This window comes from Thermobia domestica, chromosome 3 (assembly GCF_964235325.1).
Source record: "Thermobia domestica chromosome 3, izTheDome1.hap1.1, whole genome shotgun sequence".
Taxonomy (NCBI): Eukaryota; Metazoa; Arthropoda; class Insecta; order Zygentoma; family Lepismatidae; genus Thermobia; species Thermobia domestica.
In genome coordinates, this window is record NC_137456.1 from 13,128,684 (window position 1) to 13,200,772 (window position 72,089).

Genomic DNA, 72,089 nt, shown 5'->3' on the forward strand with positions numbered 1-72,089 from the left:
CTTAGCGTAGAAATCGTAGTCGAGAGGTTTAGGGCATGTACTTGTGACATTTTCAATAACCATGAGTATTGGTTCGAACCCCAGCACTTTCATTATATTTTACGTTTTGCAGCAACATCGGACAGTTCAATTTCTGTTCTTTATTAGTTGCAAATGACGTTTAAATTCAAAATAAGAGAAATTATGGAGGCATTTCTTTGGATATTATTCTCTTTTGAGATGAAGAGAAGAATAAAAGCAATATGCAAAGACAGAAAGTATTACTAGTATTAAACTTTATCAATAATACTTACTAGAAAAGACTAAAACGAAAAGCTGAGCTCCTAACGACGGGCCTAACAATTGTTTCGAAACTATGTTTAGAAGCACTGAGTTCAATAGTCCCCAATGGACTCCAACCAATGTGTGCGCGCACCAAGACGTAAGTAGTTCGTTGAAGTGACATCTGTATAGCGAAGGTGAATATTATTATTACACTGGTCGGCATGAAAATCCAGCCACGAGCGTAAAAGTGTATACGGGATAGATTTCGAGACGCTGATTACGAATATCTTATCGACAAAGTTTCAGCACGTAAGTTTTTGGCGGGGTGCTGTTTCCATAATTGACAGAAAAATCGTATTTTTTCGTATTTAATATGAGTTTTCCGTGTTTAGAGTGCATAATTCTGAATTTTTTATCTTAATCCAAGAACTGTTAATAGGATATATCCCAGAATTTTTTATTTCACTACCTCGGGACCCCCCTGGAAACGTACCCCCTCCCCTTGGGTTGCAAAAAATTATTGTCGTTCCACACTTCATACACTAAAACCTAGACGTTATTGACGGAGAAAGGTTTCGTAATCAACTTACAATCATTCGTCAGCTCCCTTTTGTCTAGACGAAAGACAGATTGTTGAAAAATTTCGTCAAGACATACACTACGTTGTCGCGTGCAACAAAAATTTCAGTTTCAAATGTATCTTCGTGTTAGAAGGTGGTGTTACGCTTTGTCTGTGTATATAGTAGGTGAAAAATATTACTGCGTGAAATATTGACGTTTGTGTTAAACGAACATGCCGAGAACTTGCAACAATTCGACAGATTAATTCTGCTACATATGTGGGGAAGAGATTTTCAAGGGACAAAGTGGCCATTGTCACCGTTCCTGAATACAGCCTATCATCTGTACTTCGGGCGTAAAATTGGCGACCAGGATCGCGTTTGGGCTCCGAAACAAAGCTGTAACTCGTGTACGCCTACTCTCACAGGATGGTTGAAAGGTACACGTAAATCGATGCCGTTCGCTGTGCCTATGGTTTGGCCCGAGCCTCGTGAACATGTTTCAAACTGTTACTTCTGCCTCACTAATATAAAAGGTTACTCAAAAAGCATGAAGCATAAAATACAGTATCCTAACTTGGATTCCGCGAGGAGAACTGTGAAACATGATGTTTGTCTGCCTGTACCCGTACCACCAGACTCATACCAACCGACGAAGAACCTGCTGCTTGTGAGGATGTTGCGCAATCTTCGAGTACACAATCAGATCCCAATTACTCTCCAGTGCCTGACACTAATGAACCACATGTGATAAGTCAGGAAGAGCTGAATGATCTGATCAGAGACTTCCCAAGTATAAGGCCCTGTTGCTTGCATCACGACTTCAACAATGGAATCTACTAAACCAAGATGTGAATATATCGATATATAGGAAAAGAGAGGTGAGCCTAGTTTTTACAAAGGATGGTGATTTGGTGTATTGCAAGGACTTTCCATCGCTTATGGGACAACTGAAGTTGAACTACGACACAGAAGATTGGAGGCTATTCGTAGATTCCTCTAGGAGAAGTCTCAAGGCAGTGTTACTACACAATGGCAATGAAAAGCCAGCAATCCTTATTGCTCATGCTGTACATATGAGAGAAACATACGAGAAGATGCGAACCCTATTCCAGAAAATAAAATACGAACAGTTCCAGTGGTCTGTATGTGCTAACCTTAAGGTTATTGCCATTCTCACCGGTTTACAAGGAGGTTACACAAAGCACTGCTGCTTTTTGTGTCATTGGGATAGTCGAGCCAAAGATCAGTATACGATCACAAAATGGCCGCGAAGGAAGCAACTGCTCACAGGGGAGATGAACGTGGCTAATGAACGTCTTGTGGGTCCGGAGAAAATATTCTTACCACCCATTCATATCAAATTAGGTCTCATGAATATCTTCGTCAAGGCCCTGAATCGGAAGCATTTAATCATCTTAGAAAACTATTCCCAAGACTCATCGAGGCCAAGGTGAAAGAAGGTGTTTTTACGGGACCTCAAATCAGAGGCGTGTTAAGGTTACTACATTTTCTTCTAAGCTTAATGAAGTGGAAAGTAAGGCTTGGGACGCCTTTCGAGAAGTGTGCAGTAACTTTCTAAGGAATCATAAGTCACCTGTTTACAAAGACATTGGTGGAAGGTTAATTACTTCATTTTGTAACATGAGATGTAATATGTCCCTTAAGTTACACTTCCTGCATTGCCACCTGGACATCTTTCCTGAAATGTACAGCTTGGGGGAGGTCTCTGACGAACACTGGGAAAGATTTCACAAGCAAGTATCTACCATGGACAGGCGTTACAGTGGTAAATGGAGTGTGAATATGTGTGAATATGAATACTTCTGCCGGAATGTGACACGCGAGACACCCTGTAGTAATTATAAGAGGAGTAGGAAAACCAAGTGACACGTATGTGTGAATCTTTAACTTTTTATGCAATGTTATCTGCATAATTTATATTGATATTTACATTATAACATGCAAATTATGATGGGTGTAGAATAACATCTTTAGGTGGATATTGGAACCCCTCTCCTTCTCGAAAACTGGTACGTCCTGGAGAAAAACGTACTGAGAAGCTCGAAGCCTATTTTCGTTCGTGGGAGCGAAAAACAGTTTCATTTTGAAGACCAGTGTTATTGTTGTTGCTGCCATATTATTATTATTATTATTATTATTATTATTATTATTATTATTATTATTATTATTATTAAGATACTCTCGAATTGTCACGGCTAAATTACAGTATAATATGTTATCATTATTGCAATTTTCCTCGATTATATGTTATTTAGTGTATCAATGGGCACTATTTTCTCTCCAAGTTATCGAATAAATTAATTGCGGCTTTGGTGTAAATAGCATTACAAAACGAACATTACCGGTTCGTTCCAAACATCATAGCTGAACTTCGCAATATTTGGACTATGATGTTATATTGGAAGATAGTGTAGGTGTCACATGCTGGACTTATGAGTAATACAGTTAATCAATATAGGTCAAACAATTTCGACTCAAATATTTTTTTACAAAGCCATAGAGAAGAATCGAAGCGTGTCTTTTCATATTAAATGAGCCATCTTTAGTTAGGTGCAAGAACACATTTTTATCACGGAGACGATTTATGAATGTTCGTTGGGAAAGGGCAAACAGCATCTATTGGGATTACCAGGACAGCTCGAAAGTTCATTGCTCTGCCGTATCCGCTTTTCATGTTATTGGTCTTAAAAAGAAACACTATACAAATTGATAAGCAAGTTTTGGGGAGAGTAATCTGTGTAGTGTCGGTATCGTGCTCGAGTTCCAACTGGAAAGATTCCGTTCGTTACAACACCTAGTAACATCTTTTTCGCATAAAATGACGGATGCACAGAAGGTGAATGTTCAATTCTCTCTTTCTTTTTAATATTTGTAATTTTTGAAACATATGACATTATTTCTATTGATGTAATAGTGTTCACAAATTAAACTTTACACACTTAAAATTTTGGTTTTATTTTCTTAGATTGTCATTATTTTTCGATTTTATTTTCCAAACAGACTGGAAACGAATAATACTATACCGAACAATATTCGTCTCTCAAGAATAACACATATAGAAATAGAAACTATGATGGATTTATTGGCAAATGAAATTTAATCAAAACGACGATAAGAGTCAAATCACTCCGTATGACATGATAGCTTTTTTATAAAGTTTCAATGATATATTAAAACTGAAAAGTAACAAAACTTAAGGTAACGTTGAAACGAAGAATGTCCCACATTCAGATATTTTTTTTTACAAAATACTGTATCCTGTGAGCTAAAATAAACATGTGACTAAAATTGACTTTTTCATGGTATTTGTAAGGTTAAGTAAGACCTCTTCGTGACTTTCTCATCATATAAATCGCTCTGTAGATACTAAACTCTGTCTGCCCGATTTTTATTCGTTGCAGTGGTAAGGATATTTTTCAGTTTCTTTGTCGTTTGCTACACAAAAATCTTTCGAAGAAATCTGAGTACTTGTAGATCGCCTAAAGTAGTTCTCAAACAACTAACTTTAAGTGCTTTGTTGGCTATCTAACGTTACAGGATGTGAAAAATTGGAAGTGGGGATGTAGTTTTGCTCGTGGTAATACATTATATACAACGATACATTGAACATCCTAAGTTAAAATAAATCATTATGGCGAGATTTCGTGTCGCAACATTTAGACGAGAGGTTTCTCCCTATGCGGATTTCGTCACACGAGGCTCTAAGAAGAAATATTTAGTTACAGAATGGTCTGGTTGAGAGAATTCAGCTCCAAGGTCTTCTATCCAAACCGTATTAAGTACGGTAATATCTTATCTCCTCAAGATAAATAAATAAATAAATGACTCTAATGTACCTCTGAAGGACAAATTCTAATATTCAGTCAAAAAATTCACTACATAAGTGAAGAATATATTTTTAATGACTTACCAAAGGCATTACTTGCGACGGAAGTTGAAGCAGCTTCAGTTCTGTAACTTGATTCTTTCCTCTCGCTTGTGACGATCCCTTGAATCTACCCAAAAGTAAGATGATCGTGTATTCCACAAGAGCGGCAACTACGAAGGAGATGCAGATTATCACCCATTGTTCAATCGGCTTCACAGAGAATGATCCTCTCATATTTTCCCTGTTTAAGAATAAAAAAAAATATACTTGTTGTCATGTGTGTGATTCAAAAATATAAAGCATACATACAGATTCGCCATAAGACAAGATTAGAATATAGATATATTAAATAGAGGGTTAACATCATATTAGGAAATGCCCTAGAATCAAAACGTAATATTTTTTTTGAATAGTAAAAGAGCACATGACTGGTTCGATACAAACTATTAATAAAAAATCCGATTTCCATGATAAAGGGGTATATTAATTTCTAGATTACTCTACTGCCGTACAAGAGTGATTCTGTAAGATGAATGGATAAAAATTTTAGAACCTAACGAAATTTTCATATCTAACATTTTAATATCAGATAAAAGTCTATTTTGTGAAAAGAAAACAAAGCAGAAAGAATTTTTTCCTTTATGCCCCCAATATTAGCACAGAGTGTAGCTACGCTTGTTTATCTTCTCTGATGAAATTATAATAGAAACACTACAATTGGCAGATGTTTCGCCACTTTAACATATAGACATTTCAAAAATTATATAATAGAAGATAATCCTAGCTACTTTCTAGCCGAGTGACTAATTTCCTCAAATTGTATAGCATATATGTATGTTCTATGTTTGTGAATACTGTGTAATGTTTTAAATATGGCATTTCATACCAAACGCAGGGTGATATTGTTCTTGTTACAAAATTAAAAGGTGCTACTTTGTGTGCTTGGTGCAAGCTATCATTGTGCTTACACCATCTCTTCCACGACTACCATTTCTGTCACAACTATACTGTATTCATTGGCATAAAACCTGATCTATTTATGATAATCTACATTGACCACACACTCCAATACATGGGGGCGCGGTGGCTCAGTGGTAGAGCGTTCACCTCTGGTGCTTGGGGTCCCGGGTTCGATCCCAGCCCCCGCCAAGTGAACTTTGTGGTGGACAAATACCGTGCTCGTGGGTTTTCTCGGGGTTCTCCCGTTTCCTCCCACTTTCTTCATTCCACCATTTCACTCATCTCTCATTATCACCGTCTCCTTTAGCCTACCCGGCATATGCGTGGGACGTAAAACTTACAGATTTCATTTCATTTCACACTCCAATACATCCCAAGACTTACTCATATTTGTGAAAGGAGATTCAGCTCACACTATCCCATATTCGTGTTTCTTGCTTAATTCATGACAGGTAAATCCTCTGCAGTGAAGAGAATAAAGTGTATACATTTTACCCTTATATTTTCTCGCAGGTTGTCATGGTAATAATAGCGGATTGTAATTATTAGTGAGTTTACCGAAACGGAATATATCACGTAGTGTTCTAAATATCAGTCTTGTTTTCCAACATTAGCCTATGTGTATCTCTTACGGCGTAACTAGTTATGGTCTTGCTAACAGGTGTAGTATTGTGGTTTGTTCGCAGTGTTTTGGGTTGTTTACCGCCTTCATCCTCCACGTTTGCCATATAAAAGACACGCATGTCTTATTCTTCATTCTTTTATTCACTGCAGGATTTTCAACGAAATTGGAGTATGGCATTCGGAAAAACTTGTGTGTAAATAGTAATTCTGCATGTAAGGTCATCTCGAGAAAGTTGGGAATAAGCAATCACCCAAGAACAGTAGTCATCTATGTCGTTATTGTGACTCATTTGTTTTCGGACATCATATTTTGAAAATTCGAATCATGGTACGCTCACTGGGCAACGTTATCTTTCAGATGTGTGTCTTTTTTGCGATCGAGCCTGTCTGAACTTCATTTTTATGCATGATAACGCGCGACCGCAACGAACAGCTCAAATTTAGGAGATTCTGGAGCGACAGAACATTCTGCAAATGAACTTCTCTATCTGGTTCCTATCGAGCATATGTAAGATGATTTGGGTATACATGCTGCAGCACTTCTAAGAAAATATTATAAAATACACATAGAGAATATAGTACGGAGAGACTGTAACTGCGTGTACTTAAAAATTACTTGTCAGTGTTGGGGTTGTAGTACAATACTTGAACATATGTCTATCATACTTGCTCACATGTTTATCATCTTTGGATAGTATCATCATGTCTATGTTTATTTATACACTAGCAATACTGTAGGATTATGAACTGAATATCTAACCATTGTGATACTTAGAGTAAAAAAATCGGTTTCAATCTCCGATGTAATTGAGCAATGATTTGTTTATCTTATGAAATATTTTACTGTATTAACTTATTAAATCTTGAACGTTAACTAATAAGAACGGATTTCACCCCATACTGCCATCCATAAATTTATTTAAAATGGAGTAATATCTTACCTCAGAGAGTTGAACATTGTAACAAGTGTTAGTAGAGTTGTCATGAGTAATGCTATTCTTCCAGGGACCATTTGTGGTTGAATAATAAAGCTACACCAAGACACAAGAACCAAAAGACCGCTCGGAAAATACGTCATAATTAAGTTTGTAGAAAGATCTCGGTGAAGTCCCATAATAAGTAGCAACTCGTTCATCACACGAGCTAAATTAAATATAAATATATCTGAAATAATTGTTTCTATGTATTGTTTAACAAAATAAATGTATTATTGTATTGCAAATATATATTGTGTACCTAGGTATATTATTATTTTCATAATCAAACCTAAAATATATGTTTCGTAATTATATTCAATTTAAATACTGTTTCATCTAGTAACTTTATTAGTGAAAGGAAAAAGGAAACAGATAATCACATAGATGAAGCTTATTTGAGAAGATCCTTCATGACAAATTAGTTATCACCGTCGCCAACTGTGAGGTAGGTGAACTAAACGCTGAGCTGTATGTAGTACTAAGAATACTGCTTCGTACTGTAGCAGGTAATAGCAAGATAGCAAGGGTAGAAGCTCATAAAATACCGTTTGTAAAGTGTGTAATCGACGAGTGGTACCAACTCTTGTTGTATGGTGTTGTTAATAGTAACGTACGTAAACATCACATATATATGACTAATCACACCCGTTAAAATAGAGATATCTACCTAATACGGTGTGGCACCCCTTTTCTCTCTGATAACTGCGGCTATCTGCCGCGGCACGGACTCCAAGAGCCACCTGAACTGTTTTTGTGGCATCTCAATCCATATCTGCTGCAAAGTCAACCACAGAGCCCGTAGGTTGGTCGGAAGAGGGCACATAGCCCAAAGGCGTAGTTCTTTGGCGTCCTAGATGTCTTCTCTGGGATTCAAGTCCACTGACCGTGATGGCTAGGGAAGTGTTGCCTGATCAGAGAAGTGTTCATCAAACTTGTGTGCTCGAATCGTAGAGCTGTAGGCCGGCGCATTCTCCGCCTGAAATATGAGGCCACCATCCGGATGTTGCAGCTGAGGAAATGACAGGACATGGTCATCCAAAAGATCGCCTTATCGTTCACCTGTAATGGACCGTATCACAAATGTTAGGGAAGTCATTTTAGTCCGCGCAAACATGCCTCAGATGTAATATGGTTCTCGGCAGTTCCCTCTAGCACGTGGATCCATTGCCTCATGCTGTTGCCAACGCACACCTCATCCGTCAATCTTCATGTACCAAAGTAAAACGTGACTCATATGTCCAGGCAATCTTTTTCATCATTTGCATGGTCGACTGGGGATGTTCCTTTGCTCATGCTAGACGTTGTATTCTGTGTTGTGCTGTCAGAAGGGGTTCTCGCGGTGTGCGATGGCTTCTGTACTCTATGGCGAGTAGGTGGTTGTGGATTGTGTTGTCTGCTAACACGGTGTTGTTGTACTGTATTGAACTTCTCAGCGATCTAATTTATTGTGCTCTGTCTTTTGACTGTTACGGTGTGAGCCAGTTGGCGCCTACACCTATCAACGACACGCCCCTGACCGCATCGCTTTGTCCTTGCGGGTGCAGTTTTACTGGAATGCTGGTAGTCATGATACGCAATGGACACAATTGGCTTATAAAAGCCGAGTGTCTCAGTCAGTTCTGAAATCGAGCCACCCAGCCATCTGGAACCTTCGATTTGACCATGGTTAAATGCACTCAAGTCTTTAGTCTTGCCCTAGTACACGCGCGATGCGTTTCATTCACATGTACTGGTGAAGCCTCTTCAAGGCGGTTTCTGTAACTATCCTGCTGTCTCTATTTCAGCTGGTAATCAGTATATATATATACCAGACTGTCCCAAAATTCCTGCACCATACAAGGAGAAAAAACACCAAGACAAACCTTTATTCAGCAAAGTACAGGCTATAATGTTGGATGACCTTTACATATCTTTGGGACGACTGTTCAATCTGAAGGTGATAGCAGATGGCAGGTTTAGAGATGAAAAACTCTTTACTTGCAGCATACACCTCATCCTGTAAATTGTATTGCCGACCACACAAGAAATATGAGAGAGTGCAAAACCAACACTAAACTGAGCGTGCAACATCTGGATTATATGAAGGATGAGGTAGTTACTAAGGCCCCTCAAGTTCAGCCAGGTTGTTTTTCACACTTCGAGACCAATAACTCAGAGCATTGTCAAGGTGCAGCAATGACCTCTTCCTGCTTGTTAATGTCGGGTATTTCACGTTCAGAATGCCATACACTAGGCTTAATTTTTTAAAAATACACTTCACCTGGTACAGCACTACCATCTGACAAACTCAAAACCAAATAGTATTCCGTAAATATTCCATCACACACAAAGCATGAGCTTTTTCCCAACCTGTCCTGTGTCACATGGACTAGGGCTTCTTGTCCTTTTTTCACTCACTGTTTCCGTGTGTCAGGGTTTCTCAAGAAAGTCACTTATCAGCTCCTGTCACAATTCTGGTCAAGAAATAAAGATCAAAAGCTTTATTTTTCAACCAAGTCTGGCAAATTGCCACTCTGCACTGGGTCTTCTCCTTTGTTAACTTATGGTTACTTTGTGGGAGCTGTTTATTGACGTAATCCATGACATGCAATCCACCGTTTACTGTCGGTTTGGATGGCCCAACCACTCTTGCTAACACACGTGTACTCAATTGTGGTTTAGCACTCACAGCATCTTGCAGAGGCCCGTTAATATCCATCAAAGTATATATTCTTGGATTTTTTTTGCGAAGCTTAAATCACCCCAAGTAAATATTTTGAAACAACGGAAAACTGTAGATCGATGTAGTACTGCTTTGTTCGCTTCAAGAGAAATTTTCTCCTCTGCAGCTTTTGTACCTAGTCCTCTTTTCCGTAGAAATCGTAGCACTGGTCGAACTTCCATTCAGTCCTCACCCATACTATGTTTTCTGACTTTCGGGGATCACTCGCTAAACACGCAGTATTTGCCTTCAGTTGCTCCCACGAACCTGTCCTCTATGCCTGCCAACAATTTTCAGTAGTGGCGCCACGTGTCCTACCAAAGTCGCACCTCATGGAGATCACTGTGCTAATGCTGTAGGGTTTCTGGGACAGCCTGGTATCTATCTATCTATCTATCTATCTATCTATATATATATATATATATATATATATATATATATATATATATATATATATATATATATATATATATATATACAGAGCGTTCAAAAAGCCTCTATACATCTGAATCGTGGTAAGAAATAAAATGTTATGCGAAAGTTTGCAACACTGCTATATGATCGCCTTGCGTGAAGTTCCTTTCTTAGATTCTAGTCAGCAAAGTGACGTTGAAGTGATTGTTGTTCTAGTTAGTGGTCTCTGAAACAATGGTGTTAACTTTGGAACAACGAATTTTCCTGGTTGAACATATGTTCCGTGAACAAAGTGAGTACAAACAGAGTGTCAAAGATAACTTTGGAGCTAGGTTTCCGGATACACCTGTTCCGAATCGTCACACTGTATGGGCACTGATCGATAAATTTAGACATTGGAACGGTAATGGACTATGATCGAAGTGGTAGACCGTCAGTGCTCCATGAAGAAAAAATGCTACACATATCGGATGCAATGGAACGTAGCCCCCATAAACCACTTCGAAAACCTGCCCAGGAAGAGTCAATAAGTTTTGGTACGACACAAAAGGCGGTTCATAAGACACTGCGTCTTATCCCGTATAAGGTGAGAGCGGTGCAGCAATTACTTCCTCCCGACACTGTAAAACGAGTGCAGTATTGTGAATGGTTTACACGGTTTGTTATGGACAAGTCAGTCGATGTTTTGGATATTTTTTTTATTGATGAGGCCTGGTTCCATTTATCAGGTTACGTCAATGTCCAGAACTGACGTTTGTCGTGTGCAGAAAACCCACATGTCATACATGAAGTTCCTCTGCATGACCAAAAGGTAGGGGTGAAGATTGCAGTATCCAGAAGAAGAATAGTCGGCCCCATATTTTTCAGACAAACAATAGATTGTAACCAATTGAATTCGAGGTCTCTTTTTGGATGAAAATTTATCTGTAACCAATCCGTGTAATCTGGTTGCTGTTCGTGGTTCGTGGCCCTACCAATAAGAATTCTTCCGAGACTGGAACTTACCTGGACAGGACGATGAAGGACCTCTCCAAGAAGAGTTACAAATTGTTCCCAAATCGCAGTTCAATGGTGAGACGAGCATTAGGCGCCGAGAGGTTCGGGTGTCTCGTCTCGAACGATCAGACCGTCATCCAGACCATAACGCTCACAAACATCACTCATACCAACAACGAAAACACACTGGATTAAATAACGCTATACTTATTTATTAGAACATTATTATATAAAAAATAACGAAGAGGAAGTAACACAACACTGAACACAGAATATGTGTAATAATTTTCATCATTGACATCACACTTTGCCCTTTTATGCAATGTAGCCTTTATATATATATATATATATATATATATATATATATATATATATATATATATATATATATATATATATATATATATATATATATATATATATATATGACATTATAATTCAGATTTCACTGCAAATGCATCTCTCACATCATTGACGCACTTGGGGAATTAGCACTTGGGAAAAGTTGTTGGGAAAATTCCACGAGAAATCCAGTTGCTGCGACAAACAATCCTGAAGCGTAAACGTGAGTTTTCAACAAATTAAAGAGAAAGTAGAATGCTGATGTTGGAGGGCGCGTGTATAACCTTTTAAACGCACAAGGTCTGCGGACCTGGGACTTCACTAGTTGGGGGCTAGCCGTAAGAAAACGTCCTTCACCGGCTAATAGCTTGTGCCCCTTAACACACAACTGTACTTGGTTCCCGACGCAACGTGCGGGTGGCTTCGTACAACACCAGAGTCAAACTCTCTGAGCACCAAAGCTCAAGGTACGGGCTGCAGTGGTCAATTAAAGAGGGTTAGCAGTTCATTTCAAAAATCACTCAGTTAAAGCACCTATATGCACATGCAAGCAGAATACGGAAAATAATTTGTGTTAATTTTAGTCAACTGCCTATAATGCACTAGACACGGCAATAACTCTGGCGTGAGAAAGTAGAGATAAGGGACTGCAAAGCAACACATTTGGTGCCACTTTGGTCACTGGAACATCTGGTCAGCCCGTATTTCTCCAATAATGGCAATGTTCCATAAGCGATTAAAGAAAGCACTTAATTCAGTTCCCAATAACTATAGAACATATACTGTGCATATAGTAAGTCAGGGGGAAACACTGAATTGGTTTGTCACTAACTGAAATGTTCTCACCAAAAGCAATGTTTTAAATATATATATGAGAAAACGATGAAAGACTCCTTTGTCCAATTGTCTGGGAAGGAAGCAATTCCCACCGAAGAAAGAACTTATATGCGTCGCAGAATAAAGTATAAATCGAAAAAATAGTCACTGTCTTTACGAAATATACAGATTGTCCACAAAACATCCTTCTATAACCTGGTAGCGGTTATAAGATTCAACTCGTGATTGTGAAATTATTCACCAGTTCATGAGAGAACTAACGGAAGAAGAAATTCGTAATGCTTGGATACAACAAGATGGCGTTACAGCACATACAGCTCGCCAATCCATGAGATTACTACAAGAGGTTTTTGGAGATCGAATAATTTCAAAGGGATTGTGGCCACCTCGGTCTCCTGAGTTGTCTCTTCCGGATTTTTACTTCTGGGGTTATGCAAAGAATTCTGTTTATAAAGGGAACCGCCACACGCTACAAGAACTCGAAACAGCTATTCGAGATTATGCTCATAGCATTCCACATGAACAACTTGTGAGAGTATTTGAGAACAAGAAGAAACGTGTGCAAGCATGTTTGGAGGCTCATGGGGGACATTTCCAACATTTGCTGTGAAAATGTGTGTGTATATACTACGCCCTGTACATAGTGCTTTTATGCCATAAAATATAATAAATTTTGAGTAAAATAATGTTCTCGTTGCTTTGAATATGTGAGAACTCAGGAGTATATATATATATATATATATATATATATATATATATATATATATATATATATATATATGTGTGTGTGTGTGTGTGTGTGTGTGTGTGTGTGTGTATGTGTATCTTACCAGCTATAAACTTTGTAATAAGAAAGATATTCTAGTGTAAAATCGAGATTAGATTTAAGTGGTGGTATCTGAAAGTTAAATGAAAGTCTGTAAGTCCGAACATATTTGATACGTAACTAAGCCGTAGAATTCAGTTATTCATCTCTTGTTAAGAAACTGAAAGAAACCAGTTTGAACCATGGTCCTACGGTAAATAGTAAGGAAGCAGTAGGAGTTTCATTGAACGTCTAAAATTTACCTCAAAACGTGGAAATCCTAAAAGGGTTACTTCAGTACAGCACAACATAACAGTATTTACAAGTTCTATCCTGAAAGTAATGTCAGTGAAGTTATTGCGACGCGACTGTACGTCGGAGCGCGGTCTAACCGATTGAAACTGGTAATGGGGGAATCCAGCTTGAAACTTGGCAACAGCACTACGGAAACTGTTACGATGATCGAGACTGCTTACAAACCACATGCCCTGTGAGATCGGCAAATGTTTCGGTGGCACAAGGTGTCTTTGGAAGGCCGGGAAGAGGTCGATAAAGGAACGCGCCGGAGTGCAATCCACGACCGTCACGCTAACAATGTGACGAGAGCGAGAGAATTGTTGAACTCAGACCATTAAACGCTTAATCATCGATATTTTCTTGCAAGTTAATAAATTGTGGACAAATATATTATTTTTATTCATATTAAAATATATAAATTTACTATTTGTTTACAAAAATGCACACAGAAATATTACAATGGGCGGGAATCAAAGTCACAGCCTCTGACTTCCAAGGCTAGTATGCTAACCGTTTAACCACAGTGTGCGAATTCGCATTTTCATAACATTTTGGTACACCCTTTTTGGATGTCGATTCAAGCCCTACCCGTGGAGGCACTGTTTTCAGTTCTGGATCAAATCACTGTCCATTCTTCTGGATAATTCTAATGGTTCGATAAGAAATGGGTGTTTTGTTTTAAAATTTTAATGTTATTCCCGAAGTCCCGAAGGGGGTGGATATAGGAGTTTGCGTTTTTTATCACTGCATAGCTTTCTAAAACTGTTTAACACGTTTTCCTGTTTGTTTTACAGATCTGTATAATTCGCGAGATATTAGACCGATCCGGGACATTTTCCTCACCTAGTATATCAAATGAATTAGTTTCATTAGACTAAAGATATTCCAAGAGACGAAGTAAAAATCTAATAGATTACATCAACCAAAGATGGGACACAATTTTAGAAAGAATAAAAAAGAAATAACGACTTGATAAATATGTTTATCATACCTTAATCGCTCTATCAGTATTGTTATCTGCAACAATTTATTTTAATAATAGGTTTATTTATGTCAGTGTTTGTCAAATTACAAGAACGTCGTTAGTCACAGGAAGCTCTGTAATAACCGATTTATAATTTAAATTGAATATTAGCAAAAATAAAGTAAACTCAAGATAACTCCTAGTTAGCTGTCTTCCTCTTGTTCACCTCAACCAAAGCTTGGAGGGCACCGTGGAAATTTAAAAACTTTTCTCTTACTTGGGACAGATGTTTTGTACTTTGATAAGGTTTCTTCTTCGGAACGGCATCTAAATATTCTAACCTTGGTCTTCCCCTTCCTGTTCTTCCTTCTGCCTTTCCCTCTAACAGCAAGGTGATGATGAATAAGATGGCCAAGCATACTGGTTCCTTTTTTTCCTATTATGTTCATGATCTGTCGTCCTTCATTAGTTTTCTTTAGTACGTCTTCATTCCTTTTTCTTTCGGCTAATGATATGTGCAGCACTCTGCTCCAACAACGCATTGGATATGTTTCCAGCTTGGATATTTAAGCTTTCCTCAATGTCCACGTCTCTAATCCTTAATGTGCCACGCTCCATACCAGGGTCTTAATAGATCGTTTTCGAACGTCCAAAGACACATTTCTGGACGTTAACAGTATTCTTTTCCTATTGAATGCTTGTTTTCCCTGCACTATTCTGGAACTTATGTCTTTTTCACTTTTTCCATCCGAGGATATTAGATTTCCTAAATAGGAGAACGTCTTAACGTCTTCGATTTTCTCTCCATCTAGCCATACGTTAGCCTCTAGAACCAATAATTAATGTAAAATCTTCTAAAAAGGGAAATGGGGAATTATTACCTAATGACATATGATGTCATATTACAGACACATCTGAATTAGTAATACATTTCCTTTATAGAAAACATTTTTGTTTCAACGAGATTGGTTAACCAACGATTAAATATATCTCTACAAGTGTTTTTTTTATTTAGGTAAACATAAATGAATATAGATGATTGAAGATGATTTCAAACATTGTAGCAGTTTTGTCAAATAACATCGGTAATGAACAAGATTTGCACACTTTCCACATCATGCTTATGTTGTAAAGTGTTTTTGCGAACATGAAAAACTATTTGATTAAATTAAGACTGTGTCAATTCCATCCAATAATAACCATAGGTGTTCTATTCATCTGTACTGTTAATCACTCAATATATAATTAATCATTAATCATTCCATGTATACAATATGGATAAAAGAACATATTTGAGTCTGTTTCTTCTCTGTCCTCCAAACCACAGTCCCGTATAGGAAGAACTTAGGTTCACGGCCTATTGGGTATTCAAATATTGTGCTGGGGCGCGGGGGCTTCGTGGTACAGCGTTCAACTCCGATGCTTGGGGTCCCTGGTTCGATCTCAGCTCCAGCCGTGTGGACTTTGTGGTTTACAAAAACCGTGGTCGTGAGTTTTCTCGGGGTTCTTCCGTTTCCTCCCACTTTCTAGATCCACCCTTTCATTCATTTCTCACCCTTACCGTCTCCTTTAGCCTAACCGGCATATTCGTGGGACGTAAATGTTTCATTTCATTTTTCAAATATTTTGCTCTTTCTTGTAAGGTCAGACTACTCAATGTCCCCAATTCAGTACTTCGGACACGATTTCGAGTTGGTATGTGTATTTGCTTCTTAAGCATTTCTACAACAATAGCTTATGCACCTTTACATCATGTAGATGTTCCTTTTTACCTGTATACTCTTTATTTAGCAGTTTATATCTTGTTATTTACATTATGTCAAGGACACTTCTTCTCCCTACTCCCCTCTATTGGGAATTCACTTCACCCCCAAGTGTTTGGTGAAGTGAACAATTTACCTTGTATAATTCATTTCTTTGTATGCACGTTACTTCAGACACAATACGACCCCCACTTGTATTTGCAGAATGCAGAAGTTCTGTTTTATTCATTTACAATTGTAAATCATCAGTGCTACCATTTTTGTGTAAGAGGTTTTCACTTTCATGCTTACTATGTTATCTTCCCGCCGAATTATCTATGTTACATTTATAAGATCTTTGTTATTATATGAAAAATGATGCTTATTTTGTTGACAAATTTCTCAAATGCGCTAATGCTTCATTTCCGTGGTTTCGATTCATCAATGTTCGAAATATTTGCCGTAAAGAGAATCTGAAGGGTAAGGGGGAAAAACAAGGAATGTCCATGCACGTGCTTTACCGGGTGCTTTGTCCTATCTGTTGGTGACTTTTGGTACTTTATTGATTGTATATGCCATGCACGCGTAGATGTAGAAATATCCATGTAAAAAGGGACGAAAGATTTAATAACCCTATTCTTTGTACGTGATTTTCAATATTAAAATGCCGTTTTCTCAAAAATGTAATTTTGTGACATTCCTTCTTTTTTTCCCCTTACCCTTCATCTGTTGTTCGGAAGAGCATAACTTTGTAATAATGTTATTAAGCATATTCTACTTGTGTATTACTTACGATTTGTGTTTTGTATCGACGATGACTTGAATCTGCATTTGAAAGTCGGTAATTTCATTTCCAATTCATGTGAACTGCTATTCTTCAATTTTGAGTGATCAGAACGCCAAGTCAAATTAATGTATTTGTAGGGTTCATCTGAAATGAAGTTAATTGCTTAGGTTAAGTATAAGATTGTCCGAACATATAATATATAAAAAAAAGTACCATGCTAAGACGCTACACTGTAATTTCTATCTTGTCTGTATTCTAAAGACTTCTACATTGGCTGCATAATTTTTGATGCTAAGAATTACAAACAAAATCCATTCATTCATCCATTTCTTATAAAAGTCATGAACATTTATTCCTAGGAACTAAGTACGTAAGTTGGCAAACTTGATTTATGTTGCCATTACTCATCGCAGGAATAAATTCATTAATACAAGAGGCGTTGAAATATTTCTCATACTTTTCTACTTATAATAGAAACCTAGGGTAAATTTGTGCATGTTATTACGATTCACTCGTTTCACATTGTACTCTAGAGATTGTTGCTCAAGGTGGAAGAGAACTGTGTGAACCTGTGCATAGAATAGTTTTGCTGATGATATTTCTACTGAAGTAGGACGTAAAACCAGTTGAAACTTTCTGAAAATCTCACTTTCGTTCAGAGTGGAGATGAGACCCTCAGAACCGGTAGTGCATTTGAGCAGAGCAAATCCTTCAAAGATGGCCGTAAGTAGGATCACTTCTAATCCCAGTCCACACAGGATTCAATACCAATTTGGTCATTTTTTGAATATATTTCATATTTAATATCCCTAATTAAATCCCCTTTCAGTGCTTAAAGGATCCAAGATAAGATAATGCAAATAGCTCATATAATGTAAAACAAATAAACGATGGGTACAAACTTTATGCCGTTTTTCCTCAAAATTAGTAATTGAAAAAGAATCCATTATACTGTGTATGACGCAATTAAGGGAGGGCTATAACAAGGGGAAAACAAAAAATGAAACTTGTTGAGACCTCCTATGCAACTCCGAGGAAGGAAGAATTCCTCGGAAGTCAGTATCTGCACAGCGATGATGAGGTGAAGCAGTCTGTGGTATAACAATTTAGACATTGCTACAAATCCTTGCATACTGAAGCCTTACAAGCATTAATTAAAGTTTGTGATAAATGTATAATTGGGGCAAGAAGTTATGTATTAAATTAATGCAATTTCCATCTATTGAAAATGTTTCTAGATTAATTAAAAAATGTTCAAGATTGATTGTGATCTCTCTCGTATTCAATATTTTTACGACATCATATTTGTTGGTAAATTAGAACAGAGGTTTATGTGCTAGAATTATGTAACAATTAATGTGTCAACAAGTTCAATCTGTGTGGAAGAAGTTCGTTAGAAAAAAGATTGGAAATGAAAACACCTGAAAATTATATTCACCCCTTTTAAACAGATAGTCATATTCTGCATCAGTGGTTTGACACTTTTGTTGATCATTTCGCCGTACAGATGTTAATATCATAATTTGAAGCAAATATTTTATATTTAAATTTGTTAAAGACAGCTAAAATTACCATGACTTACGAGTAATTAATTCAATTTATTTTTTAATGATAGAGATTATTCCAAAAATGAATTCTGCGAAGTTTCCTGAGAATAAGAATAGAGTAAAAGCTATTTATTCGCGGGGTAGATGTTCCATAAATATGCTGCGAATACAGAAACCGTGAATACGGAATGGTAATTTATATGGGATTATAGGGGATACGTCCCTAGGTGACAAAATAAAAAACAAGTACATATATAAAAAATCAATTTACTGTAGTTGAAGTTTTTGATGATATTGATTAATTATTATTTTCAGGCTTAGGCAATGATTTGCAGAATTTTGTAATTTTTTTCTTGCTTGGCAGTTTTTAAAAGCTCCTCCAATTCAGACTGGAGTCGCATTAGCAATTTGCCTCTTTAAAATGAGACTTCGTTGCATAGACGGATCAATTTTCATAAAGAAATCACAAAGCTCATTTGCAATTCTTAAACCTTCACTAAGATTTTTCGAATTAAATGTCACGTTTCCGGTGCTTGTTGAAGCCTCTTCTTCAATGGGCTGTGAATTTAACATTTCCTCCAACTCGGTTTCCGTCAAATCTTCATTTTGCGATTCAAGCAATTCCTAAATGTCACTTGATTCTATCTTCCTAAATGTCACTTGATTCTATCTGTTCGAACCTATCTCGTCCTATTCCATTCGCAATTTCGGCTATGTTTGCAGTCAAAGTTTGAATTTGCACACATTCTTCGTCATTTTCCGCAGTCCGAGCAGGCCACAGTTTTTTCCAGCATGACTTCAATGTGTGTGGTTTCAGTTCTTCCAATGATTCTTTTATGTTTATTCATTTTGCTATTCTTATTTATTTATGCATTTTGCTATGTCAAATTTCTTCCAGCATTCCATAACATTCATATTAGGATTACATTCCACATTATCCAATACGATTTTGAAGGCCAATCTAATGTAATACAGCTTAAAGGCCTGGATTATTCCTTGGTCCATAGGTTGAAGCAAAGCCGTCGTGTTGGGAGGTAAAAATGTCACTTTTATATCTGGATGCATAGTTTCAAGTTCGCGAGAATGACCTGGTGCATTGTCCAAAACTAGAACTGCTTTAAAGTCTAAATTCTGTTTTTATAAATAATTTTCAACTTCAGAAACAAAACAATTCCGGAACCAGTCACAAAAAATCGCGCTTGTAACCCACGCTTTCTTATTAGCACACCAAAACACTGGCAGGTCGTCCTTTTTTGGATTTTTTACAGCCCAAGGATTTAACGATCTGTAAAGCATCAGTGGTTTAATGACAAAATCTCCAGATGCATTAGAACATAGCAGCTGTGTAACTCTATCCTTTGCTGCCTTAAATCCAGGAGCAGACTTTTCGCTTTTAGAAATAATGTTTTGTTTGGCATTCTCTTCCAAAACAGTGCAGTTTCGTCTGCATTAAATACTTGCTCAAGTTTGTATCCTCCATCAGCTACTAAGTTTGCAAATTCTTCTGGATATCGTTCTGCTGCAGCAGTGTCTGCAGATGCAGCTTCTCCAAAGATTTTAATGTTATGCAATGATTGTCTCACCTTAAATTTATTTAACCAACCTTCCGATACTTGAAATCCTCCATCTGTACATTCACCACTACAACTACAATCAGGTTCTTTGAAATGAGCGTAAAGACGCTTTTCCTTCTACCGGATCATTGGACCACTCAGGGGCACACTTTTTTGTTGTGGTCTTCGATCCATAATGACAACGACACTTCCATTTCTTCTATTGCTGGATAACGAACAATTTTCGCTGACAGTGAAGTTTTTCGCTTCAGACGACCTTATTTTATCTTCGGATTTTTTATCGATCATACAGTTGATTCGTTGACATTGAATGAGCGTGATATGGATGCAAACGACTCTCCAAAGCGTAAACGATCAATCATTTCTATTTTCACTTTAAGCGGTAACACAGACTTTTTTCGTCTCGACACTCGTTTCTCATTTTTTTTTTTTTTAGTAGACATTACTGTATAAATTATTAAGATAGAGGTAGAGATGTGTTACTCGATCACAATTTTTGTAATGAATGGAAAGACGAAACAATAAAACACGCAAAGCGGCTCTTACCAAAGGACGGAACGTCTAATAATGTGGCGGCATTTAAAAACACCGATCGCGGCGAAGGCGGCTTGTGTCAAAGTCCGAACCAATACAGCGGCGATTATCATTTAAACAACATACTTTAGGCAAAGTTGTAATAAGGCCTATTTCACATTTTATTAGTCCATTTGACGGCGTTTACAAAGGATATTGGGTTGGATACCTAATGGAATCCTTTTTATTGTTACGTATGTATGTACGTACTGATCAGATCCGCGAATAAAGAAATCTTTAGCCGCGAATATAGGAATTGGGTCGCATTTTTTTAATCCGCGAATAGTGAAAACGTGAATGAAGGAAGCGCGAATAAGAAGCTTTTACTGTACAAACATTTTATAGTTCCCAAATGTAATTAACATCCTTTCTTTATAACATATTAAATGAAATAACCATTTTTCGCATGGGAGCTGTATTTGGAAGCCAACACTTGTAGGAGTATTGCCATTCATATCAATGACAGGCAAAACCATGGATTTGACATTAATATTGGTCATTTTGGATTATTTTTACATGTCACACGAACCCCCCTTCCCCCGCAGTCGAATCCCGACCCGTATACAATGGTAGCTGAATTTCAAAGTCATCGCTAATGGAAGTGTCACCATTGACTTCAGCGAACGTGAAAACTATGGATTCGACACTAATATAGGTCATTTTCAACTACTTTTACATGTCTTCTAAGAGTCCCCTGCTTCGAAATTTGGAAAAGACGCCCCGTCATGATCTGCTATTTGGACCAGGGTAAATGAGACCCAAATTTGGTTATTCCTAGTCCACTCCTCTGGTCCCTAGACCTCACACAAACAGACACACAGATTCATAGACAAACTAACTCTATTTCATTTATATTAGATTAGATTAATGTGTTATACCTTATTTTATTTCATATCAGCAGTATATTTCAAGTTTCCATATTTTATATTGAAACACTTCTTTAATACTCAAGCGTTTCAAAACATCGTTTTCCAACTGCAGACTTCAAGGTCTGATGCAACTGACTAGATTAATAATACAACTTTAATGTTCATGAAACCTCCACACTAACTCCTTTTCCATAGAAACTCCAGAAATTTCTGCATTGTAGGGTGAAGCAAAAATTAAAGTTGTCCACTTAAAAATAGCAATAGGTTCCAAAAGTTCTATATTGATAATTATAACATTCGTAATTTTTTCCGTAATTTTTGTATTTCATCTTCATTCCCCGCAGGATAATTAAGTGTTTGCAATTTTTATTAAAATTTGGATTTTTTGAAACTATTGATTTTTTAAAAGTTGTCCAATCAAATCAAGCTAGGTGACAAAAGTTGTATACATAGATAGATTGACTATATCATTCATGATTTTTAAAATAATTTGATACATACTCCCACGCATGAGTCTGAAATTTTGCATTTTTAACGCTAAATTTCGAAATTTCACTTAAAATATTAAAAAAAAAAACTTCCAAAATACGCCAAATCACTTCACACTAGCTTAAAAAACGCGTCGTGTTCACTACTATAACATCCATGATTTTAAATTAATTTTCGTGCTTTATGTTATTACTTGAAGTGGCCTTAAAATTTTGGATTTTTTAACGGTAAATCTCACAATTCATTAAAAATTTTCAAACACTGTCAAATAGTGTCCTACTAGATGTCAAGTCTTTGCCTGACTAGTATAATTCTGAAGATCTGTAGAAATATTTTTCCTTGATATTAGCTAACCATCTTTCGTTACCGCTAACAAGGTTTAAAATGCAAAAATGAAATGAAATGAAATCTAAGTTTTACGTCCCACGGTTATGGCGGTTAGGCTAAAAGAGACGGTGATGATGAGAGATGAGTGAAATGGTGGAATTAAGAATGTGGGAGGAAATGGCAGAACCCCGAGAAAACGCGCGAGCACTGTGTTTGTCCACCACAAAGTCCACACGCCGCGAGCTGGGATCGAACCATGGACCCCAAGCATTGGAGGTGAACGCTCTGCCACTGAGGCACCGTGCCCCAAGTTTTAAAAAGCAGTTTCATAGTAATATCAAAATATACATTGAGCACAATATTAAAATACATTGTGTAAGTGTAACAATTTTGCATTGATTTTTTTAACATGCAGCTCGTTGCTTGTTCCCAGAACCACCAAGAACTCATCATGAGGAGATGGCTGCATGTAGAGTTTCTACCATCCTCACATCCCATCCACCTTACCTTTGGAAATTATCTCCTTAACTCGTTGGTTTGTATTCAGATTTTCTTTCGAATGTGTGGATAACTAGCCTTTCTAAAAATATTGTTCTGATGAATTCATCTGAGCTAAGACAGCACACACTTCAGACGAAGCTTCAATACAAGTGTTTAACCATTTCTCGACTGCTTGTGTATGACATGGCGTAAAACTCAAAAATTTCGTTTCATTTCCTCCTTCGACAGATGACTTGCTCAGGTGGCTCGGTTACTTCGCGTTTCTGCCAGTTGATTAGTTCAATGTAATCTTGAGCACTAAAGTGTATTGCTGGAATACTGAACTTACGTACAGTAGGTGTTTGGTTTGAGTGTTTTGACATTGGGTCAAGGATTCTACGCATAGCTAGTTTTCAAATATGCTTTCGATTATCGGCGAGCATATATACCAGTAAATCCTCGGGATGCGCGAAAAAATAATTGCGTCTAATTGTCCTGTCCGCAACGAGCTTCAGTTTATTTCTTAAGTATCGTGAAAAGGCTATAGTACGACATAAGTTCACAGGAGCATCCCTGAAAGTAGGATAACATTTAATGTAAAATCACATCAGAACATACACTTTCATGATGAATGTGAGCATCTCCTTCAAGTTCGCAAGGTGGGTCAGTAGTGCTTATGTACACTGTAAGCACTCTGTTGGCAGTAGTGATTCATCTTGCACGGGATAATTTTCCGGGACGTTTTCATGCAATATTAAGTAAACACTCACCAGCAGAGATTGCTTTGCAAATATCCAACATCTACCTTTGGTTTGTGCTGTTCTCTGACGTCTTTTTTCTTCCATACCTGGGAAACTTCCTACAATCGCTTCAAAATTGACGATTGGTAATTCCTCGTAATTGGTTAAACATTTTCCAATAATTCTTGAGAATTTTTGAGAACCCACTGCTGCGCCATCTAAATACTCCAGAATATGCCTTAGCGGTAGTTCAACAGAATGAGGCTGGCATCAACCACTGCAGAGATCTTCCACGTCCCTTCTGAAGTAAAGAAATAACACTTCCAACGTTTCCAATTCACATCCAATTCCGATAGGTTTTGACATGTCAATATTTTTGTCCGTCAAAAAGTTGCAGATTGCATTCTTGATGCTCTGTGCTATACCTGATGTTGGTGAAACGTGCCCCAGGTACAAGTCACCAAGGTCTTGAATCGTATAGACGTGTCCTTCTACTTTACATCTGAGATGAAAATTGCCTTCTTCCGTTTTCTTTATAACCAATGATTTATCTTTTCGGCTTTCGAAATAAAGACCTTGAATTGTAGTTTGTTCTCTGAGCATATGTTTTTGAATATTTTATCTCAATTTTCTCCGCTCCCTTCTAACTTTACTTTGGTCTACAATAATGGGTGAATCATCTGAAGTCTAGCTTTCACTCGTTAAATTGTGCAGTGATGCATATGTGAATGCTGCAGCAGACATGTCAGCTACTCCATATCCGTCACATGTTCTAGCAAATGTTGCAAGATTCACTCTTGTCTGGGACATCGATAATATTGACAGCAGTGGGTCATGCACAGCAAGTATTTCTCCTTAAGGAATATCTTCGTTCGGGTCTTCCTCCACAACTGCATCATCTTCGCCAAAAGTTTCTAACAACTCAATACTGATTGTGACTTCGCATTGTTGAAGTTTTACAGTTCGTGCTTCTATCAAACCTATCAGTTGTCTTTCTTGCATATCTTCTCTGGAGCTCCTGGATAGTTTGAAGATCAACAGAACCAATGACCATTAGACTTGCAAATCTTTGGTCTGTAATGACAAGGAAGTTCTTTTAGAGGACTTTTCCACGATTTTTCATAATGACAAAGTTCATAATAATTACTTTTGCACGCAACAATGTCAAAGAGCATCTTCGCTTCAACTTTGAAGGTTTTATTTTTAAATATGTCTGTGTCCTCGGGCTTAAGACTTCGAAACGTTCAACAGCTTGTCGTGCTCTTTCTTTATCAAAGTAATTATTCTGACACGGTTAAGAACAGGAATTAAAGCTTTACTCCAAATTCTTTTTAGCTTAGCAGCAATCAATATCTGCTACTTTCGTCTTATATTGTTCTGTATCCTCTTTCTCTCGTCTAATCCAGTTGTATTATCGCAGTACATCTTCTCTTGTTGGCAGAACAATATTGCCGCGCTCTTTCGGATAACCAGTAATAAGAAAATAAACTCGTTTTCTTGTTAGAGTCATTTTATTCTCTTAAAAGAACGAAATAAAAAAACTTCTCGAGTTTAAAAAGCAAAAGGGATCACTACCTTACAGGTTTATATCTCACACAAGGTTAGAGCTTGTTGTACACTACAAAAACTCATGCGCTTTACACACATAATACCATTGAACACAATACTTCGTAACACAATAGTTTGGTATCTCAATTCAACTATGTGGTATATTCTTTTTCACAACGCACACACACATACACAAGTTTGATATATCAGTCCAACTATGTGATACATTGTTATTAATAATTGTTTTCAAGAACAATCAACAGTTACTCTGTCAGGCATCACTCTTGAACACGCGCTGAAGTTCACTTTTAGTGACGCGGGCTTCAAAGATAAAGTGATTGAAAACGGAGAAAATGATGGCACGAACGAGGAAAATTGACAGAGAACAGAGAAACAAATAGTTTCCACTTGATGAAACATGTCTTCGTTTTATTAACAGATGTAAATAGCGTAAATATGAGATGTTAATACCTATTACTAACATCATTAGGTATTAAAATGAAACATCATTCTTTAGAAAAATATATCTTCTTATACTGTCCCAACTTGACATTAAAAATATTATTTTACCGTAACAATTTGCAAAATTTTAAGGTCTTTGGGGGGGGGAATAAAGTTGAAGTACAAAAAATATGTAAAAGGTCACGAACGTTATACTAGTCAATACCTAATGGTCTTGACACCTAGTGGTATTTCATTGGACAACTTTTGATAATCGATCCCACATATCGTCGCACCCTACTGAAAAGCAGAACATATATCGGAACAGTAGTGCCGTGACAGGATGGACTAGTGTTAGTTTCATAATTAAATGTTGTACAAAGCACTTTGCCACTCAACACACATCGAAAACAATACTTGGAATATTAAAGATAGTATCAATGGAACTCAAAACAGTGTACTAAAGAAGTTATGGCGATTGGTAAGCCTGGACCAAATTTGGATTTAAAACTGTTCAGAGGACTGGCTCTGTGATAGTGCATTACATCCAATAAGAATCTGAATAGTGCAATTTATTACTGAATAATGCTGTGGACTGTTATCAAGGCCAGTGTCCATGTGTTAAAACCTGCCACACCACGAAACCAAAAAGCGTGTTGACGACAGCTTGAAACTTTTGTAACAATGTACTCTGACGTACCTACTACCTAAGCATAAGACTTCAAGATCTCACTGGGAAAAGTGTGTAAAAATCTCCCTTCATATTGTAATAAGGGCAGGTTTTGTAGTAATAAAGGCAGGTGATAATAATAAATATATTTATAATGAACTCGACCCATCAACTTTGATTGTATCAGAATAGAATCGAACCAAAAATTAGAAAATATAGGTATATATTATATGCATTTCATATAAATTTAAGCGAAACTACAAGTTTTAATAAGAGGGTATTGTTTCATGTTGGAATTTTAAATTATAATAAAGTGACGCTTAAAACATACTCAATAATTATCCAACAATTCCTCAAATTAATATAACTCTGATGATAAACGCAATCAGTACTTTGAAATATCAGTTAATAGAAATAAAAGCATGAACGAAATTTTAAAAACTCAATATATGTAATTACAGACAACTACATGAAAACTGTGTGGAATATACTGTGCAGTTATCTCAACAATACAATGCATGAAACATGAATTAAATTGTTTATTCTTCATACTAATCTCTGGTATTAATAATTAAGACTCAACTAAGTTAATCGAATATTAACCCTTTCACTGTGGAAGGCGACGGAAAAAATTTCCCTAACCTGCGAATGTCGATTATAGTCGACGTGTTAAAATTTGTCTGTATCTTGGGTTTGTCGATTGTAGTCGCCAAAGGTTTTCTGTGTGATTTCTATTGTTTATCGAAAACAATATAACACAAACAAAACTGAACGGTACAACTTTGGCGACTACTCTCGACAAAGCCAAGATACGGACAAACAAATTTTAACACGTCGACTATAGTCGACATTCGCATGTTAAGGAAATTTGGTTCTGTCGACAAAAGTCGACTTCCTCTGTGAAAGGGTTAAAGTAGTAACTTACTTGCGTAGATGATCCATTTACAAATTTGAACATCCATTGGGTACAAGTCAAATTCCATTTCGCATATAAGCTTCAGTGAATAGCTGAAATGAAATATTTTAATTCAGCTCCATTTAATTTTATAATATATTCACTTATAAATAAATTCAGTAACATTAAGAACTTTGCTGCGAAAAGTACATGAGTTAGCACTAGCAGAAGCATTTTTTGTGTACTATCCTTGTTAAACTCCAGTATTATTTTGAAACATGAAATATGAGTTCCAATATTTTCAGTTATCTTTTGATTGCTACCACATTAGATTTATTCCACATAACTTTCAACCATCAAGTTCACCTCAGTAAAATGCATGAGGAAGGTATTGCTTGTTTAAAAATGGAAAATTGTATAAATAGCGCCTTTTATGTTGCGCAATATATATATGAGCAAATTTCTTTCTATATTTTGGTTCTCTCTCTATACTTTGTTAAAGAAACATAAATTGATATAGGGATTTTTAAAGCTTCTATTTTGCATTCCCACGAAAGCAGGCAATTTATTATTATTATTATTATTATTATTATTATTATTATTATTATTATTACTATTATTGTACTGTTTTTTGCACCGTTAAACAATTCAAATTAACATCTTTATGAATAACACAAACAAGTATGACAGTGGAAGGGAAAATTTAAAAAAGAAATAATACACAAAATATTACTTTTAGCAATTTAACAAAAAAAAGCGCATGAAAATATGCACGTACCCCAATAATATGGTGTTGGATGACATTTAGCGCACCGAATACCTGTAGTGCAACGTGGAATGGTGTTATACAAATCGTAGTTGTTAGAAAATGGAATATTGCCTTATTCCGAACACATTGTGCTCAAAATAACAGACCCCTGATCTTCAATTATGTTCAAACACAAGGGTTGGTCAGACAAAAAAAAGAGTATTTAATTTAAGCCCAACGTTTCTAAACTATAAAGCAACAGCTCCAGTTCTACGATTACGTCATTATCAATCTGGAATATGATTTAATTAAATACAAACAACATCTAGTTATAATATGCACATGCTTCCCTACAAAGTCAGTATAATCACCGGCAGTGATGGTAAAGGTGAATTTCATTACAAGATCCACTCAAACTAGAATATCTTAATTCACAGTATCACAGAAGCGCTGCCATGTTTCACGATTGGACGGAATCACTAAAATACATACTGTTTTTAAGTGTCTGTCACAAATAAGCAAGGGTCGTTGTGTGAAATAGGTTAAACGATATATCATCAAACATTATCGCAAGTATCCATTTATTAGCTGTGAATCTTGCATGCTCGCGAGATTATTGGAATTGTGCTCATGCGTGATTATTCCTTGCCAACGGTTTCACCGTGCTACTGTTCCCCGTTTATGCAGCTCAGGTATCTCGCGGGGAACTGTGATCATGAACTGGAGCTCTGGAAAGTGCTGTTTGAGTTACTTCATGACTAGTCGCACAACGGTTACAATCCATTTTAATCCCTGTAGGATCTGAAATAAAGGAGTTTCTCCAGATTGCTGTTCATCTTCAGTAATGTTATTCTGTCCTGAGTTGTGTAGTTCCTCATTACCTTGGAAGCTGTCCCTTATGATAACCAGCACACTTGCTCCTTGGGTATTGCTCGCACCTCAGTACCGAACTCCGACAATTTGAACTCCCAAGGCTTCCGAGAACTCGCCTATTTTGCATTATCACCATCTGCTCAGTTCGATGCATGCTGTCGTTCTATTGATCTTTCAAATACGGAGTTAGCTGTAACAAATACCATCAACATCCCGGGGCTGTGGTTGTGGCCTGAGTATTACCAACTCAATCATCCGATTGTTTTTAACTCCTTGTTTCCATTAAATTGATAAGGATATATGTGCTATACATTACCAAAGCGGTTAGCTGTTTTTTAAATATGTATATATGAAGCTTTTCATTAAGAACAGAATCCATAATCTTATTCAATTATCTTGGAATCGTCATATGATGCCTATAAATTATTTATGCATTCATACAACAACAAAACAAATCTTTGTATCACACATATGTTCATTTACTACTTCAAGTTTTGGTTTAGTATTACAATGATCTACCTTTCTTATAATTTTTTACTTTGTGTAACAGACAATTCACTTCTTTTGCCATTTTAATGAATAACGAGGGACACATAGCAAAACAATTTAAAACCTTTGTTATTATCAACTCTTTATGACCTCTTGAAACAAGTATGGTAAAAGAAAAGGACGAAAAGTAGGTAATGTTGAACGTTTGTGTTTTTAGTAGATATCTATTTTCCGGAATAAAAGATGGGTGCCTATTTGTGATCTAACCAAATACATATCTATTATTGTGCCATTTTAATTTCATTTAACAATTATAGATTCCATGTAACGTATGTTCCTTTCACTAAGGTCAAACACATTTTCTGGTTGCTGATAAAGAAAGACCAGTCTAGATATAGATGTTACCTGCTAACGTATTCAATAAGTAATGACGAAGATCCGACCATGCATGATGTTTCACCTTGAGTTTTTGTGTGAAGATAATAACGTCATCCTGTAACAAGACACAGCTATTCAGAAATATTTACGTAAGACTCAGATATGTGATGCAATACTGAAATGTTTGGTAAGTATACGCTCAACTATTTTCCAAGATGTAGTGTATACGTAAACCCTGTATAGAACTTTCTTTTGCAAATTTAAGGTGTTTATAAAATGGAATATAAGCATATTAGATGAGCGTAAACCATATACTCCCTTACATGTTCCATTACAACACTGGTGGTAAATTTATTCGACCTCAATAAAGCAAAATACATATGTGATTTGAAACTTGAAATATGAGAAGTATATATGAACCAAACACATTAAAGTTCGTAATGAGAGAGTTAAGGAAATATAGGAGGCACCTGATAGAAGTTGGAAAAGATACATTTGAAAGATAAGGCGAAGTACAGACCAAAAAGTTTATTTTTATAAATGAAAAATCATTAACGTAAAACAAAGTTTCTGTTCACAAAAGAGTAATACTAAATGAAAGTGTTGAATTAGCTAAAAATAAATCTCATTTCATTAATTTTTAGAATCGGTGTTGTAATATTATTGTTCCTCGTGTATATCTCATAACGGATTATAGTTCTAATTGTTGAAAGTATACTTGAACAACTCTCGGGAAACTATATGAAAATTCTATTTGGGGATTTTGTTGTGGCGATAGGACGATACAATGTTTCCAAACGATTGTAGGAAACTAAAGTCTGTATATGAAATGTAATGCCAAGTGCTATCATAGATTCACGAACTTTGAAACGTTCAAATATCTCATTTTCAAGAGTGGGGAACTTCCACATAGCACCATTCACACAACCTGGACGTTACCAGAGGAAAAAGGCACATACGCGTAAAAAAATTATCACTTTAAAGTAAACGGAGGAATGAACTCCAGCCTAACTGATGTTCGATCGTTTAGAAACGTTTACTACGGCATTAACCCCTTTATGGTCCCGTAAATTATAAAAGAGAAACAATATCATTGGAGAACGTAATTTTGTTTAGCATTTTACGATACTTACTAGGTAAGTTCAATTTAAAGAAAGAACCGAAAATCAGTCAAGAGGTTAATTCAAGATTGAAATATCGAATAGGTTCTATTTCTAGGAACTTTGGAATGCAGTAGTGTTGAAGATATTTGAATTAGAATTACGGAAAGCATTAAAATTTTAGCGAAAGATAAATAGACCAAAAGGAAATTCATGAGAACATACTTTCTTGGACCGGAATGCAATAAACTAGGAGAGGTAAGCAAACAACTAATACAGCGTTGTTTATAAACCTCGACCAATTGAGTTACACAAAATTGAACCAATAAAATTAAGCAAAATTCTATTGACATTAGTGCGGAACTCAGAATTTTAGAACAAAATAATACTATTTTCGAAAGATATACAACTTCAAAAAAACTTTTTAAAATATTGGAGAAGCATATGAAGACATCAATTCAGCAAAGTCGACCAACATTGCGCTTTTGAATTACAAAACGTGCACGAAAAAATTGCACAGATGTGGATTTTTTTGTTGGTATGAGTAAATATGTTTCTTTGTGGATTTGCTAACTTCACAACAAAATTTTAATGTCAAAGGAGGAAGGAAACTGCAAAGAGCAGGACCATATGTTATAAAGGCTAAGAAAACAGAAATAAAAAAATGCTATTAATAAATATTATAGATATGCAAATCTCTGCGTTATAGACATGCAGACGGGTGGAATGGGAAATTTTGAATGCGTAAATTGATAACAAATCAAGCAATACTGATCACTGACAAACATTTCTTATTTTTGGAATTTTTGCACATGAAATTGTCCTATATTTAAAGGTTTGATTAATAAATTTGAATTTTATATACTAGTTGCTACCTACAGACCAATACTGATACCAAATATACAAGCTTAATACTCTACCTACAGATTTACCTCGTGAATATTGTAACTCACTTTTACTGAAAAAGTATAGAATCACTCAGGGACATGTTTAGTGGTCACGACACTGCTGTATATACATACAAACGAAACAAGATAAGAACATACGTAGAAAATCAGTGTGGAATCGATTATATTTGTAATTAATTATTATTTTACTCTTTAAAATGAAAATGAGTTAGGCCTACTTCCATTTTATGTTGTTCTGTATGTCGTGTAGGCTATAGGAGATGGTGGTAATGAGAAACGAATATAATGGTCGATTGTAGAAAATGGAAACAATCGAGTGGACCCCGAGAGAACTAATTAGTGCGAAATACAAACCTCAATTATGACGGAGTGCGACTTTAATTCCTCAATGGACATTTGTAATCAGTATTAAAACATTACATACGTGGAAAATAAGTTCATTAAGATAATACAATTAAAATGCACGTAACAATACCCCAATAGACATTACGGTCTTATAGAACATAAATTCAATGGTAATTGCTTCACAGTACAATAGCCTTACCTGGCATAATAAATGAATACGTAATTGTGGAGAAAGATTGTATTGAATTCCTTCGTGCCATGGATCAGTTTCATGTCTTTCAAAGGTGAAAATGTGATCTGTGGAAGCCATATCTTTTCGATCAAATTTTCTGGGAGCTGGGTCAAAGTAATATCTTTGGTGTATATCAATCGATGATCATGCCAAAGAAGTAGAAGTTTCACGTCCAACATTATTTCCTAAAATAGAGATAAAAGGAGTCAGTCACTCCAAGTAGAAATACCTCATATGAAATTCGTGGCTTATTGATCACCATACAAAGTATTGAAATCGAAATTATATTATAGAATAGAACTAATCCATCATTCATTGTAAATTGTTAGTCTGGCATAGAGCTTTTACATTAGTTTTCTGTCAATTGTTCATTTGTTTCTCTTTTGCCATTGCTTTGGCTACATTTTTGTTTCATTGCTTAGAATATCAACAAACGTTCAAAACAGTATATTTTTTCTCTTTAACTCCCCAAGTAATTGCTATTTTCTGTCATATTATTTCCAAATATTAGAGTAATTTTGGCAATCGATTTCCTCAATTTGTTTATTGTTGTCCATTTATTCATTTTATAAATTTCCTTTGTGTATACGTTTATATGTAGGGAACGGTGTTTAAAAACTCAGAAATATTTATTTATTTGTGTGCTATCAATTTTGAAAATATGTGATAAAACTAGAAAAATATGTGACAAAAATAAAAAATATCTCCCTACAGAAACTTAAATATTACGTGTATTGTGAACATCTTAAATTCAGTTTTAAAATTCCTACCTTCTAGCAATCCATTCTTTGGAAGTGTTGCAGTGGATCACCATAGTTTTCTCCAAGTTCTTTATTGTAAATCTGTGACGATTACCTTTAAAAGCATCTTATATTACAAGAAAGATTTCTCCTCGTTACAAGAAACAATTATCCCATATTTGAAACACGAAATTTCAGTAACGCTGAAATTGACCACATCTTCCTTCACCAGTTCTACTTCCAAAACACGGGCAATTTTACACAATGTTTGTAAACCTAGGTTTCTTTAAAAAAATGTCTGTAAATTTAGACATTAGCACTTGTCCGTTAGCTCCAGGTAGTTCTTCAAGTTTCGTTTCTACTATGCGGATTTCACCCACTGAAGCTGGCTGAGCATTCGATGACGATTCAAGCTTTTCTATACTACGAGAAAGAAAGGACAGATTTCACGAGAGGAATGCTAATTCCAGTTTTACGGAGTGATCTTTTAACTGTTCCTGTAGAATTTCCATGGACGATGCTTCGTCTTTGTCGAGAGATTATTTACGACAGATACGAATTGTTCAAAGTTTTTGGCATAATACTCAACGGCGTCCGACCAAGTGCTTCATCGCGTAACTATAGGAGCGGGTGGAAGAGGAAACTTAGTGCATTTTTGATTAAAAATATATATTCTTTTAAGTGATTTGATAAAAGGTGTCTTTCCATTTGAAACTAGTTTATCGACCTTGTGATAAAGAACTAAGCAACGCATGAGCCACGCAGGTAACATGCATGATTTTGGGATAGCTAACGGCAAGGTCTACTGCAGCTTTTTTTTTATGTAAGCTGCAGCATCTGTAACAAGAAGAAGAACATTGTCAAATTGTATGCCTTCTTGCCACAATAGTTGCATTTTTTCGTTGAAAAACCTTGCTATCGTTACATGCAAGATAGCTTTTTGCACACTAGCAAATAATTATTCGTCAACACATTTTCGTCACCATTACTTAGCACTAGTACAATCCCGTTTCCCACTTTTTTACCACTGGAGTCTGTAGTTTCGTCCATACATACCCAAATATTTTGATGCTCAGATTCCGAACGAATATGTTATAAAGTTTGCTCGTGACACCTGCGCAGTTTTTCGCAATGTTGATTCGTCAGGCGATTCGAAATTCTTATATTTCACGGGAAACTTTCGTTATTCAAAGTTCTTTAATTTGAACAGGGGAATATGTGCGGATACAAAAGCTCTGCACAAATCCATTGAAAAAGTGGACAATTTTGACGGTTCACCAGAGCTAGACGTAATTGGGTGACCAATAAATGCCTGTCTCTTGCTCAAAGCGGTAGGATTTTGCTTCTTGCTCTCTAAATGCTACGTAAATTGTGAGCCTTTGTCAGCCGCGACAGATTTACCACACGGTAGGGAAAATAGCACTTTGCTATTAGTAGAAAATACATCTTTATATTCGTGACAGAACTTCTGCAAACGAGATCAAACACTTGCTTTATTTTAGGCATTTTAAGGTAAGAAATCACATAGATTGAGCTGGAGCCCCACTCAGAACACAATAAACGAAAAGTCCCGTAGTGGATTCAAAGTCCTGCAATAATGTAACTGGCTTGTGGCTAGCTAGAATTCCCTCAACTGGACCTTACGTATAGATTCAAGTAAGTCGTCAGAAATCTGGCAGTCAACATGCTCAAAGCAAAACAAACCTGATACACTCAACATAAAAGAGGTGTGGGAAAATAAGTATTTTTTTCAATTAGTGGTTTTATGTTTTTAAAACGAAAATTCTTAAAATATGTATTTACATATGGAAAACTGGAAAATATTTGCTTTTTTGTAAAATAAAATTTGCTGTGGTGGCATAAAAGGACATGATCAGCATTTTGGCAAAAAGGGCCTCTATTCCACTGCAGAAAAAGCATTTATTTTAATAAAGTTCCTTTCCCTATTTATATGTTTCAGCTTTGTTGGCTATACCACTTGGTCCGAAATATCTAAAAGGCAGTGCTCTCACTCTTTAAAGCCTAGACAAACAAAATGTTTTTCTATATTGTGACCTTCTTTCGTTTCCTACATTTCTTTTCATTTTCATTATCACCAAAGTATAGGTAAACATGATGATGTATTCACACACGTTTCACTTGATAATTTAGCTTCATTTAACATGAGTCCTGCTCTTGTCAATTTGTTTCAATCTTAATTGTATAACCGTAAACAGTCCTTTATCTATAAAGAATTCCCCTCCAAAGATTGACATGATTTCACAAGTTCCGCAAGGATCGAACTTATGGTTTGTTCTCTTTTTACTTTTTATCAATGATCTTCCGTGTATTACAAACTCACAAGGAAAGGATATGAACTCTTCAACGGAACTTCCTAATCAAACCTAGTCCATTCGATAAACATAATAAAGATGCATTTAAAAAATTAGGTGCCATGAACAACGGAGTAGGCCCATGGCGCCCATTGACTCTGTTGATATAAAGAAAATCGTAAACTCGCAGTGAAATATCTATTACATCAACATTGTTCATTGGAAAGTCATGTTACTCCGTTGTCCACAGAACCTAACATTTGTGCATGAACATACCTTTGTTATGTTTATAGAATGGACTAGGTTTGATTAGGAAGTACCGTTGAACGGTTCATGTCCTTTCCTTGTTAGGAAAACTATTGTTTGCAGACGATCTCAAAATATATGTAAAAATCAAAGCACGAGAAAACTATTATTTATTACAAGACCCAAATAATGTAATGTAAACAAACTTTAGCCGAAAGTAGATCAATGTGTTTCTATGACGTTCAGTAGGAAAAATTTGGTAGTGAATATTCGTATTTCATTGCTCGGACAAATTTTAAGATCTCAAACTTAGTGAAAGATTTGGGAGTAATATTTCATCATAAGTTAACCTTCAATCAACATGTAAAGATAAAAACTAATGAAGTATACATGAAACCCGGATTCATAATCCGAATGAGTAACGGGCTTAGAAATGATATGACATTGAAGATACAACGATATTGTATATCTGATATCTGTGAATTACTTGAATTTTTAATTGTAGCTATTTTGGGCAACTGTGCTTAAAAGTGTACAATCTGTTGTGAAGGAGAAGAAGAAGAAAATGTAGAATATATGTTGATATAGATATTTATATAATGATAGTTACAGTATCGTGTTGCTTTACTAACAAAAAGTTTTTCATGGAGATTTTAGAATAAAAGTAAGTTGTGCTGTGTATAATTTTAATGTGCTATAATGATTGTTCTTGATATATATATATAAAAACTAAAAGGTCTAATGATGGTGTGTTATTTATTTTCATCTTCGAACTGGGTAATATAAAATAAAACGAAAATCTCGTTATAAAGACACTTTAACACTAGAAGGACCGGATGGGTCAAAATGACCCATCACCATATTTTAATATTCCACTGTAAACGTACTTGAAATACTAAGTGAATAATATTTTATGAATTTGTTAAGGCCAATAGCATCTATTCTTTTGCGGAAAGTAAATACAAATATACTGTATATGTCACCTACTTTGAGAATTAGTGCTGCTACAATGCAATAAGTAAAGAGAATTGGAAATAATGTAAGTGAAAGGCTAATAGTCACCACAAGAACAAACCACATCACTAGGAAGTATTTTAAAAGAACATCACCTTCATCTTCAACCTAGGCACACTTCGAAAGGGATTTAAATCATTGGAAAGAAATTATGGATAAGTAAAAATGCTTAAAAAGAATTTTAAAAATATGCGAAGTAACGATCTTCTTCTTACTAGAAACAGACATATATTAATAGTAATTTACTTGTCACTGTTCACTGTTGATTACTGTTTTTTTTTCCTCATTACCTTCCAGATGGCGGAAATGGGTAGTAACAACACTAATCCAAATGTTATTTGTGTCACCTTTATCTGAATTGAGTACAGATTTCTCCTTATAAATGTAATAAGCATATTTACTTTTCCTTTCAGTTGCTGTTTTTGCTTTTTCGATCAAAAATGAATTAGCAATGTTGTAGTTACTTTGTTTGAGATGTGATGCCAATCCAAATAACTGTTGTAAGCTACTGATTTAAACGTACGAATGTTTTCAGCGGTTCTGGTACATATATTCCTTCTTTTTACCTATATATATATTTAGTCACATTGACATTTAATCCGATAGAGGCTACTACTTTGTTGGGGATCAGTAAACAATTATTTAAAATTTGCACTATATTTTTCTATAGATTTAGGAGGAATTTCGTAGACCTTGATGTTATATTTATGTAATTCCTTCTTCATTTTCGCCAAAATACGTGCGACCAGTGGGAGACCAATCGGTTTGTTTTCTTCGACATTTATTGCTGGCCGATGGTGAGTGCCGTCGATATCTCGTTGTACCTGTTTGTACCACTTCAGTATAAAGACTTTTGAAAACCATTTTGTTGTCTAATTTTAATTAAATATTGAATTTCTTTGTTGAGGTTACAAAGTAGAAGTAGATGACAAAGTGGAAGAGTTCTCCTGAAGAAGTTTTCTTTTTTTTTTTCAAATATTCAGTTTCAGAGACCATGAATGGGATGACGTAAAATGAATATACTTGGTACCAGCAGAAGGTTTACGATATACTGAAGTAACAAACTTATTGGCTTTCTTTTGATGGTAATATCAAGGATGTTAAGAACTCCATTTTCTTCAAGTTGCATCGTGAATTTGATTGTGGGATGTATCTGATTAAATTCATCAAATAATTTCTTTAAATCTTGATATTCCTTATACAGAATTAAGGTATCGTCAGTATATCGAAAATACCTGACATGAGGAACTTTTTGGAGAATGTTGGTTTCGAATATGTCCAATACCAGGTTCGAAAGTATTGAAGAAAGAGTATTGCCCATGGCCATTGTCCGGACGAAAGATGGTATTTTCACATTGAAAAATATTATTTCTAAGGCAAAAAACTATTGGTTGAGAGACTAGTTGAATATCGTATGGGTTTAATTTTAGTTTAAGTAAGGCAGGTTAGACTGCCTGTAAACCCATATCTACTGATATTGATGTACTCTATGTCAAAAGTTGCCATATGGATAGAACCCGCAACAACAAACGAATTCAAACATGTTCTTAACTCTAAGCTACTTTTAACAGTATATTTGATTTTGATAAACCAACACTCTCCCAAAATTTCCTCATATCTGATAGTTTCGATATGCTGACGATACCTTAATTCTGTACAAGCAATTTCAAGATTTAAAGAAATTATTTGATGAATTTAATCAGATACATCCCACAATCAAATTCACGATGGAACTTGGAGAAAAGGGAGCTCTTAACTTCCTTGATATTAGAATCAAAAGACATGCCAATGAGTTTATCACTTCAGTATATCGCAAACTTTCTGCTGGTATCAAGTATATTCATTTTAGTCATCCCATTCATGGTCTCTGAAACTGAATATTTGGAAAAGATTCTTTAAGAGAGCTCTTCTAGTTTGTCATCTTTCTGGTACCTCAACCTAGAAATTCAATATTTAATTAAAATTGGACAACAAAATGGTTTTCAAAAGTCTTTATACTGAAGTGGTAAAGAAAGTTAAAACGGGAGATCGATGGTGCCTACCATCAGCCAACAAGAAATGCCAAAGAGGACAAATCGATTGGTATCTCCCTGGTCTCACGTATTTTGGCAAAAAATAATAAGACATTACATAAATATAACTTCAAGGTCTCCGAAGTTTCTCCTAAATCTATAGAAAAATATATTACAAATTTTAAATCATTTTTAACTGATACCCCAAGTAAGTAGTGGCGCCTATCGGTTTAAATATCAATGTGACTAAATATATATAGGCCAAACAAAACGAATATTTGTACCGAATCGTTTAGCACATTTGGACGTCCAAATCTCGTAGCTTGCAACAGTTATCTGGATTGGCATCACATCTCAAACAAAATATCCACAACATTGCGATGTGATGTTTGATCGAGAAAGCAAAAACAGCAACTGAGCGGAAAATTAAAGATGTTTATTACATTCATAAAGAGAAATCAGCACTCAATTCATTAAAGATGACATAATTTCCATTTGGATCAGTGTTTTACTACTCGTTTCAGCAGTCTGTTAGATGAAAAAAGAAAAGAAAACAGTAAACAACAGTGAACAGTAACAGGTAAATTATTTTTAATATATATGTCTATTTCTAGTGAGAAGAAAACTTTTACTTCGCATATTTTTAAGCATATTTACCTATCCATAATTTCTTTCCAATGATTTAAATTCTTTTCGAAGTGTGCCTAGGCTGAAGATGAAGACGATGTTCTTTTAAAGTACTTCTTTGCGAAGTGGTTTGTTTCTTACGGTGACTATTAGCCTTTTACTTACATTATTTCTAATTACTATCATCGCTCGCAATACAGTGATAAGTAAAGAGAATGTTTGTTTTGGTATGTTTAATAACAAAGAACTTCATTTCAGGAACCAAGTTTTGAAAATCCAATGATTCATTGCTAATTGGTAAACTTTATTGTATTTTATTTGTCTTATCCTGCTATCATGTATTTAAACTCTTTTCACATCTTTATTGTTCCTGCTTAACTGAACATAAACAAACACTAATTGTTAACTTCTTTAACTGGAGTTTTATACTTTGTTTACAGTAAAAGTAAATAAATAAATAAATAAATAATATAAAGAACTTGTATGTTGTTCTACTTCAAACTTGTTGATAAATTATTTGATTTGGAATGCGCTGTTCCATTTAGTATGTATGTATGAATGTTATATTTTTGTTCAACACAGTTTTGTCCTATTTATTTCAAGTATTCTAATATAAAAATTTCGTTTGAAACATTGAAATTATTTCTAATAAACTACAAGCCATATATACCTAAGTAACCAATCTCTTACTTCTCGACAATCTCTAGTGTCAGACTTCTCTATTTCTTTGCCTACTTAACATTCTTCCTTCACATTTAGCAAGCGTTTGTAATCTTGTGGCAAGGGCAATATTTTAGCCCAAGAAAAGCTCTTTCATTTATGGTAACCTTTTCCACGATTACTATGCTACAGTATAAAATAATTGACGATTCTTGTCTACTATCTTTAATCTTTGGATTTTCCCATTCCCAGGAATAATTTCTTTCATTCTGCGCATAGTAGTCGTGTAGTATGAAGAACATATATTATATACACTGTCCAAGATATTCGACTGAGCAACAATGCCACCTCTTCTTGCCGGTGGTTACGTCTCTGACATGTATGATAGACGTAGTGAACCAAAGTATAACATTTGTCGCCTATTTATCAATTGATTTCAACTGGATGTAGAAAAGTCTTAAGCGCATGAATATCAGTACCAGGCACGTAGCATTTCGTCACATAAAATACTGTGGTCACATCACACCAGGGGTTCGATCACTCCAAACTATTTTACTGGCAACATATATTGGTTCGTTTAGCCAGGAATTCGTAACGAGAGAGGGGGCTTGACATGGAATTCTGAAGGCTCAGGAGCTCGATCAATCTAAACTACTTTACTACTAACATGTGTTGTTTTGTTATTACAATAAAATGAGGATATGTTGGTAAGTATTTAAAAAAAACTATGAAGAAATCACATGTAAAATAAATGTATTGAAAAATATTTTACAATATTTACGTCCTTCCTCTGTTCATTCAAATATAACAATTGTCCTTTCACTATGACCTCAACTATTACAAAAAGGTATATATTCACTATTATAAAAAGTACATACTCAATATTGTCTTGTAAATTACTTTACAATATCTGTCTTTCTTTCTCTCTTGACCCAGATATTAACAGAACTTTCTTTCTACATACATTTTTGTTTTTATTATTCCGTCAACCACTGTCTGTACCAAATGACAGGTTAAAGGACTAGTAGAAAATTGTTTTTGAAATAACATTTTTGACACTGCAAGAATGCGAAAAGTTGTTAAATAATATCCACGCTGTTACACAACGGCACTATGCTTTCGGAAGCTTGAAATCTCCCTGACTAGTAGTAGAAATTCTGAGAATTCCGTAACCTTTATAGAAATTTTAAATTCCCTGACTCTTCCAGGATATCTCGCTCACCTCGCCAACATGTATTGCAAGTAATGCAAATCTTCTCATAAGAAAGAATAACCAAAAGCTTCATGTAGTTTTTAATTTTTAACGCTGCTCCTTCTTTTTCTCATTTCATTTTGTTTCATCTTTCCTTATTTTTTTTTCATTTCTGGTCTCAAAGAAGGGAGGTCCGGACGCCCCGAACCCCCTTTGGTTACGTGCCTGTTAGTACATTAAATTATCTTCACACCAGATAAAATAGGAGAACACAGGAAGGCACAATATTCAAATCAAAAATGGTTATTTAAATATAATCCTCCCATTGAATGGTAAATCAAACATAAATTATGCTTTTAAATGTAACTTTAATATTAACAATCTTGTTGTTCCAGACGTAGTTTAGTAATTCTGCAATATACATGATTCAGTGAAATATATATAACTGTGTATTTTGAGATATCATGAGACTAGACTAACCAAATATGTAGCAAAAATTACCGACTGATACACCAAGAGCTCAAATGTAATTATAAATAGTAAAAGATACTCAAAGTGTAGAAATGAGTCCAGACTAAACCAAAACAAGTCATAATAATACATTTGGTGGATACAGGTTTCGCCCATCATTCACTTTAGGTACTCAAAGAAATGTTTTATTGATCAATATTTACATATCCTTGCCAAGACGATTATACTAGTTTTTGTAAATATTATATCCCGAAAAGTTCTTTACGAGACGTTACTTCTACGACCACACAATTTAATCGAGCACGCAATTTGCTTTATGTTACAAACTAATGCGTTGACAATGTAGTACAACATATATGACTCTGCTATCTAAATAATAGAGTATTCGCTATGTTAACCTTTGTAAATACCAAGTAATTAAATTTAATTACTCTCACGTAAACTTTTGCTGACGTATTACCTAAAATAAAAATTAAGATTGACAAAGATTCATATTATTGCTAAGCGGTTTTTCAGTTCCGGAAATATATCATTAGTTTTGTCAGACACATTACGGAAATGTAATGTTAGTCTGTAGCTTACATATTTCAGAAAGTGAGAGTAGCTGGCTAGTGAATTGGATTATCAGGTAAGTATATATGATTCGGGGAATTACGCATTATATATGAGTGACCGTATCATTACCTAAGAACGCAGTAATAACGAGAAAACCAATTTTAGTCGATGTTTCTTTTTCTTGAAAATTAGTGTATAGAGCTGCATTTGGTACCTTGAAGCTAAGCTCAGTAACAGCCGGTTGACCGGGTTGGTGGCAAGTGTACATTTTGTTGTTTCTGACGATTGACTTACAACATTGGTGCATTATTTTGGCCATTGTTAATTTATTTCTCTTATAGCATGATTTGTCATTTTCTAAATTGTATTTACGTACCACGTATGCTAAATGTGTAAATGATAAACAGTTATAGTACATCTAGTGTAATTCAATTTTGGACGTTTAAAAATTGATTTGTCCTTCACGTATGTATATATTTATGGGTATCTATAATTGTATCTACATCTTTATTTACATTTATTTTTTTCTTAAATTTAGTGAAAATAATATTCTCCAAACTTTCTTTTCACAAAATACTTCTTTTGTAATTCTCCAAAAATAATAATTACAGATGTTGTAACCTCAAGTGTTCGTGGATATCCACGTCTCCCCTAAAATATAGTACAAAATGCGCAACATACAGTGGAATGAGAAATATGTTTAAAACGTAACTTGTGCGGTAGTGTAGTTAGAAGTTAAACATTTGAAAAGTAAAGTTTAAAGCCAATTATACAAAGTTTGGTAAGTACAAAATTAAAAATATATGGTTATATGGTAAAATAAAGGGAACATCTTATTTGTTGTAAGATGTTGCCCCCATTAGTTTCCTGACATATCTTTTATCCTTAAATTATACGTACATGATCCAAATACTGCATATATGTCTTACGCTATTTGATATTAATCCGTTTTAGAAACATTGTTCAATTTATAACTGTTAGAATCGCAACTACCTATTATGGCCACTGTAAGAAACATATTTGTCTAACACATATTGAATATCAATAAAACATATTGATTTTTTACTGTAGAAGAGAAAATCATATTATATTTTAAAAGTTCGCTAACATAAATTGGTGTTGAATGTTATGAAAGTCAATTTTTCTTACAGATAGACTGAAAGAATTTACATATCAAGTCTTCAAAGGGAATGGACAAGAAAACTTGAAGTTTCAGACATAAAATATATTATGCTAACGACTCCCTACGTTAAGTGCTTTATTCTAATTAGTTGTTCTGTGTCCTTCATATTTATTGTGTTCTCGCACAGTATGTTATTGTATGAGTACATACCTGGTTAATTTCGTCAATAAATGGATCCCTGAAGATTTGCATCTCAAATATTAGCACAGATGGTGTTACTAAAATACACAAAGAAAATCAAGACTTAATACATATTAAAGGAATCTACGAGAAAAAATATAATAAAATGTACCACGATACCAGCATTCCCAAGATAAACACTGTGCAGATCATTATATAATGATATTAGGTATACTAGAGTTTGCTAACACTAAGGAAGGTCCTGCGTAGAATGAGATGAGTTTAGATAATGAGTTAAAAATACATTTCAGAAATATTTTAAACCTAGATTGCTTGTTCTTTAATTGATAACTGTTATTATAGATATCCATTTGGTCCAGAGAAATCACTAAAAGTTGATGGAAAATTCTCAAAAGCAACATTTAAATCACTTCATATCTTAATCTCCGAAAATAACTATCTGATAATATGTCAAGATTTAATTGATAGTTAAATAAATATATTTTAGTGATTTTTTCAAGAATGTTGATTTTCTTTGCAGGTCAATTAATTACATGAATTCAATTACATCAATTATATAGAATTGTTTACAATCGGAAACAAATTGACAGCGAGAAGTATGGTTGCGAAACATAACTGAAAAGTCTGTACGTTAACTCAATTAAGAGAAAAGAATAAAGTAAACGTTTCAAATACTAAGGAATTAATGATTCTATGAAGTGGACATTGACAAATATACATGTTTGAGGAGAATCAGATAAATCAATTAATCATTTTGGACACCGGAAAATTCTCAATAGTGGTAATGTAAGTACGCATAAAATTAAATTGAAGAATAGGAATCCGAAATATACCTGAAGAACGTGTGTTTTATGTAATATTGGTAAGGTATACCGATAATTATACAGGGTTATTATAAATGATGGAACAATTTTTAAAAGTCCTTAGTAATTAAAGTACAAATCCAAAATGAACTATCTTTATACCAATGGAAAGAGAAAGGTTAAAAGTTTTGGTGAGCAATGATGGTTCCCGAAGCGGCCGGTAGAGTTCGCGCGGCAAACATTTCCCTCTCAGTTGTGAGTGAGAGGGCTACCGTGGAGCAAAAGGTTTTCTGCGTTCTTGAGTTCGGAAGAAGTAAGTCACGAATTGTAGTGCAGCGGGCATTTCATATAGATCCATATATAATATTAGGTATACTAAAGTTTACTAACATTAAGGAAGGTACTGCGTAGAATGAGATGAGTTCAAATAAAGAGTTAAAAATAAATTTCAGAAATATTTTAAACCTGCATTGCATATTCTTTAACTGATAACTGTTCTGATAGATGTCCATTTGGTCAAAAATTCGACATTGAACCACCAACTAGAAAAAGCAATTTCGTTTACGCAATTTCAACAGACTGGAAGTGTGTGTAAAGGGGGGGGGAAAGGCCGACTACGTGTATCAGTAACAGTAGATACACTTGCTCGTGTGTGGGACTAGTTAAGCTACCGCATAGGTATTTGCCGTGCAGCAGACGGTGGACACATTTAACATTTTTAATGCATTCAAAAAAAAGCTTTGAAACTACCACTTTCCATTGGTATAAAGATTGTTCATTTTGGATTTTGTACTTTAATAAATACACATCTTTAAAAATGGGTCCATCATTTATAATAACCCTGTGTTTGAATGTAAAGGACCTTTCTGGGTGTACTAAGTGGCTTCAGCCGCATTTTGAGATTGTGTGGTCAGTATATCACGAGTTCGATGACTGATATTACTCTGTTGTTCTTCCGAGTACCTTACCTGTTTGCTTTAGGTCAATTTCATATTGTTTGCAAAATGTTTTTCAATCATTGTACTGACAACACATATAATTTTTTTGAAGTTATCGTTACAAAAGTCAGAATTATCAATATAAGAAATTGCTTGACGTTAATGCTCTTACTAGAAAAAGTAGGATAGAGAAACTAGGAGATTGACCAGTATGTTAACAAAAATAATTAAAAAATCCCCTGTGTATAACCATAAATAAGAATACGATGAAATAACATTGTAGTGTCTAAAATCAGGCTATGGATAGCATTGAATTAAACAGCTGTGTGGAATAAAAGACAAACGAACATATGTTAGCAAAAGTATGGAAGAGGATAGAAATTCATTATATATCTAATTATAGGAAAATATTAAATTCAGAAGAAATGTTGAAAAGAAATTATATTCATAAATTTACTGAATGAATAATAAATTAATGGGGATTAACATCATATAATTCTTACTGTTGGATTATCTTGTTTAGTTAATTACTTACTTATTCCATTGTGTACGTAATATGGAGCCAAGTTTTTATTGTACCATTTTGGTACTCTGAATATCATTTCTGACTCATTTTGTGTATAGCTCGAAGGAAGAAATAAACTGCAACAAAAAATGTTACTGCGAAATATAAATTGAAATTACACAAATATGTATTACAAAACTGATTTACACATATATAGACTTTTATTAAATTTACGCTATTGAACCAAAACTGAGACTGGCTTACTTATTAACTTCTAGTCTAGAATTTCGTGCTACAGTAAAACAGGTTAATAATACTATTTGTAAAAAAAAAAAAAAAAAGGAGTAAGAGAAAATTTCTCAAAATAAAAAAGAATGTCGTAATATTTATATTGATCAATATAACACAATCTATGCCAAAAGTTTTAGCATTTATGTTTACTGACAAAACTGCAGCAGAAATGATACTTTGCTAGGTTAAATTTAGAGCAAAGTAAGATTTAATCGACTACTATTCGGTTACTAGTACTTTACAAGAGTTTTTCAAGATGGTTCTTTTAACGAGCATTGGCTAGTGTAACCTTCATTTGGCAAGTGAAACTTTTCTATGCTTATTTCTGCTTTTTTTGTTCAAACATCTCTTCGTTCATCTCTCTCTGGCATCCATTTAATTAAGGTAACTACCAAGCTATGCCACTTCGTTAGCAGAGTAAGAATAGTAGAGGTTTTATAGGCGCTGGTCTAGTAAATCTGGCGTCTTCAGTTCAAGTTCACTGTACTTCAAAGTAATACTTTTAAATTAAAGTTATTATTACAAGGTCAATAATAAAATGTCTTTGGTCAGATTTCTCCATCTAGAGATGAGATGCGATAATCATGTATATGTTAACCAAGAGAGTGTTGATAGATCGCACTGAAATATTATCAAGAACCTCCATCCGTGTTCATATACTTTTTATTCTAGTTTATTTTTCTTTACTAAAATACGGTTCGTGGGGGCGCGGTGGCTCAGTGGTAGAGCGTTCACCTCTGGTGCTTGGGGTCCCGGTTTCGATCCCAGCCCCAGCGAAGTGAACTTTGTGGTGGACAAACACTGTGCTCGTGGGTTTTCTCGGGGTTCTCCCGTTTCCTCCCACTTTCTTCATTCCACCATTTCACTCATCTCTCATTATCACCGTCTCCTTTAGCCTAACCGGCATAACCGTGGAACGTAAAACTCAAAGATTTCATTTCATTTTTAAAATACGGTTCTCGATTGCTTCGAATATAATAAGGGGTAGTGAATGATGTGTTACGGCGTTCTACAAGAATGAGCTCCTTTTCCGTTTGATATTGTAAATGTTGTATAATAGTGAAATCCTTGTTTTAAAAAACTGGAGATTAAATTACACAAACTCATGTTAAATGCTCACAAAAAGTTCAACTATATACATTTTTACTATTTGTTATATTTGAAACACATGACATGTTTTCTATTGATGCAATGCTTTCACAAATTATAGTGTCACATACTGCAAATCTTGATTTAACTTCTTACATTGTTCTTTTGCCGTTTCGATTGTATTTCTCAATACGGCTGACACCAATAACACAAAAATTATTATTTATTGCAAATTACACATAATAATAATAATAATACTTTCGTTTAAAATGAAAAAAATATGAAGATTTTGCGAACAAAATAAATTTTCACAAAACAAAGATGAGAGTGAAATCAAGTCACATGTTCTGCTATATTTTTCCTAATGTTTCAGTAAAGATATTAAAACCGAAACTAACAATGTGAAGAGAAATTTGAAACGATTAATGCAAAAGATTCAAAAATTTTACAGAATATTCTATTCTGTAACACAAAGCGAAATTTTAAATAAAACTGATTTTTTTCTTATATCTTTCAGGTTAATTACGACCATTTTGTAACTTTCTTATATCATCAATTGATCTTTAGATACAAAACAGTGTATTCTTCCCGAGTTTTTATTCGTGCAGAGATACGGATTTTATTCTACCTTTTTGCAGCTTGCTACACTAATATGTTTTAATCAAACTGAAGCTATTGAAGAACGCCTCACATACTTCTCAACCAAATATTCCTCACTTCATTGTTTGTTGTCTAACGTTGAAGGATGTGAAAAATTGGAAGTGTGAATACAAATTCGTGCGAGGTTACACAAATGTTATCTTTTCTCTGTCAGCAAACTATGGAAAAATAGTGTGGTTGTTTCCCATTGCCTTCCATCCCGCAGTATCCCAGCCGTTAACGTAACTCAGGCCACTTCTGCGACTAATGTCCAAGTTGCCGTACCAATCAATATGATTTTCTTCAACTTAGCTATTAAAGAACTCCTGTCTTCTTCCGAAGCACTCTCCATCTGATTACTTCATTTAGACCAATTCGGTAGGGAAGGGTCTTCTGGTAGTGAATTACCTCCAATATGGATTTAAATTGCACTGTATGATGCAATCCTTCTAATCGGAAATATAAGTGTCTTCGTAAAGGTGGTATATATCGGGCGGAAATGGAACCGTCTTAATGAAAAAATATATTAAGAATGTTTGGAAAGATCTGAGTTGAGCGGCGAGGCGTATTTTATGTTAGAGAAATGAGAGACTGGCTCGACGAAACACGCACATTTAGATCACAAAGACTACATTTGTGCTAATTTTCCAATTTCCTTATTTACATAAAGTTCCCTATAGGTTGTGAATTGGCATAAAACTCGTAACAATGTGTAATTTGGCCCCTTTTCATAATTTCTCCCCTTCAAGGAAGGAATTTCAAGTTTCCGATTTTCTATTTTGCATATATCACAAAACATACATTCGTGTCAAATTTCAAGTATATTTGTTTAAAACGAAGCGAGACGAGACTTATTTTGTATGAGACTTAACTATATGCGAACTTTCCCTTGGCCTCGTAATTTTCCTCTTTCGTTGTGGGAAATTTCCAGTTGCCGGATTTTTCCATTCATTATGTCGTAAATCCTAATTTATGATAAATTTCAGATTTTCATTGTCTACGAGAAGTATCCTATAGGTTTCCAGAAAATGAAATGAAATCTTTATGTTTTACGTCCCACCATTATGCCGGCTAGGCTAAAGGAGCCGATGATGATGAGGATGAATGAAATGGTGGAATCAAGAAAGTGGGAAGAAATGGTAGAACCCCGAGGAAACCCACCCACATGGTATTTGTTCATTTCAAATCTCACTTGTTACAAGCTGGGTTCGAACTAACGACCCCATGCACCCGAAGTGAACGCTCTATCATTCAACCACCGCGGCCTTCTATAAGTTGAATTGAATTGAATTGAAAAAGGCTTTATTCAAGCGGGCGAGGTTCAGCATATTGCTGCTGTACCACCTAACCCTTGTCAAGGAATGCACTGAGTTATACAGAAAAACATACAATCAATTGAGTCAAAAGATTCGGTTATATACAACAAAAATACAGGTATACAGTAAGATGATAAAAAAAGAAAAGAAAAAAGTGATACTTTTAACAAAACACACACACACGCACAAGTACGACAAGAAGGAAAAAAAGCATACAAATACAAACATGAAAACAAACACATACCGGTCAATAACATAGAGACAAAATAAGCTATGCTTGTGATTCACAATGCAGGGAGGTGAAATATTTTTACAATGCACGATTATTTAATAAAGTCAAGTCAAGTCTGATTTCGCTTACGTGGTTCAAGTGATAGAAAACAAATCATGGGTACCTGAACTTAAATTTTGTTGGCTGAGTAAATAAATTTTTAACATTTTCTTGAACGAATTAAATGTTTTAGCTTCTTTTACTACATTTGGTAGAACATTCTATGACCTTGGTGCTAATACTGAAAATGCCGCAGTGGTTTTCTTGAGTCTATGGTGTGGAATATCAAACGTATTTCTTTTGCGTGTTAAGTGAGTGTGAATAGTTGACCTAGCAGTGAGTTTCTTGTATAAATACGCGGGACGTGTTGTTTTAAGAATTTTATAAATAAGAGAGCAATAATGCAAGTGTCGTCTTCTGGACATTGTCACCATGCTATTGCTGTTCAGAATAGGCAAAATATGATCGAATTTTTCGTATATTGTAACAGAAGCGGATGCATGAATTTTGTACCTTTCGGATCAGGATGGCATTGCTTTTTGTTAGAAGCGGGCCATACACAACATCACATTAATGAAACAAAGACAGTATCAGCGTTTGTGTCAGGAGTAGCTTGGTATTTTTGGACAGACAGTCTCGTATTTTGTACAAGTTTCTTAGTATTCCTAGAGCTTTCGAACACTGAGTGGAGACGTGATTATTCATAGAAAGTTTATCGTCAATTTGTACTCCAAGACTTTTAACACAAGGTGAATAGCTAATGTTTGAGTCCATTATTTGTAATTCTAATTTGTCAGGAGCAATTTTATTAAGATGATTGACGGGACCTAGAACAGTATAAGTACATTTTAAGAGGTTAATAATAAGACCGTCATCAATACACCAGTTACTGATAGCCTTAAGATCTTGGTTAAGGAGTCGAACAACTTGTGGTAAGTCCAGAGGCAAGGCTTTTATAAACAATTGAGTGTCGTCTGCGTAACAGTACATCTTTGAATGCTGTACAACAGATACCAGATCTACAGTGTATAAGGTGAACAAAACTGGCCCTAAAATTGAGCCTTGCGGAGCACCTCTATCAAGTACGACAGCTTCAGACATTTTATAATGAGAGGAACTACGTAAAGTAACTTGCTGTTTTCTCTTATGTAGATAGGATTCGAACCATTCTATGGTATTTACTGAAAAGTTATAGTATTTCATTTTTGCTAAGAGAACACCATGCTGTACAAGGTCAAATGCCTTTGAGAGGTCTAATAAGACTAGTATGACCACATATTTGTCATTTAGTGTATGAAGTACATTATCTTTAATATTTAACAAAGCAGTAGAAGTGCTGTGTAATTTACGAAACCCAGATTGTTCGCATGGAAGTATGTCAGAGCTATCAATATATGAAATCATTTGCTGAAGCACTAACTTTTCAATTACCTTTGAAAGAACTGGCAATATACTTATTGGCCGAAGGTCACTAGTTGATTTAATACAAGGCTTCATTGGTAATGGCAGAATTTTAGCTAATTTCCAGGGATCAGGGAATTTACCATTCGATAAAGAGTAGTTCAAAATATTAGTTAAGGGAGATGTGATAACAGGTAAAGCTATTTTAAACATATGTAGGGTTATTTCATCAAAGCCCGCTGCATTGGACTTAATGTTAACAATAGCTCTTCTAACTTCATGTTCATGAACAGGTCTTAACATAATAGGAGTTCCACAAGCATTGTGTTTCAGTGAACTGTACCGATTTATTTGTTTATCAAATGTATCGTCACTTGTTACTGAGATGTCGGAAACATTAGCAAAATGATGATTTACCATCAGGACAATTTAGTTCTTCAGGGAGGTTCAACGATGAACTTTTTCCACCTACTTCCAACTATGTAACGTCCGCCAAGTGTCGTTTTGTTTTTAGCGTTTGTTATTTATACGAAAAGAAAAATACGCAATCTTTTCTTATCGAATAACTGCCGTAGTAAAATTACGAAGCTCTTTGTACTCATCCCAGTGTTGCTGCAACTTAGTGCGTTTGAACTGCGGAGCGCACGATCGCGTATTTTCATTAGCAGCTTCGTATTAGTAGACACATTAGGCAATTTGTTATTCGACACTTTAGCTGTATTATTGGCGCGTGCTGATCAAACAGATGTTTTAAAGAAGCCTGAAGAAAATTAACTTTAGCATTTATAGATTTCTGAGATTAAATTTGATACCAATTCAAGGCTTCAGCATTTTGTAGAAATGCGTCGTGATTAAATATTTTAAAGTTTTGATAACGAATAATATCAAATGACTTTCTTGGCGGTTTTTTAATGTTCAGAATAGCATGTGTCACCCAGTGATCGGATGATCCAATGGGTGGACTAACGTCACTTGATGCTATCATATCAATTTTATCGCTAATAATGAGATCGAGTAATGATTCACCGAATTCTGTTATTCTGGTTGGTTCTTTAATGAGTTGGAAAGCCCAAACATATCCAGGATACAGTTCAAATATTTTGTTTCGGCTTTGTCAAGACAGAGCTGATCAAATTAAGGTCACCTAGTATATAAAGACAATAAACTTGTGGATATACATGTGTAATCAGATCCTCAAGAATAGACAATTTTGTGTTGGGGATATTTGGTGGTCTATACATTGATACTATACCTATGGGTAGCGAATTTATTTTCACCATTTAAGTTCCCAACGAAGTGACGTAAAAATGTTATTATAACCTTATCTGCTTGTGTTCTTCTCTCTAGAGGAAATTTTCCAGTTTTATGATCTCTTCCACTATTTGAATCACAAACTATATATTTATGTCGAATTTCAAGTTTCCAATTTTACAGAAAGTATCCTATAGGTTGTGAATCAAGTAACGCAACTACATGTACTCTAATTCTTGCTTATTAATTTCTCCCTTGTAGAGGGAAATTTTCAGTTTCTGGTTATTTACCTTACGTGTACCTAACCTCCTATATTTGTGCTTTATTTGAAATATTATATGCTATTATATTCTAATTACTCTTTCCGTCATAACTATCCTACCACAAATGCTCAATTTAAGCAAAATTTTAAGTTCCCATACCTAGATGAAGTATAATATAGGTCTTCAAACAAAGTACGTTACTATTATGCAATTCTGCTCTTGTGCCAATTTTACTCCTTTCACGAAGTAATTTCTATTTTCCGGCCTTTTTCTCTTATCTGCATCACAAATCCTATATTCAGGCAAAAATTATAAGTTTTCTTTTCTATAGGTAGTATTCTATAAATGTCAAGCAAATGGTCAAAGTGTTACGTAATTTTGCTCTTGTTCCTACTTTTCCTCCATTGAGAAGCAAACTTACCGTTTTAGTGTTTTTATTTTACTTGTACTACAAATTCTAAAGTTGTGTCAAATTTCAAGTTTCCGTGACTACAGGTAGGAAGTACACTTATGTCCAAAATGATTGTCGCATATCTATAACTGTCTTCTTGTAAGAATATAATTTGATAGTGATTTTTGCAGCATACTTTGAATACTGATACTATGTGTATAATCGGGAAATGTATGCTTGTGATAAATTTGATAGGAAAATAATTATAAATATGAAAATTATAATGAGTAAAACAAAATGTTGCTAAATGGAAAAGAGAGTTTTGTTTTCATTTTATCGTTCTTAGTTACTGCTCTTTTGACATGAAATTTGCCACAAACATGTCTTTGCCGATTATACACATACTAACATTATAAGAAATACCGAGCGAAATCGTTATCAAATTATATTCCTACCACAACATATTTATATACATGTGACAATAATTTTTGAGATTGAGTGTACATTTTCAATCTGTATGGAGATACCAAAAATTTCAGCTTTTCTGTGATTTTTCACAGTCCTCTATTTCGTAAGCATTTTGAGATAAAACTTTACAATTTTACATTGGATCTGTCCTGATGCAGATTAGAGACACATTATTTTTGTTCTACTATTTTCAACGGAAATGCAAATATTGATGTTCGAAAAACGGCCTGAGTTACTTTATGGAGAAGTAAAGAGAGAATGCTTTAGGATAGAGTGGCTGAGAGAACTTCATTAGGACCACTTCTCCACGCTTAGATATTTTCGTTTAAGTATTTGTCCATAAGTTTGTACGAGAGCCTGAGTGTCAAAAATTGTTTCTTTTGGTACTATGACAACTAGAAGATTTGTCGACAAAATGCTGAAACATCCATAACTCTAGAATGCAAAGTAGAACAAAATTAGGTAATAGAGAACATTTATCATTTTTAGTCTTTAATTTTATTTATATAGATTGGTTGCGGATCAGTTCTAAACTTCAATGTACTATCCTTACTATAGACAATTCTGTCGAAAATAAAAGGTAAAATGTAAGCAGAGTACTTCTTTCGTAAGGCAGAATTATTAGATAGAGTTAAGTCTGTACACTTTTTGGTCTTTACCATCCATACATGAGGTGATTTGGTGACTACTACCCTTCTGTCATTATTATCATTCTTATTCCCAAACATCTTAGGAATATATTTTGCAGAGTTTACATAAAAGAATGAGCCATATTGAAACGAGGAAAAAATTGCAAGTAATTCTCAAATCTTTCTAGGTCAAGCTCATGCATAACATTTGATAGGTATTTAAGCAATATGTAGGCAATGTCTTGCTGCTGCACAGTATGTGCCGTATATATAGGGTGAACCTAGTAGATGTCTATTTACTTCGCGAGGTGATTCGTGACATCAAAAGAAAACAAAAAGTTCTCTTGCATGTTGTCGAATTCCACATCGTGTACGAGATACAGGGATGCCAACTTAGAATCGAAACTCAAGTTTTGGCAATTGGAAGGGTATAGGAAGATTTGCACATTAACGCAGCGTGCAAGAGGACGAATCACCACCCGAAGCATGTTCACACTTTCTGTTTATATACAATTGCCACTATTAGAGTTTTGATTACAAGTTGGCACCCCTGCCTCTCTTACACGATGTGGAATTCGACAATATTCAAGATAACGCTTTGTCTTCTTTTGATGTCAGAAATAACCTCCTGGACTTTGTGCACATTTTTCAGGTTCACCCTGTATATATATGATTTTTCCGTAATATTGCTGTGCGCTGTAGAAGAGAGTGAAAAATTTAAAAGTTCACTCAACCAATAAGATACATTCTTAAATCTCTAAGAAAAGTAAACTTTTTTAAAGTAATATTGCTAGTATGTTAACTTATTCTTAAAGGTGGATATGAAGTCGTGAAGTCGCCTCTTTACGTCTGACTGACAATAATACGACAATTTTATTGTAAATTCTCTAAGGTAGTACACGCGTCACTTATTAAAAATATGGTTTATTCTGAGACATACTATCTATATGTAGTTATATATTTGTTTTATAATTTAAAGTGAGATCAACTGATCAAGTGAGATCACCTTGCCTCCTGAATAATTTCATATATAATTGATAATTTTAAAAGTTTAATCAAAATACTTCCTTGTAAGGTAAGGATACGTTCCATGAATTCCGACTTGGACGTTCTATGGATTCACACCTTATCCTCACAGATTTCAATTCAAAGTATGATTGTTAAGCCTTAAATAAAAATGAGTTATATTGCAAAAATAATAAGCTGTTTTTTCAATTATGTGCACACTTACTTAATAACGATGAGGAATTAATTTTACAAATAAAAGTACTTACTTCAAAAAACATGTAACAACTAAAATCCTATTTCTGTGTTGAGTTATCAGCATTTTCCTGCAAAGATTTGAGTCCCTGAAAAAATATGCACTTGTATTGTTATATGCACACACAGACATATACAATAATTGCATTAGTGTCTCACAAGATGAAATAATATGCGAAATCAAATAACAGTTTATTCCTGTACTAGCAAGATTTCTGTATTTTGCTTTGTTTCGAACTTATTTTACAATTCAGTTACTAAGGAAAAAATACTATGTACGTGATAGTGTTTTATTAAAATCCAAGTCATAAAATATGTCCACAATAGCAACGTACATAAAACATACGACTTTCGGAATGAACTCTTACTCCATTGTGCATATTACATCATCTTGGGATACGAACGAATATATCAACCCGACTAGTTACTAGAGTCAATCCGTAAACTTCACGAGTAACTGTGAATTTAACGAAACCTTTCCATATCCCAAATCCCATACATGGATGGTATAAGCTTCACATATCACTGTTTACTATTGTGCGGGCACAGTGGGTCAGTGATACAGCGTTTACCTCTGCCACGTGGGTTTCTGATTTGATCTCCAACAAAGTTTTGTGGTGAATAACACCGTGTCCGTGGATTTTCTCGGGATACACCGTTTTCTCCCACTTTTTCATTCCACCAATTATTCCATCATCATTCACTTGCATTAATCACCGTCTCCCTTAGATTATAGAGCATAAACCTAAAACTTTAAACTGAAAAATTTCATTTTCTCTTTACCATCTCTTCCATATTTTATTTTCTTTAGATTTATATTTTTCCTGGACAGATATTTATTTGCCGTTAAAATAATACTTATTACTTCTTTTATTATGTTCATAAAATTGATTTAGGACTGTGATTGTTCATAACTTAGGAAATTTTCCGTGTTTCTGCTGCAGGTGGAGGTCTATCGCTATAACAATTTCGAACAATCAATATAGTTCGTGCATTTTTTCGCTTTTATTATTATTTATGAAAATGTAGCCCGCAAAATGTAGTATTTTAGATTCTTCTTTAGCGAGTCCAGATTTACGAGTATGCCAGCTTTGACCTTGATCGGACTACTTTGGTTGAATTCGTGTGACGTAAAGTGCTTTCTCAGGAAAATAATGATGGGCTAAAAATTGCTTGTTATATATATTATTGACAACCAATTGACAACCAAAATAATATATATAATTTTGATTTGTCAATTAGAGAAATCGCTTGACTTTAGTACGCAAACTTTCTAGTTCTCTTGCTGATAAGAGTACTGGAATTGTTGGGTCTTGGTGACCTTTTATGAGGGAATTATGGTTGTTATCTGAGTTAAAATTTAAGAAACTTTGGTACGTTAAGCGAGAAGTAATAGCAACTAGGACACAATTTGCTCATTAATTGAATGTATATCGTTTACCTTGTCATAGGGTCTCATCAGCTGATAGTAATAAACTTTATTTTAGAACTTTTTCAATCTTTTTAAATACTTAAATCAGTACTTCAATACCATGTAACTAAGAAAAGTAAAAGGAATGTTACTTCGTTATTATCTACGAGTATCTCAACTGAAATTCGCTTCGCGTGCGAACTGAAACAAAAAAGTAAGTTTCATTGAAACCAAGAGAGCATCGAAGAACTCTAGACGATCACATAGTCTACACTTTAGGCAGTGAAGCTTGACCACTCTATTGATTTTCAACATCAAATTTCTGCCTTTTTTACGCTACACACATACAAACAGAGAATATTGTAATTGTATGTATGTAGTCTGTTATACAGATTTTATACTTACCGCATATAAATCAAGAAAACTAGTAACTGCACGCTTAATTCCTCATTTTGTTAATGACTAGAAGTCTAAGTTTCACATAATGCAGTGACGTAAGTCGTATGGAACAAAAAAATTAATAACGCGTAGGAAACAAAAGAATTTATCTAATGTTTTATCGTCAATCCTCAAAACAGTATCAGATGCTGAGAATGCTTGTATTATACTCTAACTATGTAAAGACAGGCAAACAAAGGTTGCGTGCATTAGCCTATGGGTTACCTCATACATTTATAATACAACGTAACGTGATATATAGCCGGAATTTTAGATTAATATGAAAAAATATAAACCGATACACACACACACACACACACACACACACATATATATATATATATATATATATATATATATATATATATATATATATATATATATATATAATTCAATGTCTTGATTTCACCCAATATCAACTGTATCATTTGGTAAAAATATGGAATTATAATTGTGTCTATAGAAAGAAGAAAAGTAATAATTAGAACATGTTTCATTCACATGGAGGTTAACGAGAAAGATAATATATCATTTGTGCCATAAACCAAATATTAGTCATTATAATATATTGTTTCTTTTTTAATTTTGATGTTTGGGTGGACGACACGGGGTGTTTCTGATTTAATTACGATTTTGGAAAACCAACTTTTTGAATACCGAGAAACATTGTTATCAAAATTCATTAAACTGAAATATCAAACTATACAGACAAACCGAAAACACCTGAAGTGCCGGTAAAACGAAAATAGCAAAGTACTGAAGATACGAAACGTAGACCATGATACCTAGAAGATGGTATAAGGAAATAATCACAAGATAATATATATTCGAGTTTGCTCTTTCACTTGCTTACTGTAGCCGGGGATGGCTATACCTTACCTGCAACATATACATTTGAACGACTGCAGTAAAACACATAGCATTAAACTATAATTAGGAACCTGATTCTATGATGAGGTACGGCCGCGGTGGCTCAGTGGTATGGTGCTGTGATCCTTGGTTCGATCCCAGCTAGCACGAAGTGAGCTTTGTGGTAGACTAACACCGTGTTCGTGGATTTTCCTCGGAGTTCTCCCATTTTCACCCACTTTCTTCATTCCACCATTTCATTCATTTCTCATCATCTCCCGTTCCTTTAGTCTCGCCAGTATAACAGTGGGACGTAAAAGTTAAAATTAACTTAAGATTATATTTAATATTTTATGACAATGTTAGTTAAATTTATCAAGCAGATTCATGTACCTCCGTAACACATTCATTTATTGTGTTTATATTGCAATGGACATTTTTTAAACTAAAAGCTTTAAGTTAATGATTTCATCCTGGAGCACTATTTTGCAAGATAGTGCATGCCAAAATTCCCAGAAAAGTATTTATTAGCTCATATATGTATAACTGTATTCAAAGCTGCAGAGAATACATTTATATTGCAGTTTTCTACTGGCAAATTTAATGAAATAAGTAACTAACAGTCATGTAAATATAACATCTTAGTAAGATCTACTCTTTTGCTTTAAAATATACTAAAATAAATTTTAATGTTCTACCTTTACTAACATTTCAGATATATATATATACCAACAGGATCATTTTGAGTTGAATTGAGTTGATTTTGAGTTTAACATCCATTTTAGCAGCGAGATTACATGAGACGGGAGCTATTGATTAACGTAGAATCCCAAACAAACGTGTTTCAGCCGAGTTCAAACATGCACACTATTTTGATTTATATTTACGTATTTAGGATTATGATCGTAAGCACCGTAATAGACTTGTTTTGTTGGAATAAACGGAGTACGAAAGTATGCTCTTCTGTTCTTTTTGATTGGCAGACCTTTGTTAATCCGCTCAACTTAATTCCCCTATTAGTCCGGATAAACGAGTGTTTACTGTATAAATACGAACCTGATACTGACGCACATACTTCTTTGTAAATAAGGAAATAACATATGTAACTTCTCAATCAAATCTTTAAGAGAATATATAATAGTAGATTGTGTAATCAATATTCTATACTTACGAATACAATGGAAGATTAACTTAGAGCTACTCTCTCAGTTCCTATTTTCGTCAATGACCTAAAATTGTTTGTTTTACATAACGAAGTGTTGTAAACGATATCGAACAGAATATTCAATAATAAGTAGAAAAGGTAAGCCCTTATCTCATTTTTTATCATCGAAATGTAAGTCATGTAATTTGACAAGAACGCATTTGTTTCAAAAGCAATAAGAGATTGTATAGTATATAATTAGTTATCTTACTACATCAATAAATTATGAAGAAAGCGTGTTGCTATAAGCTACAAAACTTGTATTGAAAACATATCAATTGCTGGATTATTATCTTCATTTCTACGGGAGCCACTTGTAACATAAAGTACATTGAAAACTACAATTAGGCCCATGGCTGTTGTGTTATGAAATAAATAAATAAGTAATAAGATGGTATTACAATTTTATATCAACGGAAAGATTTGTATCAGTGCTTCGAATATTTGTCCCCTGTTCCCAGCAACGTGAACTATTATTTCTCGTTATTAATATTTATCATGGATTCATAACAAGATTTTGTATTTTATATTCGACTTTTATGTTTGTTTAGTGGTTGAAGTTTAGCACCCCTTTCCAGCACCAGGGCTATATGAGACAGAGACCAACAGTTTAGTATAAAACCCAAATCACCATTTAATGTTATTCCATTAGGAATAAAAGGGTCTTTCTTAGTAACATAGTGAAATTGGCCCTTGATCCAAATTAGCTCGCTATTTACCCAAAAGGTTACCTTTGACCTAAAACTACTTCCAAAAATTTTTGACTCCCTCCCCTTACCAAATTATCGTATAATACATGCTCAAAATTGAATATTTTTTTAAATTTTGGTGGGGGTGGGCGAAACGTTTCGCGAATTGTAAATGTGTATTTTTTTTCAAAACCATCGATGCGTTTCCTTTATTTTTTTGCGTGTTGAAAATTTCAAAAAATTATAAAAAATTGGGGAGGACACGTCGCTGATTTTTTGGTTAAAAAATTTGTTATAACCTAAGGTAGAACATATATTTTTTCGGTTCCTGAAAGTAATGGCAACATTGTCAAAAAGAAATACAACTGAAAACAAACGTGTTTTTCGCATAGTTTTCTCACTGAGGACTCCTTGAAAAACAATTTTTTGCCATAGTTCACAATTTTCCTTTCTCTTGCGTCCCTTCCGATTCAGTCGTTCTTCGGCTGCTTCGATTGTGTCCGTTTCGAAGTAGAAACACCAAATATATATCCGTAACAGTGCTTCCACTGCAACCGACTCTTGCACAACGAAGTTACACACACCTCGCGTCGGCTCCACGTATTAATCAGTGCTTGCTTCACTGGCCACACACAGTGGCGCTCTCTACCGCGAGCTCACGTTTACACCTAGCTAGTATTAACAATCTGTGAAACTTTCAAACTTTTTGGACAACCCCCACGAAAATTTAAAAAAATATTCAATTTTTAGCATACCCTTTCGGTCAATACATATCAAATGCGTGTGCGTTTACTAAATTTGAAAGTTTTGGGAAGAGAGCTTTGTTGCATGATGTTTTACCTTTTTAGCGACAATAGCACAGATAGTAAGGCGATCAAGGAACGGATCTAAACTGTTCAAAGAATTAAGTCTAGGAAAAGTTAAAAAGATGAAATTTATTCTTGGTGTATTCTTAGACTATTTTCTCAAAAAATATTTATGTTACTAATTATGAATCGTACATTATAGAATTTTTCGATGGTATTAGAGATACTTATCGAAAATCATTCGACCAGCTGAAATGCTCAGTAAAATTTTCACAAAAACCGAAATCGTTCCAGTAGTGGACGAAAACAGTGATGACAATTACTTTATTTTAATTATTTCTTTATTTGATCATTTTAAACACAGGTATACTGTAATACCATCGATACAAACTAAACACTTAAATACCTATTAACAACAGGCATATTATTAACCAACTGTTACAAAACAAGAACAATTACTAAACAAAGATCTATATGTATCACAGAACATTGATTATGTGCAAAATTAACACAAAATGAGGGAATGTATAATTTCAGTTGTTGTACAGCAGTGGCGTAGCCAAGGGAAGTGAGAACAGAGCCATGAACCCCTTCATCCTCAGAGACAAATTTCCAATAAGACAAAAATACTTGTTATCATAACATTCCAATGTTATAACAACTTCATCCCCCCATTCAAAGGTATTGGTTATTCTAGTGGTGAACAATGTGTATCATACTTATACCACATACATGCTGACCTATGTACATTTGCCTTTTTCTCACTATGAGGTACACTTGCAAACAAAATGAAAACAATATATGTTGTTAGAAACCCTCTCAAGACAAAAGTGGCAAAAAATTGTAAGTTTCTCAGCTAGTCTTCTACAAAAAAAATTTTTTTTTTTTTGAAAATTTCTAAAAAAAAATTGACTTCAAGTTTCAACCCCCAAAAAATACTTTCCGACTTTTCTCTTGTTGGGAACACCTAACATCTTTTATTTTCATGCAAATCGGTTGAGCCGTTCAAGAAAAAAAAATTCCTTCTCCCCTTCTAACACCCCTTCAAAAGCGGTTGGGGACTGAAACTTTTGGAAACTGAGTTTCTCATAAATTTTAATTGATACTGTAAATTTGATGCAGATATGCTTAGGGGCAGTTTTGACATGCTTATTCCGCTAGGCCCTTTAGTTCTGTGGTCAGTTTATTATATTAGGTTTCAATGGAGGATGTTTGTAATCAAGGTATTGTCTTATTTAGAAAGGAGAAAAATAGTAGAAATAGTGAAAATGGAAAATTAATCTTGTCTAGGGTTAAACCTATTACCATACTTTATAAATAAAAAACACTACAGAATAGCAATACTACCTAGGTTATTAATTTTAATACATAAATACAGTATTAGTCTGTTTGTATAAGTTAATTTTGATGGATTATTTTTGAAAACATCTTATTTACAACAGTTTTTTCTACACGTAATTCATAAATAGAAAGTAGGAACACTAGAGTAAAGTAAAGTAGATTTGATTTTGCGGCCCTTTCAGCAGCTACTTACATCATAAGTGGATCTACAGCTTAATGTGGGATCCAAATCCCATGAACTCCCTCCGGAAATCGAACTTGGGTCTCCCATACCTGCTTAGCCCTTATGGATTTTTATTAACTCTAGAACATATAATTAATTTTCTTTTAAAAGCATGCATAAGATGATAGGTGAGCTTTCCTACCAATGACATTTTACAACAAATATGGGAAATTTCCTCATAGTTCATAAATACTGTAAATAAATTTATCATTGCTGAATTTCATAACTTGTAACTCAAAATAAAAGTCTTAAAATAATGAATAAAAATGGATATACACTAATTCTTTACAATTGTAAATTCCAGTATTGGATCACCATATGGCCTGACCCCAATTGGCTTCTATACCATACCTGAATTTGTCCGTGGTGAAGAAGGCAAATTTTAACAACAAAAAGCTAACTCAGAATGGATAATCTGAATCTTTTGTACCTTTTCGTTCGATTGCCCCCACCACAAATAGAACGAAATATTGTTTGCACAAGTCAGTAATTAAATTTCACTGAAATCAATTGAGCCGAAAAATCAGATCAAAAGACCGAACATGCATATGTCACTTCCACTTCTTTTTTAGTTATGGTTCCATGGGTTACAACAATATATTTGGATATCACTCATCCTAAGCTAAGGGAATGCACAATAACCGTAGAAACTGGCTATTGGAAGACGAAATTCAAGTCAGAAACAAGACCAACAATGGACGGAACCTTTTATTTCTCAGGAATTGAGTTTCAGATTTGGACGAAAATTGTCTGAATTTCATTATTCACTCTTCGTTTCGAATACTATATTTTATTGTCAGTCGAGAGTAATAATTCGTGAACATCAGATTAGAAACTATGGTAACTATTGGTCAACTAGGACAAATATTAACATTAAGTTCACTATAATCATCTACAAGGTTATTAGGAGGCCAGATAATTTAGCACTTCATGTTGAGACGTAACAAAAAATCTAGTTCTGGAGCAAAGTTACTTTTTTTGGGTGGAGAGCTGAAAAGTTGTTCAGATACCTCGAAGTAAAGAAGTCCATAAGTTGGGCACAAATTAGAATTTACTTACTCCACGTTAGATAGGGAGTTTTTTCTCTTTCGAGTAATTCTTAAAACACGTGTTAGAGTTTTGTGATAAAAACGTTTTTCAAAGAAATCCGAAACTTACATGCTTTTAGGATCGATTCCACATTACTACACATTTCTTTAAAATCTTTGAAAAGTAGGATCCAACTTTGGTGAAGACCTGAAACCAAAATCTAGCAATCTGATTTGTATTCCCGCCTACTGAAAATATGCAATAGAAAATATGTAAGATTGGGAGACAAGACACACATTTGTTCAATACTAAATCTAAAAGTAGTAGGAACGTTATCTTTTAGAAATAGATTTACTGATTTGGATCTATCTTCAGACTACTGATGGCTTAATTTTTTTTTCACGGAAATTGAGGCTTAGTGAAGAAACTGGCTAATGATTCGTAATTGAATTGAAATGGAAACGATAGTAGTAAGAAACACCCTCAGGATTAAGATGTGTCAGTAAGGTTATTGTCAAAGATTGTTAGCAAAGAGAGGGAATCAAGTAGCTTATGAACTAATCAGTTACATAGGGTTCGTACCAGAAAAACAACCATAAACCAAACTTTGTTTGCAAACACGCACTATTTTCTTTTTAGATCATGAAATATTTCGAAAGGTCGAAATTGTTAATTCAACATCTTGGTGTTGTTATTACTTATGTGTGTCATTGTTAAGGGTATGTGTGTCATAGTCAGATAAAAAAAACAAACAAGATAGAATTGTCAACTAACAGTGTATTTCTTTACATGTATAGTAGGAAAAAATACCTAAAGGTAAATGTACATTTCAGTAGAATAAAAGATACCAATCACTATTCAACGATGAAAAAGTAAATTGAACGAAATTACTTAACTATTATTGATTTTGTGTAGTTAGTAATGTACTTCAGTCTGTAAACCGAGTACTTTCCTTTTTTCGTCCTCTTGTGGTCTCGTAATGAGACTAAAGGACATGTACACTCGATAAACAAGGTTACACAGCTGTCCATAAGTGTAGGTCGTAAGTTAGTATTTAGTATCAATATCAAACCAAGGACATACAAAAGACAATGTAACCTTTATTTCAAGTAAAATCAGTTAAAGTAAAGCGGAACAATAACAAATATAATGAATCATAATTACACATCAACACAATTGTACTCTTAAGAATTTCAGAAACGTTGCTCATTACGTAGTATCCTTTATCAATACACTTTATTAGTTACATGTGAACCACCATCCATTTTACATTTTTAAATAGAGTAACAACAGCAATGTGAATCACACGCCTTGTTTTTTAATTACTGCAGGTACAATAACCATATTTTGCACTATTGTTAAGTAGGACTAATAATGCATAATTTGTTCGTTATCCCACAAATAGCGTTGGTAGAAACGCGGTAAAATAATTGAGTCCACGAACTTAAGAATCGCACTGTGCATAATAGAACAGTAAAACCTGTCTTTAGAGGAATCGAACGGGACCCGAAAAAATTTCCGTTAAAAATAGGTTTCCGGTTAATGAAGTAAACCCATGCAAAAAAGCCTGAATATAATGGACATACCATAGTGAGATAAATAAGATGTTGTACGTACATTGGTAAATTTACAGTATTTATTTCTACTACAAATTGATACACGCAAAAATTACAATGAACAGAAAAATATATTACACATGTTAAGTTATTTTTTTCTGATAGTCATAGAGGGTTTTCTATACATACGGCTGCAAGTCTGCTTAACATTCCACTGAGACTTCATATCAGTGTCATTTCGAGGTAAGGCAAATGTTGCACTTCCTTTAAACTTTTGACAGAATCTTGATAAATCTTTAGCCTACACTGTTCTCCCAACTCAATGTCTTATTTCTCTTATTCCTTCACCTCCTTTCAGACTTTCCTTAGAATTCTCAATTAAAGCATGTATATTCGTCGTGGCTGCTTCGGCTTGCACATCACTGTCTGTTTCTCTAAAAAATATTTCTAAACCTCTCATAGGATGTATAAAATCTTTCTAAATGGTGCACACTCCGAAACTTGAAATTTTCCGTTAAGAGGTTTATTTTGATTTCCGTTGTCCATGTAATACAGTTTCCGTATAATGAAGGGAATTTAACACGATTTGCACCGGTAAATTCATCGGACCGTGAAATATTTCCGTCTAATAAAGTGTCCGTTAAAGACAGATTTTATTGTATAATTTTTTTATATTAGGTATAGTCTGTATTTTTTAAAGATAATATTGGCAATAACCCATCTATGTTACAGCACATTTTCACAACTTCTTTTAGTAAAGTTTTCAATTACTTATTTAGTAATTAGAGTTCAAAATATCCTTCGCAATTTCAATTTGGAACTTTAATTTCTATGTTAGCTAATCGTTTTCTTTTAGCTAACATTTTAAATATGTTCTTTCAGAGTTTCGGCTATTAAAATAGGATAATGTTAAAACTTAACCTGTTTATTTTACTATTTCTTTAAACGTAAATGAACGAGTTACTTACTTGAAGATACCTGTGAATGTTAACATCTTACTTATGGATCCAGTTATCAGCATTTTACCCTAAACTTTTATAATCCTGAAAATGAAAGTACACCGTTACTTTACTGTAATAGCACCTATGCTGAATGAATATCGTTAAGTCAAATATAGGATAAGGGTACCGAAGAAGATAATTAATGGACTATATAAGCTTTCAACAACGATACACTAATTAGTCTTTGTATAAAGATATTCTATAGTATTTGCTCCATATGTTCCACAGTGCGAATTCTTCGAATATTTCAATATAAAGAACTATATTAGTCGTTCATTACCATATCCGGAAATGCACTTGAAAACATTATGTTACTATTCTCGCATATTTTCCATTCTAGTTCTCATTTATGAAATGACTCGTTGTACAAACTATTTAAAATATATATTTTTTGCGACGTAGCTAAACATTTCCGATATGGGATACTAATTCCCAAAATTATCAGAATAACTTTTGATCTTTCTTAGAAATTCTCTGGTGCACGCACAGTAGAGAGTTCAACAAGGACACTGTCTCTCTCTCCAACATCATTTAATATCTCTCTAGAAGACATAATGAAAAAGACCGAACAGAATGAAGATACCATTTTGGTAGGAGGTAGAAGGATTAGGTGCATATAGTTTGAAGATGATATGACGCTTGTCCCGGAACGTGTAAAAAAATCAATATGTAACAAAACTTGAGAAAGGGCTGTGAAGAATATGGGATGCAAACAAATGTTAAAAAGGCAAAAGTCATTATGATTGGAACGAAGGGACAAGTGTCAATTATAACAGTAGGAGGGAGAAAACAGAACAGGTGACTAGTTTTTGATATCTGGGTAGTATTATTAGTAATGATATGAAGTGTGAACATGAAATAAAAGCAAGAATAGGAATGGCGAAAGAAGCTTTAGGAGGAAGAAAGAAAATGTGTTTTGTACGACTTTGAATAGTTTAGAAAATTACTCATAAAGTCTTCGTGAGAAATATTGTACAGTATGGAATAAAAACATTGAAATTACAAAAAAAATGATGAAAATTTACTTTAAATGTATTCGAAATTTGGGTGTGGGGAAGAATGGAGAGAATTAACAGAGAATGAGAGAATGTTACAAATGGTTGGGGAGGAAAGAACAATTTTAGATATTATTAAGAAAAGAGAGAGAAATTTCTTGGGACATTGGCTAAAAAGGAACTGTATCATGAGGGATGTGCTAGAGGGTATGGTAGCAGGATAGAGAAAGAGAAGGCAAAGGAGACGACAATTTATGGACTATACCAAAACAGTGAACTTGGACATGAAGACGAAGAGGTTGATGGAGAACTGTGGAGCAGGAAAGCTTCACAGTTGCGGCAAGTGACCAGCAAATAATGCCAGAAGATGGTGACGATAATTGAGTAAAAGTGAGAAATTGGATTCTTTACAGCGTATTTACTTCCCACTATTATAATTTCTGAGTAATTCTGCAGAAATATAATTTTATATTTAAATTGTGAGTCACGAGATGCGTTAAAGATGAAAATGCGCTGGAATATAATAAAATGAAATTTAAGACTCCTAACTATTTAGCACGCTTAGAAGCAAAGAAAATCTTATATTCACGAAATTTTGCTATATTGCTAGTTTAATTTATTTTGAGGAAAGGTTAGATATATTTTCGTGGATAGTTCACGTCGAGATAAATAGAATGACATCTTGAGCGATGAATCGTCGTCTCTAGTTTTCGAGAAAAAAACACCAGAAACGAATTTTTGTGGCGTTAAAATGAGTGTATGTCATCATTTGTAGCAAATCTGATCTATTGATAGTTTTAGTCTGCTGGGAAAGTTTTGTTACTATTACTATTATTAACCCTAGAAAGACCGAGGTCTTTTTCATTTAGTTCATATTGGTTAATATGTATTCACTGTGATCTGTTTTTTTTTATTATTCCTTCTGATGAAAGGTTTATTTTAGCTTTTCTGCAACTGAAATATACTGCATTGCTTATTTGTAAAAATAATAATTCATGTTCTGCAGGCCGATTTGATTCCCATTGGTAATAGTTGCTACCCATCTTTGTTTATCCCAAAATTCCTTTCATTTGTTTTTCTTATATCTAAAACTTGTATTAGTTTTTAAAAATAATATTTTTCTCCTTTATAATGTATAAACACTGAGGTTTTCATAGAACTTCTCGAGTGTTAGTTATAATACTAGTTCTCTGTATAGTATTATACGAAATTTGGTACAATACATAAGGAGTTTTAGGCACTATATTGACCCTTTTTTACAGATAGAAAGCAAAATTTATTGAAAAATTTCTTTTTTTAAAAAAAAAATAGTTCAACAGGTTAACTCAAATTCAACAAATATACTCTGAATGCTACTTACAAACAGCGCGGAACAATTTGATCCCCCCTGGTCCTTCACGTAGTAGATGCGAGCACAGACTCTCAAGGGTTAATTTATTTATCATATAGGAAAATATGAAGATATTTGTAGCAAATAGCAATTAATGTTGCCTAATCTACCTTAACTGTAATGTACACATTACTTATAGCAGCTCATTATTACCTTGACATATTTCTATTTTATCATATAATACTATTGTTTTGTTTAATTCTCATTGGTGTACTAATTTGTGGCATAATATTTATATACTTCTCTATTTTAATTTGCTCTTTCTATCTTAATGTACTTGGACAGCTTTGCAGAGAGTCAGTACTGCTCTCTTCAAAGTAACTCGTTAATAACATCACGCATATTTTTTCTGAATACGGACATGATACGTTAGTCAAAATCTCACCTTATTACGACACTAATTAGAAGTAACTAACTAACTAACTAACTAACTCCATGGCTTATGGAACCCGGAGGCTCAATGCCGCGTTCACAAAAGCTCTCCACTGACTTCTATCCTTAGCTAACTGCATCCAGTTTCTATTTTGTATTCCAATCTCTGCGAGATCCAATTTAATATTGTCCTCCTATCTGCGCCTAGATCTTCCTAATGGTCGTTTTCCGATTGGTCTTCCTGTCAAGACTTTGAAAGCGTTTCTACTTTCTTCCATTCTAGCTACATGACCCGCCCACCTAAGCCTCCTAGACTTCACGACCCTAACAATGTTGGGTAAACCATATAAATTATGTAGTTCCTCGTTATGAAGTTTCCGCCATTCCCCATTCCCGTTCCTCTTGGGTCCGAATATTCGTCTCAGGATCTTGTTCTCAAATACTTTCAGTCTATGTTCTTCCCTCAGAGTAAGTGACCATGTTTCCCAGCCATACAGAAAAACAGGCATGATTACCGTTTTGTATATTTTAAGCTTCAAATTTCTCGACAGAATTCGCGACGACAAGAGATTTTGAACCTAATAGTAACACGAATTCCCTGCTTTTAATCGACATTTAATTTCTCCGTGAATATGATTTTCCTCTGTTAATATTGACTCTAGGTATTTGAAACTATCCACTTTATCAAAAGTATTATTTAATATTTTAACGCATCCATAGTTTGCTGTATTCCGGTCCCGACGCACTTCCATGTATTTAGTTTTCTCTGCATTTACTTCTAAACCTATGTCCCTGCAAGCGTTTAATAAGATCTCTGCATTTCTTTCTATTGTTCTCCTATCATCACCTATTAAATTTACGTCATCACCATAACCTGGTGAATACCGTTCAATTCTAGGCCCTGGTTGCTATCTTTGATTTTCCTTATCGCGTATTCCAGAACGAAGTTAAATAATAATGGCGACAACGCATCTCCTTGTTTCAGGCCATTTTCGACGTGTAAGCTCGTGGACAAAAATTTTCCTACCCGGACTTTACTTTGGGATTCGTTTAAACATATCTTAATTAATCTAATTAGCTTTCTCGGTATTCCAAGTTCTATAAGGACGTTGTATAATGTTTCTCTCCTAACCGAGTCGTACGCCTTTCTAAAATCAATAAATAGTTGATGTACCGGGGTATTGTATTCCCACTTTTTTCGAGTATTTGGCGAATGGTAAATATTTTGTCGATAGTTGATCGATTCCGTCTAAATCCACATTGATAATCTCCAATAATTTCATCTGCGTATGGGGTCAGTCTTGCTAATAGAATATTTTAAAGGATTTTATAGGATGTTGACAGAAGAGAGATGCCTCGATGGAATCTGAAATTGTCCTATAGTGTACAAGTTTCGATATACTTATTGTTTCTCATACTTATCTTAATTGTGAAGAAATATATATTTCAAACATGCAGAAATCAAATATTAAAAGGCCCGCTGTGGCTCAGAGATAGAATGTTCACCTCTGGTTCGATTCGATCCAAGTGAACTTTGTGTTGGACAAACATCGTATGCATGGGCTTTGTCGCGGTTCTCCTGTTTCCTCCCATTTTCTTCATTACACCATTTTATCCAGTTATCATCATTGTCTTCGTTATCCTACCTGGCATAACCGTGGGACGTAAAACGTTTATATTTCATTTCATTTTTCTGGAATAATTCGAGTTTCGGCCACTAACGTACTTTACTTATCACAAAGAATAAAGTTATTAACATTATTGTAATATTTTCTCACCTGGTAGTGTAAATATAGGAAATATCCTTTTGAAATATATTCCGGACACTCACCAGTCTTTATTGATATGTTATATAAAAGCTACTGACTAGTTGTTCTAAAATAACTAAGACTATATATTAAAATAACGTAACATCAATGATGGAAAAGATTATGTGGCGACGTACCCTTGTGATAATAATCAGAAAAGGTAAAAGGTAAAATATAGTATTGTTTGGAAATAAAATTCTGTAGAATCGGCATTGCGTGTAGTAACAGAACGTCAATAACGAAGCACTTTTAATGAATAATAAACCTGTTTCCCTCCCCTCTTCCCCGAAGTACGTAGTATCAAGCACGTGCGCATTCGATCCTCAGTGTGAAAACTGAACAAATTTACAATAATTTATTTTTCTGTCTTCTTGAGACTCAAGGGTATAAGCTTGGAACTAAAAGGAACATAGTTTATTTCTCGTGTTTGATATTTTTTTCCAGAAGCTTCTAAATCAATGACAGACTGAATGCGATAAATGAGTGGAAAAAATCAACTTCTTACAGAAAGAGCAGGTCATTAAATTTGAGGTCATAGCTTATTATTGGCTTCATCATACAAATTGTCTTTCTTCTTTCACGATCTACCAATTCTTCTGACTAATATCGCATTTATTTAAAAAAAAAACATTTCAATGTATATTAGTTAATCCTAGTAAACAGCTTCGATATTAGCTGTCGCTTTGTGGACTAACTAGCATCGATAGATATGGCTAGACTACATATATAGTACACTGCAATTATGTTTAAAAACGAACATTCCAAAAACAAGATAAAACCTTTTCTAAAATGATCATTATACTCTCTTCAGTAACCTAGAGAAAGTCTCAAAAAATCCTCCGTCAGGTTTGATCACTATGGCCGCCATATCGGGTAGTCTATTTCCAAGGTCAAGAGTTTTCGTGCAATTTATTTTAATTGAGAATAATATACGTTCTAAACTCGCAGAGATATAGGTCATAGCTCGTTGAAAAAAATATTCAATTAATTGTTCTTATTGTGTGGATATTAAGCAATACACTTTTCCGAGAGGGGAAGAACGGAAATTCCAGAAACGTTATCACAACAGAAGCTAAAAGTTGAGTTTTAGGAGTTCTATTGCAACATTGTAGGCAGAAGAAACATAAAATATGTTCATATTGTCGGCTAAACCGTTCTCAGTAAAACATTAAAAATATATAATATTAACGTCTAATAGAGCTGGGATTTTTTAATTGTGTATACCTAATGCGTTAAATTCTGTCTCGACCACATATTGTAGAATTTTCACCTCTGCATCCACAAGTTTGGAGTGAAATTATCAATGGATAGGCATTTGAAAAGGCTTCAATATCCCTTACAAACCCCGATGTTGACTGTTTTTCTGAAGCGAAAAAGGAAAAATACAGAAGATTGAAGGATCATTAAAAAAAAATAGATTATTCTGTTCTTAGTATTTTAGGTTAGTCGGAAGAATTTGACATGTATTCAAAATTCTTGAAAAGAAATCATTCTTAGTAACGTTATATAGCGTAATGTTTGAGCTACGAAAAGTCCAAAAAAATTGTTTCATTACGTAAATGTTACAAACTTAGATAATTTTCACTTAAAACTAAGTTACTTTTACTTGAATCACGGTCTATTTCAGACGAGGATATTTGGCATCTTGGAATGTCTCTTCTTGGACATCATTCGCATCTTCCTTTTCGGAAACTAGCTAATCTCCATCCACTTCCACTTTATCTTCTATGCTAATGTTGGTATATCCATGCCCTACGCAGTACATACACATAGTTGAGTATTTTAACATACCTGTTCGTCACTCCCAACTTCCTTCATAGTCATTGGTTCAGATACAGGAGATAAGATGCATTAGGTCTTCAGGAGCAGCGAGTTTCGAAATTGGTATGGAACGTAGCAAACCATTGACTATCTTACAACC